This window comes from Chanodichthys erythropterus, chromosome 13, assembly GCF_024489055.1.
Source record: "Chanodichthys erythropterus isolate Z2021 chromosome 13, ASM2448905v1, whole genome shotgun sequence".
Classification (NCBI taxonomy): Eukaryota; Metazoa; Chordata; class Actinopteri; order Cypriniformes; family Xenocyprididae; genus Chanodichthys; species Chanodichthys erythropterus.
The window spans coordinates 28,751,413-28,823,501 of NC_090233.1; the positions used below are offsets into that span (position 1 = coordinate 28,751,413).

General features: G+C 42.6%; 2 protein-coding genes and 1 long non-coding RNA gene across 3 annotated transcripts; 1 reads left to right on the plus strand and 2 right to left on the minus strand.

Moving 5' to 3' along the window:
- Window positions 1-17,856: 17,856 nt before the first annotated feature.
- Window positions 17,857-22,781, minus strand: LOC137033542 (uncharacterized). Its single transcript, XR_010896847.1, has 4 exons — window positions 22,723-22,781; window positions 22,555-22,625; window positions 21,561-21,770; window positions 17,857-17,906 (listed from the first exon to the last, which is right to left on the minus strand). It is a non-coding gene; the product is annotated as an uncharacterized lncRNA (long non-coding RNA).
- Window positions 22,782-37,839: 15,058 nt separating this feature from the next.
- Window positions 37,840-38,856, plus strand: LOC137034969 (paraneoplastic antigen Ma1 homolog). The gene has a single exon (XM_067408212.1). It carries the CDS (start codon window positions 37,840-37,842, stop codon window positions 38,854-38,856), a length of 1,017 nt encoding a protein of 338 aa, XP_067264313.1.
- A 9,036-nt stretch (window positions 38,857-47,892) lies between these two features.
- LOC137033541 (myosin heavy chain, fast skeletal muscle-like) lies at window positions 47,893-59,379 on the minus strand. The gene is made up of 39 exons (XM_067405465.1): window positions 59,161-59,379; window positions 58,933-59,076; window positions 58,692-58,848; window positions 58,558-58,585; window positions 58,263-58,368; window positions 58,031-58,123; window positions 57,847-57,910; window positions 57,659-57,757; window positions 57,475-57,578; window positions 57,254-57,392; window positions 56,872-56,990; window positions 56,634-56,783; window positions 56,383-56,553; window positions 55,993-56,293; window positions 55,815-55,879; window positions 55,633-55,720; window positions 55,040-55,157; window positions 54,832-54,955; window positions 54,592-54,728; window positions 54,246-54,501; window positions 53,913-54,155; window positions 53,626-53,802; window positions 53,190-53,335; window positions 52,972-53,062; window positions 52,500-52,889; window positions 51,538-51,664; window positions 51,155-51,273; window positions 50,873-51,069; window positions 50,605-50,788; window positions 50,331-50,496; window positions 50,095-50,219; window positions 49,687-49,995; window positions 49,362-49,565; window positions 49,156-49,281; window positions 48,896-49,066; window positions 48,693-48,797; window positions 48,472-48,567; window positions 48,224-48,355; window positions 47,893-48,017 (listed from the first exon to the last, which is right to left on the minus strand). The coding sequence occupies exons 1-39, from the start codon at window positions 59,365-59,367 to the stop codon at window positions 48,003-48,005; spliced, it is 5,793 nt and encodes a 1,930-aa protein (XP_067261566.1). The 5' UTR covers window positions 59,368-59,379; the 3' UTR covers window positions 47,893-48,002.
- Window positions 59,380-72,089: the final 12,710 nt, after the last annotated feature.

A 72,089-nucleotide genomic window follows, 5' to 3' on the forward strand; every position in this document is an offset into this window, starting at 1 on the left:
CGCGCTCCCAGTCCTGTCTTTATTGTGAGCGCACGGTTTGTGTGTACTTTCACTTGCCGTGCGCTCTTGTCTCATGTTTTGTGTAGCACGCGGTTATTTCCACCTGCCGCGTGCTTTCATGTTTTTGTCTTGTGTTGTGTAGCACGCAGTCTGTGTTTCACGGGCTGCATGCTCTCATGTTGTCTTGTTTTGTGTGAACACGTGGCTTATGAGTTTTCATAGTCACGTGTTCATGTCTCGTCTTATGTAAGCACATGGCTTGTGATTTGTCTTCATTGGCCATGTGCTTGTGTCTTTGTTTTGTTTGATGTGAGCACATGGCTTGTCATGTGTTTCTTTGTGCCATGTGCTCTCATGTCTATTGTCTTGACCCCGCCCACCTTGTTACCTCATTATTGGTTGATTTGCCCCACCTGTCCTCCCTCATTACCTGCCTTGTTTGCTCTCCTATTTATTCTCCTTGTGTTTGCAGTCCTGTGCTGGTTCGTTGTCGTTTATTCCCTGGTGTTTCCATGAGTCAAGCCAAGTCTAGTCGAGTCCTGTTTGTCAAGTCTGTTTTTCCCCCACGGGGTAGTTTTTGTTGTGTTTTTGTTTTATTTTTTATTATTAATAAAAGCCCTCTTCCCTGCATTTGAGTCCTCGCTCCTTCCCTAAACCTGACAGAACGAACCAGCCAAAGGAGGACTCAGCAGAAGATGGGCATCTTCCTTTTTTCATCTCCCACCACAAGACTTTCCACCCGCCAGCTGTTGATCCAGCATGTCAACTCTCGCTATTTTCGTCAGCGGGGGGCTGATGTGCGAGACTTTGCCCGTGATCTGCTTATTGAGGTAGATCATTTGGAGTACAGTGAGGCTGATATCAAATACGTTTTCAACATCTGCCTCGATCAGCCCCTCAGCCAGTGGGAGATGGAGAAGCTGGGGAATATTGGTTTCTGGGACTTTGTGTACCACATCTTTGAGCGTGGGGAGCCTGAACCCCCACCTCAAGCAGAGTCCCACTCCACTGACTGTTTTCCACTTCCACCTGCAGTCAGTGGAGGCCCCAGCCCTCCGATGACTCGTTCGCGGAGACGGAGGAGGAAGAACGGCCCGCCTCACTCTTATTTGCAGCCTTCGAGACAGCCGAAGTTGTTGCAGTGCCAGTAGAGGCGGCCGAAGACGTTGCAGCACCCCAAGAGGCTGCTGAAGATGCTGCAATGCACACAGAGGCGGAAAGCTTAGTGCCACCGCCTCACCCTAGCAAACGGAGGAAGAGGAAGAAGCCAGCCTCCATCCCTCGAGGCCAGGAGGCCACTCCAGAGCCCGCTCCAGCCAGTGAGTCCGCTCCAGCCAGTGAGTCCGCTCCAGCCAGTGAGTCCGCTCCAGCCCCGCATGCTCTCCCTGTTAGCCCTGTGATGGCCAAGAGGGCTGTCTTCACTCTTTATGCTTTGGCGGTCTTGCATGCCTGGAGGAGGTACTCGGGTGTTTTTGACTCTGGAACAGTCTGCCAGCCTGAGCCCGCAGCCGTCCCGGAGCAGCCCCAGCCTGAGCCGGCTGCCATCCCGGAGCAGCCCCAGCCTGAGCCCGCTGCCGTCCCGGAGCAGCCCCAGCCTGAGCCCGCTGCCGTCCCGGAGCAGCCCCAGCCTGAGCCGGCTGCCGTCCTGGAGCAGCCCCAGCCTGAGCCGGCTGCCGTCCCGGAGCAGCCCCAGCCTGAGTCGGCTGCCGTCCCGGAGCAGCCCCAGCCTGAGCCCGCTGCCGTCGCCGAGCTGCCCGCTCTCCCTGGTGCGGCCACGGAGGCCGTCACCAAGCTGTATGCCCTGCCGGAGCCTGCCTGGATGGTCCCTCCAGTACCGCTCTGGTCCTCAGCCAGGACCCCAAATCAGCTGAAGCCACCCTGGTCTGTCCTGCCGGTGCCGCCCTGGTCTGTCCCGCCGGTGCCGCCCTGGCTCTTAGCCGGGACCCCATATCGGCCTGAGCCTCCCTGGCTCAACCCTCCTATCCCTCCCTGGTTTCCTTAGAGACTTTCTATTGTGATCCTGTTTTGTTTTTTTGCTGACTGACTTGGCTCCCCTCCCTCCCTCCCCTCTTTGTCTTTGTGTTCTGATGTTCTGTCATGTTGTCTTGTTGGTGTTTTTTGTCTTGTGTCGTGTATGTTGTCATGTTTGTCTTGTGTCCCTCGTAGGGACGCCAGGTGGCGTCCCTTTAGAGGGGGGGTAGTGTCAGGGTTCTGTCACTTCAGTCTTGTTAATTTCTTGGTTTTGTGACAGAGCTCTGATACTCCCGTTCTTGTCGTGTTTTTGTGCGAGCGTACGGTCTCGAGTGTTCTCGGGGCTGTGCGCTCTCTTGTCTGCGTGCCTTGTTTCATGTTGGGAGCGTGGCGTTCGGATCCCGGCACTTGTGTCTAGTTTGGTTTCGTGTCGGGATTCGGACACTCGCACTCCCAGTTCTGTCTTTATTGTGAGCGCACGGTTTGTGTGTACTTTCACTTGCCGTGCGCTCTTGTCTCATGTTTTGTGTAGCACGCGGTTATTTCCACCTGCCGCGTGCTTTCATGTTTTTGTCTTGTGTTGTGTAGCACGCAGTCTGTGTTTCACGGGCTGCGTGCTCTCATGTTGTCTTGTTTTGTGTGAACACGTGGCTTATGAGTTTTCATAGTCACGTGTTCATGTCTCATCTTGTGTAAGCACATGGCTTGTGATTTGTCTTCATTGGCCATGTGCTTGTGTCTTTGTTTTGTTTGATGTGAGCACATGGCTTGTCATGTGTTTCTTTGTGCCATGTGCTCTCATGTCTATTGTCTTGACCCCGCCCACCTTGTTACCTCATTATTGGTTGATTTGCCCCACCTGTCCTCCCTCATTACCTGCCTTGTTTGCTCTCCTATTTATTCTCCTTGTGTTTGCAGTCCTGTGCTGGTTCGTTGTCGTTTATTCCCTGGTGTTTCCATGAGTCAAGCCAAGTCTAGTCGAGTCCTGTTTGTCAAGTCTGTTTTTCCCCCACGGGGTAGTTTTTGTTGTGTTTTTGTTTTATTTTTTATTATTAATAAAAGCCCTCTTCCCTGCATTTGAGTCCTCGCTCCTTCCCTAAACCTGACACTGATATCTTACGGTCCAACTCGTCTGACGCCAGTCCGATACATTCTTCCTCGTCTTCATCTTCGCTCAGTTGTAGATTAGGGATATTATTCAGTTTTATTATGCTGCTTTCATCGTCGCTCAGATCGTCTTCAGAATCGTAATTGAACCTGGATGAATTTTCTTTAAAATTCTGTATATTGAGATTAATTCATGACACTAAACAATGTTCTGAATTATACACCATTTATTTCTATATAAAATATTAACATTGAGAAAGAAACTCAAATGTAGTAATCAATATAGTATGTGTAACTTAAAAAAATAAGCAGATTAGTGATCTGTTTGAGGACAAGAAATTAAATGAAATATTATAGTATAACCAAAAGATAGCATTATAGGGTTATTTTTAAACAAGATTAGATAAAATCCTGCCATTTTAAAGTGCAATCATTTGTATTATAACTAATAATTGTCAGAAGAAGTCTCGGAGTCAAATGCAAGTTCACAATGTTTATTTTGAAGAGATAAAGAGAGGGTCAGACAGAGCACAACAGTCACAGTTCACAGGTGAAGAACCACACGCGGCGTCCAGCGATGTAATCCACTCTGGTCGATGACCGGAGAGAAATCTTCACACGACAGATGACTGAAGATGTGATTCACACCAGCAAAGAAAGAGACAGCTCACCGCAACCCGGAGGAGACTGGATCTCGCCTAAAGACAAAGCGCACCAGCTTCACCGGGAAACAAGGCAGGGTTCACTCGAGGTCAAGTTCACGAACACTCACAGACGTGTGAACTCCGGGCAAAGACAAACCTCCAGATGCCGGCGACTGAATCAGAGACAGAAACTGGGAGAAAATGAATAACTGGACCAGACAGTGTGACTGTGATCAACCAAGACAATGAGCGCGCGACGAAGGACAGGACAGCGTGCTACTTAAAGAAAACAGCTAATGAGACACAACAGGTGAACACTTACCAAAACGAGTGGGAGGGGCTAGTGCACACGCGAGGAACTGCCACCAACAGGTAAGTAAATAAACATACACACACACGCACCATAAATCACCCAGGAGTCGTGACAGTATCCCTCCCCCCAGGACCGGCACCGGACGGGCTCTATGAAGACTCACCCTGTCGTCGACGGAAGTCCTCGATCAGACCAGGATCCAGTATATCCCGGGCCGGAACCCAGCACCTCTCCTCCGGACCGTAACCCTCCCAGTCCACTAAATACTGAAAACCTCTGCCCCTGCGACGAGAATCTAGTAACCTCCTAACTGTATAAGCAGGAGCACCATCCACTAGACGAGGGGCGGGGGGGTTGGGGGCAGAGGCGGAGGAATTATTAGGGGCAAAAAACACAGGTTTAACCCTGGATACATGAAAAACAGGGTGAACCCGACCAAGAGTAAGAGGTAACTTAAGCTTTACCGTTACCGGATTAATGACCTTAGATATACTGTATGGCCCAATGAAACGAGGAGCCAGCTTACGAGAAGGCTCACGGAGAGGCAAATCCTTGGTGGAAAGCCATACCTTTTGTCCACACACATAACGGGGTGGAGGTCGCCGGTGACGGTCAGCCGCAGCTTTGGTTCGTCTGGAGTTCTGTAATAAAAGTGATATAGCTCTCCGCCAAGTGAAAGCTAAAGCAGACGGAACCGCTGCGTCGGGCTCCTGTGATGGGAAAAGGGGAGGTTGAAAACCGATAGACAACTCAAATGGGGACATATTAGTAGACGCAACGGGAAGAGAATTATGAGAATACTCGACCCATGGAAGCTGTTGGCATCAAGAGTTCGGATATTGTGACGACAGACAGCGAAGCATTCGACCGAGATCCTGATTAGCCCGTTCGCATTGCCCATTGGTTTGCAGGTGGTAACCAGAAGACAAGCTGGCTGTAGCGCCGATCTGTCTACAAAACTCCTGCCAAAAACGAGAGATGAACTGAGGACCCCTATCTGAAACTACAATATAGTACAATTTCGGAATACCGTGTAACCGAAAGACGTGATTAATCAAAACCTGAGCCATCTCTTTTGTTTAGGTAGGGGAATAAAATGAACTGCTTTAGAAAAACGATCCACCACAGTCAATACGACAGTGTTACCATCAGACGCCGGTAAGCCGGTGACAAAATCAAGGGCTATATGAGACCAAGGGCGGGAGGGCACGGGCAAAGATTTAAGCAAACCAGCGGGAGGTTGATTAGAAGTCTTGTTACGAGCACAGACTGAACAGGCTAATACAAACTGTCTGACGTCCGTAGCCATGGAAGGCCACCAGAAACGTTGACGGATGGCAGCCAACGTTCTCCGAACTCCCGGATGGCCGACAAACCTGGATTCATGACCCCACCGGATGACATCAGAACGTAAACGCTCAGGAACCCATAGACGACCCGCCGGACACCCCTCCGGAACTTCCCCCTCTCGGCCGGCCTCCCTCACCCGCTGTTCGATTCCCCACACGAGGGCACCGACCACTCTCCCTTCCGGAAGAATGGTTTCGGTCCGCTCAGACACAGAACCTTCGAACAGACGGGAGAGAGCATCCGGTTTAGTGTTTTTAGAACCTGGCCGGTACGAGAGGGTGAAGTTAAAACGGTCAAAAAAAAGTGCCCAGCGAGCCTGTCTAGATGTTAATCTTCTGGCTGAACGGACATATTCCAAATTTTTATGATCCGTCCAGACCAGAAAGGGCTCCGAGGTTCCCTCCAACCAGTGACACCACTCACCCAATGCGAGTCTAACCGCCAGCAGCTCCCGATTACCTATGTCGTAATTTCGTTCCGCTGGGTTTAACCGGTGAGAGAAAAAAGCGCACGGATGCACTTTCCCGTCAACGGGAGATCGCTGAGATAAAACGGCGCCTACCCCGACATCAGATGCATCCACTTCCACTATGAATTGCTTAGCCGGATTGGGAATAGAAAGAACAGGCGCAGAGATGAAACGGGACTTTAATTCATCAAAGGCTACCTGAGCCTCCTTATCCCAATGGAAACACACTTTAGAAGAAGTGAGAGCGGTAAGAGGTTTAGCGATCTGACCAAAGTTTCTGATGAAACGCCGGTAAAAATTGGCGAAACCCAGAAATCGCTGAAGCTCCTTACGAGTGTCGGGCACTGGCCATTCGGCGACCGCTTTAACTTTAGCGGGATCGGGACGAATCTCTCCCTCGGCTATGACGAAACCCAGAAACGAAACCGACTCCTTGTGGAACTCACACTTCTCCGCCTTAACAAAGAGCTGATTCTCTAAAAGCCGTTGTAAAACCTGGCGAACATGCTGGGTGTATCTGCATAGAGGGAGAAAAGATGAGAATGTCATCAAGATACACAAAGACAAACTTGTTAATCATGTCCCCCAGCACTTCGTTGACCATGGTTTGGAAGACAGCTGGTGCGTTACAAAGGCCGAACGGTAAAACTCAGTATTCCCAGTGCCCTGATGGTGTATTAAAGGCTGTCTTCCACTCATCGCCCTCTTTGATGCGTACCAAGTGATAAGCGTTGCGCAGATCTAACTTGGTAAACACGTGCGCTCCCTGTAACAACTCGAACGCTGACGACATTAAAGGCAAGGGGTACTTATTCTTAACAGTAATGTCGTTCAGCCCTCTGTAATCAATGCACGGACGAAGAGACCCGTCTTTCTTTTTAACAAAGAAAAATCCAGCACCAGCTGGAGACGAGGAGCGGCGAATGAGACCGGCATTTAAAGCTTCATTGATGTACTTATCCATAGCCTCTCTTTCTGGTTTAGAAAGGGAAAATATACAACCCTTAGGCGGAGAAGTACCTGAGAGAAGTTTGATTTCGCAATCATACAACCGGTGAGGAGGTAGGGAAGTAGCCCGAGCCTTACTGAACACCTGATACAGATCGGAGTACTCCGCCGGGACCCCCGAGTGATCAACGGCCGGAACCTGAGAAGAAGAACAGACGACAGGAGAAGGAGCAGGACCAAGACATGAAACATGACACGAAGACTTCCAAGACAACACAACACCGTTCTGCCAATCAACGTGAGGATTATGTTTGGTCAGCCAGTCATGACCTAAAATGACTGGAGATTGAGAATCCTCTAACAAATAAAATTCTCCTCACGATGATTGCCAGAGACAAACAAACTCACAGGGGGTGTGCGATGGGTGATAACAGCCATATGCTGACCCTTTAAAGTCCAGGCGGAGAGAGAGGAAGACAGAGGGATAAAAGGAATATTCCACGATGAGGCCAAACCAGCATCTAGAAAGCTTGCCTCCGCACCAGAATCCAACAACGCCTGTGAATGAAAAGAAGTCAGTTTAAAGTTCACTATTACAGGTAGTGTAGTGCAGCTTACGGGAGACTTTAATGACGACATGCCCACCGAAACTCCCGAAGTCATCGGCGGGCAGTACCTTTTACCGGACATGCAGCAGCGATGTGCCCCGCCTTACCACAATACAGGCACAATCCACAGGACAGACGACGCTGTTTCTCAGTAGCGGTAAGGCGGAGCTTGCCCAGTTGCATGGGCTCCTCCGCTTGAAGAGATGACGATGCGGTGGTTTCCTCCGACTCAGAGACGGCGAGATGTCGAAATGATCGGCGGAGGTCTCGTTGACGGTGGCGAGTCTCGATCCTCAACGCCAGGTCGATCGCCGTCTCGAGAGATGCTGGGGGGTCCCTTGCAGCGACCTCGTCCTGAATGGCAGGATTGAGACCTTCGAGAAACTGAGCCCGAAGCGCCGCATCATTCCAGCCGCAGGTAATAGCCAGCGTTTTGAACGCGATGGCATAGTCTGTGACGGAAGAGGTCCGTTGGCTGCTGCCATGTCCCTGCGAAGCGATCGATCAAACAAACTCAGCATCTCCGTCTCGAGAGCCTCAAACGACATCGTGCACGGAGCCCTGGCCCCCCATGCAGCCATTCCCCACTGTCTCGCTCTACCGGTGAGTAGTGTTAAAACGTAAGCCACCCTAGTAGTAGAAGCGGCGAAACGCCGGGGCTGGAGAGCGAAAACAAGGGCAATGTGCAGGAAGTCCCGACAGGTGTTGGGGTCGCCATCGAAGGACGGAGGTGTCGCCGCGTGTGGCTCGCGGTCTGCAAATGTAGTCTCAGCGGGTACAGAGGAAAGACGCTCACCGAGCGGAGAAACAACCTGCTCAACCCGGGTACTGAGCTCAGTAAATTGTTCAGACAGGAGACGAAAGTCTCTGGCAGCTGCACTCAACATTGACGAATGCCGTTCAATTGCCGCTCCCTGCTGATGAAGTGCGGTCTGCACGGAATCCGAACCCTCCGAACTCGCTGACTCCATCTCTGGCGTGCTCATTCTGTCAGAAGAAGTCTCGGAGTCAAATGCAAGTTCACAATGTTTATTTTGAAGAGATAAAGAGAGGGTCAGACAGAGCACAACAGTTACAGTTCACAGGTGAAGAACCACACGCGGCGTCCAGCGATGTAATCCACTCTGGTCGATGACCGGAGAGAAATCCTCACACGACAGATGACTGAAGATGTGATTCACACCAGCAAAGAAAGAGACAGCTCACCGCAACCCGGAGGAGACTGGATCTCGCCTAAAGACAAAGCGCACCAGCTTCACCGGGAAACAAGGCAGGGTTCACTCGAGGTCAAGTTCACGAACACTCACAGACGTGTGAACTCCGGGCAAAGACAAACCTCCAGATGCCGGCGACTGAATCAGAGACAGAAACTGGGAGAAAATGAATAACTGGACCAGACAGCGTGACTGTGATCAACCAGGACAATGAGCGCGCGACGAAGGACAGGACAGCGTGCTACTTAAAGAAAACAGCTAATGAGACACAACAGGTGAACACTTACCTAAACGAGTGGGAGGGGCTAGTGCACACGCGAGGAACTGCCACCAACAGGTAAGTAAATAAACATACACACACACGCACCATAAATCACCCAGGAGTCGTGACAATAATTTTATTCCCATACTGCATTTGTCATTATCAAAGACTATACTTTGTCACTGTGTAGATTTTAATTTTTGTTTAAAATGTTAAATTTTCTGAATTTCACTTCACTTCATTTCAATTCAATTCAATTCAATGAACTTTATTGTCCCCAATGGGGAAATTTGTCTTGGACTCCAGTGCCCATATACACATACATTGAACAAAGACATAATGTGGAATACAAAATACAAAGAGTGTAATACACAAAAATCATTTCCTCTGTTTTTTTAACATTTATGACAAGATGATTCATGTCACACCAATTCAAAAAATGTTTTACCTCTGAATGATACACAGAAAGATCAGTATTATTATACAAGAGGTTAAGCACAGCTGTATCATTGGAGTATTTAATTATGAGGTTACTAGGATCAGAATTTGTACATTCATTTGTATAGAGTGTGAAAAGAATCGGGGAACTAACGCAGCCCTGTGGCACACCTATACTTATCCTTCTAAAATTTGATACAGTATGGTTGACCTTTACCTGCTGTGTTCGATTAGTTAAGAACGAATAATACCATTTAATTAAAAAAGGGTTCACACCCCACTGGTTCAGTTTTTTGATTAGACCATTGGGCTTAATTGTGTTAAAAGCGGAGCTAAAATCAACAAATAACAACCGTGCATATGCTTTTGGATTCTCCAGATGTTTCGCTATAGCATTAGTAATAGTGTTAATAGCATCCTCTGTGCGACGACCTTGTTTATAGGCAAACTGAAATGGGTCTAAAACTGATTTAACCTCTGTCTTTAACAAGGACACCATATATATCTCAAAGCACTTCATGACACATGATGTCAAGGCTATAGGCCTATAATCATTATTTTCCATTGGACTTGACTTTTTTGGTATCGGAACGACAACAGATTTTTTCCAAATATCAGGGACCTTATGACAATCCACAGATCGTTGGAAAAGGACACCATACATGACTAAGCTCCTCCGCACATGATTTTGAAAGTACGGCTGAAATGCCATCTGGTCTAGTTGACGTTCTTATATTAATCTGATTAAAAAGTGAGCACACCTTTTGAGGGTCAATTATCACTCTGAAGGAAGTATCTACGTTTACAACAGTATCTAAAAAATTTGTACCTTCCTGGGTATAAGCCCGTGTATCAAACCTAAGATAAAACTCATTTAACTCATTTGCCTTTTCTAAGTCAATATTAGTAATGAGGTGCTTACGTCCAGTATTCATATTTGTCATTGCTTTAATTGTGTCCCATATTTTTTTTGATGGTATGGAATTAAGACTCTGCTCCAAAGTGTCCTTGTGTCTTTTTCTAGCAACTCTGAGCATGCCAGTGAGTTCTTTTTGTACCACTCGCAGACCGACCTGGTCTTTCTCCTTAAAAGCTAGGTTCTTTCGATTAATGCATTCTTTAATTTCTTTAGTAATGTATGGCTTGTTATTTGGAAAAACAGTTACACACTTCTTTTCCAAAATGTTATCAGCACAAAATTTAATATACTCAGTCAGTGTATCAGTGTCCTCATCAATATCCCCATTCTGTAAAATGTCCCAGTCTGTACACAAGAAACATCCCTTAAGTGTCTCTATGCTATTCTCTGACCACACAGATACAGTCTTTTCCTCAGGTTTCTTACTTTTAAAAACAGTTCTATAGGTTGGGATCAGGTGAATCATGTTGTGATCAGAAGTAGATGGCGGGGGCTTTGATTTTGCAATGTAAGCATTTTTGACATTACCATAACATTTATCCAGAATTTTCTTATCCCGAGTCTCACATCTGACATATTGATCATAGCCAGGAAGCATTAATTCTAGCTTACACTGATTAAAATCACCCATAATAAAAACAGGTGCGCATGGTGTTCTTTGTAGCTGGTTCTGAATGCAGTCAGCAATTTGCGCCGCTGATTTTGCAGCATTTCCATCAGGAGGGATGTATGCCACACAAAAAATAATGTTCCCAAATTCTCTGGGTAAGTACACAGGTCTCAATGACAGACAGAGTAGTTCCAAATCGGGGTTACAAACCCTCTCCCGCACCGTATATTGAGTACACCAGTCATTCCTGATATAAACAGCAAAGCCTCCTCCTCTGCACTTCCCAGCCGACTCCGTCCTATCCGAGCGAACGAGGGAAAACCCATCCAGTTCAAATAAGGAGTCAGGGATGTCTTGATTTAGCCATGTCTCCGTTAGGGCCACAATGCCAGCTTCACAGTACTAGTAGCACACCTTGGCGTTAATGCGAAGCTCATCCATTTTCCTTCTCAGAGAACGCACATTCCACATAACAACCGAAGGAAGCGGAGGCCTGCTGCCTCTCCTCCTGACGCGTTGTCGTATTCCTCCTCTTCTACCCCTCTTTCGTGAACGCTTCCGACGAAATAACTGCTCTTCCACTGCCACGGTAAAGTCTACCTCTGAGGTAATCCCCTTTGAACGAAGAGACAACAATGCGTCTCGTTTAGATAAGCGGCAGCAAACTTCCATCCTTCACGCTCTTCGGCGTGGCACAACATCTTTCACCAAGTCCAATTATAATCAACCCCAAAAGAAAAAGTGCAACAGCTTTTGTCATCCAGGCCATCATAATGCCATCATAATGCCTACATACGCCTAATATAAAAACAATTTAAAAAGAAACACTTTACAAACTTAAAAACAAAACGAACAAACACACAATCAGTGTAGTGTACAGCAGCACCTGAGTCCGGGTCGCCAGCTGAGCAGCGCCACCGGTCACTGTCTGTCCTACCCCTCCCACACTCCCTCAGTCTCACCCTATCTCTTTGTGTGTGGGGTGTGTGTGTCAGTGTCTGTTTTACAACCTTGATCAGTTCTTTAAACCTTTTCTTGGAGATCCACTGTTCTTCAGAGTTTAGTGCAGGGGTAGGCAAGTTCGGCCCTAGAGAGCCGCTGTCACCAATTTTATTACACCCTGAAAAAAAACCTTCAGCTGCCTATAGCCTTAGTAATCCTGAAGAGCTTGATTAGCTTGTTCAGGTGTGTTTGATTAACATTGGAGCTAAACTCAGCAGGACAGTGGCTCTCTAGGACCGAACTTGCCTACCCCTAGTTTAGCTACAACCCTAATAAAACACAACTGAAGCAGCTAATCAAACCAGTTCATTTGTTGGCCACTGTCAACATAATTATATAAATAGTTTGATAATTAGGTTAATTAAAATATAAAAAAAATACAAGATAAATACTGATGTACTAATTTTGAACTACAAAAGATAACTTCACACTCACCATTCAGACAGGACTAGTTGTTTAAACAACGATTGAGTTACAGATCTTATCCAACAGCTGTGATTTCATGTGCTCATTCAGACAGGACTAACATCTGTGTTTTTTTACAGAGGAGGGAGTGTGCGTTTTCTAGACATGGGTGTTACACAAGGTCACATGCTTTGTTTACAAGGATTACGTATGACGCATATGTCTTTAAAAGTGGCTGTTTATAATAAACTTCCATAAGTGAGCAGAAAAATCTAGACTCGTATCTTACCAGACACTGGTATTAAAATCATCTTTGCAGTTTCCATGATTTGGCTCCATTTATTAAGGCCCGAGCACTGATGGTGTGAGGACCCTATTGGAATTGCTCAGCCAATTATTCTTCTTCTCCGAAATGAATCACATTTTTGAGGGCCTAAATGTGCTCAAACTCACGAAACTTTGCAGACGCGTCAGAAGTGGTGAAAATTTACGTCTGATATGGGTTTCAGAATTAGGTGTGGCAAAATGGCTCGATAGTGCCACCTACAAAATTTCAATTAAGCGCCCTTCGTGCTACGTTTCACATACAGGTATGAAATTCGATAAACAGATGTAACAGCCCAATACCTACAAAAAAGCCTCTGGGTGCAAAATCTGTGAACCCAACAGGAAGTGAGATATTTTAAATTTTCTCTGCAAATGTTTCTGTTTTTGCCATTTCCACACATTGTATTTTAACAAACTCCTCCTAGAGCTTTAATCAGATCAACATCATATTTTGGTCAGTCTAATCTAAAGGACTTTGAGATGTTAAATTACGAAGATCTAGAGTTTTCGCTGAAGGGCGTGTCTGTGGCGGCCTGACAAAATTTGATGTTTCGCCATGAAACAGGAAGATGTTGTAACTCGGGTATACAATGTCCGATCTGCCCCAAACTTCACGTTTTACTATATAACCGTCTAATGTTTTTTTTAACACGAACCTAGTTACACAACTTAATTAAGGGGGATTCAGTTTGCCTAAAAACAGATTAAGAAGGAAAAGATGCTCACCAAATGAATCAACTATTCTTTTATACACCCGTGAAAACAAAAATGATCACCACAAAAAGAGAAAATACAAGAAAAAGACAATCAATCACATTATTCTTAACAATGTAATGTATAGGTGCATTGCAGAAGTTGGGCAATAGGTTGCATAGTTCTATAATGTGAAAATGGTGGTGTGTGTGAGGGAGTCTTAACTGAGGATATAAAGTTCATCAAACAATGTCCAAAGTAGAAGTTGTCCCTTAGATGATGAGTAATCCAATTATTGATGATGAAGCTTACATCCATCTGGGCTTTAAATCCATATTAAGCTCTCAAACAGACAAGTTTAAATAACAGGAAAGAAAACAAATCATTACTTTAGGTTGAGCTTGAAATGGAACATTCCTCAACCAGGACATAGCACAAATGCAGTAAAGCCACGCTTCCTACTGCTGCTGTTCTGCTAACTTCCTCTAAAACCTCACCTTTACTTAAGGAGCTCAATTAGGTGCCATAGCACCCCAAGCAGTGAGGAAGAAAACTGCAGACAAAAGACTTAGGGTGCTTCTCAATGGGTGCTTCTCAATATATATATTAATAAAGCAAGATGCCCCGTTGAAATATGTGAGATTTAAAGTTTATTTAAACTGCATACATTAAAGCATGCATTTAAATTATTGTGACAGATATGAAGGGGGAGGAGAATTTATACATGCGTCTTGTTTCTCGACAAAAAAGACTTCCGCAAAGGATACACTAGTGTATCCTCCCTCATGACTCCTCAGGAAGCCTCTTCACTCCTCGATCCTCGCCTCCTCACGGTGCAGTTAGAGATTTGAGATGTCCTTCAAGATGGTTGAGCTTGATCGTATTTTGTTTAAATAACCAAACTTTAACAACATATGGGCAGATCCCTCAAGCGCAGCTGATGACGCTTTGAAGTGACGCTAAAGGGAGCGAGGATAAATCATTTCACTTGATTTAAATTCCTCCGTCCTCTTATCTTTTCCTTGTGTCCTTCTCTCGCATCCTGAAGGGGTGGAGCTAAGACACGAGGAAAGGAAGCGAGGAGAGGAAACGAGGATGCACAAATAAGAATTGAGAAGCACCCTTAGTAACAGGCTCGTCTGTTACAATTAGAGTCCTGGCCTGAAGACATCTACATGCCAATATTCAGTTACAGTCATAGCGCCACCTGCTGGCAACAGGAAATGACGTGTTTTACACTGTGATTAAGTCCTCATAGAGATTCAAACAGATCCACATCAAATATGGTCAGTCTAATCTTAAGGCTTTAGCCATCCCAGTCAACAATTTGATCTCACAATGATGTCACTATGAGCTCACAATATTCTCATGGTGCGGTCATAATGTGAGTGTCACAGTGAACTAAAAGTGTAACCACACAGAGCTCTCACTGTGTGCTCATACTTTGTTCACAACATGAGGTCACTGCACAATCACAGTGCACTCATACTGTGGTGGAAATATGAGGTCACATCACACTCACTGTGTGCTCATACTGTGATCACTGTGATGTCACTGCGCACTCACTGTGTGCTCATACTGTGGTCACTGTGATGTCACTGCGCACTCACTGTATGCTCATACTGTGGTCACTGTGATTTCACTGCGCACTCACTGTGTGCTCATACTGTGGTCACTGTGATTTCACTGCGCACTCACTGTGTGCTCATACTGTGGTCACTGTGATTTCACTGCGCACTCACTGTGTGCTCATACTGTGGTCACTGTGTGCTCATACTGTGGTGACTGTGATGTCACTGCGCACTCACTGTGTGCTCATACTGTGGTCACTGTGTGCTCATACTGTGGTCACTGTGATGTCACTGCGCACTCACTGTGTGCTCATACTGTGGTCACTGTGATGTCACTGCGCACTCACTGTGTGCTCATACTGTGGTCACTGTGATTTCACTGCGCACTCACTGTGTGCTCATACTGTGGTCACTGTGAAGTCACTGCGCACTCACTGTGTGCTCATACTGTGGTCACTGTGATTTCACTGCGCACTCACTGTGTGCTCATACTGTGGTCACTGTGTGCTCATACTGTGGTGACTGTGATGTCACTGCGCACTCACTGTGTGCTCATACTGTGGTCACTGTGATGTCAATGCGCACTCACTGTGTGCTCATACTGTGGTCACTATGATGTCACTGCGCACTCACTGTGTGCTCATACTGTGGTCACTGTGATTTCACTGCGCACTCACTGTGTGCTCATACTGTGATCACTGTGATGTCACTGCGCACTCACTGTGTGCTCATACTGTGGTCACTGTGTGCTCATACTCTGGTCACTGTGATGTCACTGCGCACTCACTATGTGCTCATACTGTGGTCACTGTGTGCTCATACTCTGGTCACTGTGATGTCACTGCGCACTCACTGTGTGCTCATACTCTGGTCACTGTGGTGTCACTGCGCACTCACTGTGTGCTCATACTGTGATCACTGTGATGTCACTGCGCACTCACTATGTGCTCATACTGTGGTCACTGTGTGCTCATACTCTGGTCACTGTGATGTCACTGCGCACTCACTATGTGCTCATACTGTGGTCACTGTGTGCTCATACTCTGGTCACTGTGATGTCACTGCGCACTCACTATGTGCTCATACTGTGGTCACTGTGTGCTCATACTCTGGTCACTGTGATGTCACTGCGCACTCACTGTGTGCTCATACTCTGGTCACTGTGATGTCACTGCGCACTCACTGTGTGCTCATACTGTGGTCACTGTGTGCTCATACTCTGGTCACTGTGGTGTCACTGCGCACTCACTCTTTGCTCATACTGTGGTCACTGTGTGCTCATACTCTGGTCACTGTGATGTCACTGCGCACTCACTGTGTGCTCATACTGTGGTCACTGTGATTTCACTGCGCACTCACTGTGTGCTCATACTGTGGTCACTGTGTGCTCATACTCTGGTCACTGTGATGTCACTGCGCACTCACTGTGTGCTCATACTGTGGTCACTGTGTGCTCATACTCTGGTCACTGTGATGTCACTGCGCACTCACTGTGTGCTCATACTGTGGTCACTGTGATGTCACTGCGCACTCACTGTGTGCTCATACTGTGGTCACTGTGTGCTCATACTGTAAGATCACCATATAACACCACAATAATTGTGTTAGTTCACTGTTATCTAAAATGATTCCGTTAACTCAAACTTTTACACCCACATTCTTTATTTCCATCAATAAAAACAATCAAACAAAAAGTCAGCTTTTTCCTTTATTTGGTTTCCTTTTCAGCCTGGTGCTGGCGTTGGACAAAAAAAATTCTACTTTGTGAATACATTCCCAGTCAACAATTTGATCTCACAATGATGTCACTATGAGCTCACAATATTCTCATGGTGCGGTCATAATGTGAGTGTCACAGTGAACTAAAAGTGTAACCACACAGAGCTCTCACTGTGTGCTCATACTTTGTTCACAACATGAGGTCACTGCACAATCACAGTGCACTCATACTGTGGTGGAAATATGAGGTCACATCACACTCACTGTGTGGTCATACTGTGGTCACTGTGATGTCACTGCGCACTCACTGTGTGCTCATACTGTGGTCACTGTGATGTCACTGCGCACTCACTGTGTGCTCATACTGTGGTCACTGTGATTTCACTGCGCACTCACTGTATGCTCATACTGTGGTCACTGTGTGCTCATACTGTGGTCACTGTGATTTCACTGCACACTCACTGTGTGCTCATACTGTGGTCACTGTGATGTCACTGCGCACTCACTGTGTGCTCATACTGTGGTCACTGTGTGCTCATACTGTGGTCACTGTGATTTCACTGCGCACTCACTGTGTGCTCATACTGTGGTCACTGTGATGTCACTGCGCACTCACTGTGTGCTCATACTGTGGTCACTGTGATGTCACTGCGCACTCACTGTATGCTCATACTGTGGTCACTGTGTGCTCATACTGTGGTCACTGTCATTTCACTGCGCACTCACTGTGTGCTCATACTGTGGTCACTGTGATGTCACTGCGCACTCACTGTGTGCTCATACTGTGGTCACTGTGTGCTCATACTGTGGTGACTGATGTCACTGCGCACTCACTGTGTGCTCATACTGTAAGATCGCCATATAACACCACAATAATTGTGTTAGTTCACTGTTATCTAAAATGATACAGTTAACTCAAACTTTTACACCCACATTCTTTATTTCCATCAATAAAAACAATCAAACAAAAAGTCAGCTTTTTCCTTGGTTTCCTTTTCAGCCTGGTGCACATTCCGCGTCTGGTGTTGTTCTGGTGGTTACTTTTAGCTTCTTCACCTCTATTTCATTTTGTTTTTGAAAAGACCTGACACATTCTAAAAACACAAAGAGCAAGGTGTTAACATTACAATTTTTATAGCATCATCCAGATGCACAAACCAAAACTTAAACACTTACTTTTCAAACATGTCAGGAGCACAGGTGGCAACACCTTCTTCCCATCTTTCCCCGTTCTGTTATACAGACAGAGAACATTGTCTGACGCTATGCTTTTTAAAGCCTGTCTCACCATCTCACCTATATTGGAGCTGCCGTGAGTATGGATGAGATAGTGTACCTGACAAAAACATACATAATATTGTCATGATTAAAATATACCAGGCTTCAACATTTCTTTTACATGGTATCTGCTGCAAAAAAATAAAAAAATAAAAAAATAAAACTGTGGCTTTGTTGTAAAAATAAACGCTAAATTTATATAGACACTGTGATGTCACTGCGCACTCACTGTGTGCTCATACTGTGGTCACTGTGATTTCACTGCGCACTCACTGTGTGCTCATACTGTGGTCACTGTGTGCTCATACTGTGGTCACTGTGATTTCACTGCGCACTCACTGTGTGCTCATACTGTGGTCACTGTGATGTCACTGCGCACTCACTGTGTGCTCATACTGTGGTCACTGTGATGTCACTGCGCACTCACTGTGTGCTCATACTGTGGTCACTGTGATGTCACTGCGCACTCACTGTGGTCACTGTGATGTCACTGCGCACTCACTGTGTGCTCATACTGTGGTCACTGTGATTTCACTGCGCACTCACTGTGTGCTCATACTGTGGTCACTGTGATTTCACTGCGCACTCACTGTGTGCTCATACTGTGGTCACTGTGATGTCACTGCGCTCTCACTTTGTGCTCATACTGTGGTCATATAACACCATATAACACCACAATAATTGTGTTAGTTCACTGTTATCTAAAATGATACAGTTAACTCAAACTTTTACACCCACATTCTTTATTTCCATCAATAAAAACAATCAAACAAAAAGTCAGCTTTTTCCTTGGTTTCCTTTTCAGCCTGGTGCTGGCGTTGGACAAAACAATTTCTACTTGGCGAATACATTCCGCGTCTGGTGTTATTCTGGTGGTTACTTTTAGCTTCTTCACCTCTATTTCATTTTGTTTGTGAAAAGACCTGACACATTCTAAAAACACAAAGAGCAAGGTGTTAACATTACAATTTTTATAGCAGCATCCAGATGCACAAACCAAAACTTAAACACTTACTTTTCAAACATGTCAGGAGCACAGGTGGCAACACCTTCTTCCCATCTTTCCCCGTTCTGTTATACAGACAGAGAACATTGTCTGACGCTATGTTTTTTAAAGCCTGTCTCACCATCTCACCTATATTGGAGCTGCCGTGAGTATGGATACATACATACATATTGTCATGATTAAAATATACCAGGCTTCAACATTTCTTTTACATGGTATCTGCTGCAAAAAAATAAAAAAATGAAAAAATAAAACTGTGGCTTTGTTGTAAAAATAAACGCTAAATTTATATAGACAGTATTATTACAACATTCAGCATATTTCCTGAGTCGTCTGATGAGTAGTCTGATTCAAGTTCTCTGGAGGAGTGTTCACTATCAGAAGTGTTTTCATTTTTTTTCTGAAGAGCTAAAATGATATTTTTTGATTTTCTACAAGCTTTTTGTTGATGTCTTTTCAATGCCTTAATTTTTGTTTCCAAATCCTTACATGCCAAAAAGAACTTCTGTATTAGTAAAACATTATATGAAACACATAAACCTTTGCCACTCTCACTGATTACTGTATTTGATAATTGTTTAAGAAGTCTTCTTTGGACAATTGTTGTGTATCCTAAAAGTGTGTATCATAAAGTACTTTAAACTGCACTTTTGTAGATCTACACTTTACATTCTTAATGATGTAGTGTTGCATCTGATGTCTGGGTAAAGTTGCTTGTTATGTTAATAAGAGGATGAATGTCAGTCACTTTGAGTTTTGGTAAGTGACGTTGAAGCTTTTAACATAAAACAGCTACAGTTCCGCAGATAGAAGTTGTTGTTAAAAAACTAGTCATATAGCGTGGTGAAATAAGGCTTTTTATCTTTAATATGAGTGTCTAAGAGTAGGCGTACTTCATCTTTTTATCCAAAGAGCAATGATAGTTTACGCTATTCCACCAGTGCAGCATTCTTGCTTACTGTTGTTTTACAGCGCTTGTTAATTATTGAAATATAAGTATAAATAAAAAAAATTAATATATTGAAATATAAAGTTAGTAATGTTGTAATGATCTGACATAACAGGCCTAACAATTCACAAATACTGATATGCAAACTAGCTGCAGCTAGCAAATTTGGTGTGATTACTGAAGGTAAAATGGCTGGTGCATATGTAGCATGTGTGAGCAGTAAAAAAAAAGACCAGACCACATTGCACATCTAAAAGTATGTAAATAGGCCACTCATCATTTCTGCGGTGTAACAATACCATGCACAACTTTTTCTTCTTCTTTACATGTTTTATGGTGGTTGGAAGACCAGCTTAGATGGTGCATTTACCACTGCCAACTGGACCGGAGTGTGAAGCATTCACAATGAGCTCACGCTTTACACACATGTTGAGGATCACAGTATGAGGATCAGATGAACTCACGTTGAGCTCACGCTTTACACACATGCTGAGGATCACAGTATGAGGAACAGATGAACTCACGTTGAGCTCACGCTTTACACACATGCTGAGGATCACAGTATGAGGAACAGATGAACTCACGTTGAGCTCACGCTTTACACATGCTGAGGATCACAGTATGAGGATCAGATGAACTCACGTTGAGCTCACGCTTTACACACATGCTGAGGATCACAGTATGAGAAACAGATGAACTCACGTTGAGCTCATGCTTTACACACATGCTGAGGATCACAGTATGAGGATCAGATGAACTCACGTTGAGCTCACGCTTTACACACTTGTTGAGGATCACAGTATGAGGATCAGATGAACTCACAATGAGCTCACGCTTTACACACATGCTGAGGATCACAGTATGAGGATCAAATGAACTCACGTTGAGCTCACACTTTACACACATGCTGAGGATCACAGTATGAGGAACAGATGAACTCACGTTGAGCTCACGCTTTACACACATGCTGAGGATCACAGTATGAGGATCAGATGAACTCACGTTGAGCTCACGCTTTACACAGTATGAGGATCAGATGACTCACGTTGAGCTCACGCTTTACACACATGCTGAGGATCACAGTATGAGGATTGTGTGATGTCACTGTGATCATCGCATGATCTCACGTGTTGACTGGGTTATTAAGGTCAAAATGACATTGTACTTCAACAAAAATACTTAACAGCTACCTTTATCAGTCCATTCAAATGTTTCAAATACAGACACAATATACATTATACAGTCCCTCCAGGATTTCGCAGTACTTTTTTTCTGATTTCTGCAGCCCAAAATGACTGATTTTGCTGCGGCTTTTCTCAAAATTTGCAGCAATATTTGCAGCATTTCTTGTGTAGTTTTTTAGTGAAAATATACCAATGTCAATTGTAACCCTCTACACGATATAGTAACAGGGTAACAGGTAATTAGTTATCCTCAACAGTATTTGGACCAGTAACAGAAGATACTAGATCTTTAAGAGCCAGTGGTTTGACATCAATAAAGACAGAAACAATAATTTGCGTTATTGCGATCACTCTTTGTTTAACAACTGGAACAATAACAAACAGTGTAACAATTTAGTTCAGAGAATGTACATAAAGAAATAAGAAAATAATAAAGCCGGCATAAGTTTCCCTTAAAACAAAAGAAATAAAACCCAGTTCCAAAAATAGTCTTATTGCTCGTTGGGGCCCTTTTTTTCTTTGGTTGAATCAGTGTCGTGACAGTATCAGTATGCCAGTGCTCGTGGATCCTACCATACAATCCGTGAAGGAGGGAAAGTGAGACTGTGCACAGACTTATGCTCGTGGGTCCGTGGCTCGCCACCCAGCGTACGCTGGGAATCTTTCAGGGGTTCAGGGTACGAACATCCAATCCCAATCCAACCGGAAGGCTTCAACTCCAGGTCGAGCGTGACTCCCGATCCATGTGCATCACTGAAATGAATCTGGCAAAAAAAACCTGACCTATGGGTTGGCCAGAGGAAATCCAAAAGCTCATTACATTCATATTCTGTCTATCTCATGAATTATCACCAATCAATAACATTTCACTTTATATCAACTGGTTCAAATCATGTTCTCAAGGAGGTTCAGTCGCACGACAATAATATATCATGTATCAAAACCAAAATGTTTATAGTAGTGAACTATAAATATATCCTAAAGCGCTTTACATCCCTGTTCATTAATTTTAACAAAACCAATTTCAAGTATTTATGGTTATTGCTATTCAAGTTAGTAACAGCTCACAATACAATTACAATACAAATAAGAGCTACAATTTGTGCAAAACAAATAATGCAAGAACATTCATAGAAATCTAGGAGGTACTAGTAAGGCTAAGCGTGCTTTATCATCCCTCCCTGCACCGGTAACATTGAGGAAATGCACTAAAAATTTGACCTCTTAAATCACTGACAAGGAATTCACATACATATACTTTAACACTTTTCTTTCCTTTTACACACATAACAAACATATTGATATAGAAAACAGCATCTTTTGCAAACCCAACTGGAAATAAATCCATTTTTTTTTCAAGGATAAGAGTGTATATAGCACTGAACACTCAAGCTAGCAGGGTAGCTAGGCTCACATTAGCAGCATTAACATCGTGATACAGCATTGAGTGGCTATTACAGCCGTTAACAGCCTTTCTAAACGGCAGCTTATCAACTGTTACCATTTCCAGCATAATTAGTTCCATTACAGGTAACCTAACAGGTCTCAGAGTTTTTTCCTCACTCACCGTTGAATCAATGAGTGGGTCTCTCTAAATTGGCTGTCTGATCAGCGGCAGCCGCCTGCCGATCGCGCTCTCTATAAAGTGTAAACATGACAACATAGCCGTCATCATATGTTTAACATCCCCATTAATTAATGAAATCCCGTTGGAGGGGATATTTATGTTTCTTACCCTATGGATGGCAATTTATTCAGAATTCAGCTAGGCAATGAACAGCCATGCAGTCTTTCAGTCAGGAAGTAGCTAACAGGAAGTCAAGGCGGAGCTCGATAGCCTGAAGCCTCGGAGCTCAGTGATTCGTCAGCTCCTCACAAAAAGGAGCATGGGAATTGTAGTGCGAACAATCTTTCCAGGGGGGAAGTCGCTCTTTTTCTATTTTTTTTTTTTTTGCATTTGATCACTTATTGTAGATGATGTTTTTTTCTCTTTTTTTTTTTTTTCAATACCTAGAAAATGTACTTTGATCAATTAACTTAAAACATTTATCTCCAGACTCGATTAACTTTAAGAAAGGGATTATTATGCCAAGACTTCGTTTTAAGACCTGGTTACACAATATTCTTCTAATATTTTTATTACTTTTCTGAGCTCAAGAACCACTGGGCTCTGTAATTTTTAAAATGAGAACACTGATAACTTCAAATATAATTTAAACATTTTATTTCATATGTAACACCAAATAAAACAAACAAACAAAAAATATATAAAATGTTATATTGCAGTGTTTCCCACAGGATTTTGTGAAACTATGGGGCATGGTTGTCATTCAGAAAGTTTTGTATATTTTATCAATCAATTTTGTATATTTTATGTATCAAATATGATACAACAGGCTTTCAGGAACATTTATTTGTTCATCTATCAAACATCATTGTTGCATTGCATTGTGTTTTGCCCCCCACAATAAAAATTATAGAGCTTTCATCATAAAACTAAGCATATCTTCTTACCAAGACATATTATAAGAGATATAGAGTGACAAATTATATTTATATGCATTTTATGTAAGTAGTCTGCTGTACTGTTACACAGATCTCATTGATTTACATTTTTATAAATAACAACTGCAGCAAAATGCAATTTTTGCTCATTTTTGGCCTCTGAAAAAATTAAAAATTAAGCTGTTTTCCCCCTCCATACTCTAACTGTCACGATCACAGTCTGTTCCTGTTCACTCCGGACTCCATTTCCCATAATCCTCCCTGCCAATCACATGCACTCACTCCACCAATCACCTGTTGCCACATACACTCATGCACACTCCACATTGATCACCACACCCAGCTGCAGCTCATTATCAGGACTATAAAGGACTCACACTCACATCACCAGTTTGCTAAGTCTTGATTCACTCTGTGACAATTCTAAGCGTTATTATTCTGTCTGCCTGTCTGTTGCCGTTCCTGCCTGTTTCCTGTTTGACGATTCTGTGCTGCCTACCTCTGACCCTTGCTTTGTATATCGACCTGTGTATGTTATCTGCCAGTCCTGACCTCTGCCTGTACCTGGATTACGATTCTGTCTACCCTCTGCTGTTCCTGTTTGCCCCTGGTTTACCCTGCCTGTACGACCACGCTTAACTTTAATAAACACTGCATTTGGATCCCTGCCTGTGAGCCTCCCTTTGTTACAGAAGACTTAGCCGCCACTACGATCCAGCAGCTTTCTCGGAGGACATTTGTACGGTATGGACATTACACAATTATTATTGTGGAGTACCCAGGGTATGCGATCGCTTGAGGAATATGTGCAGGAATACTTGGACATTGCTTACCTCTCTGATCTACCAGACTGTGCATTAATTGACTTCTTCTGTGATGGCGTCAACCAACCTCTCCAGAATAAACTAAGACGAGAGGGACCGCGTTCATCACTCAGCGGCTTTATGGACTTTGCTTTGTTATCTGTTGGTTCTCTGTTTACTGTGGGGGTCGTGGAGAAATGCGACACTGTGGTAGAACATGTAATAGCCGCCGCACCAAAGGACATACACAAAATGGCGGCTACCACCATAACACCGAGCCATGTCATCGCTGATCGCCCAGAGTCAAGTTATGTCTCCGCTGATCACCCAGAGCAACGTCACGCCTTCGCTGATCGCCCAGAGTCAAGTTATGTCTCCGCTGATCGCCCAGAGCAACGTCTCGCCTTCGCTGATCGCCCAGAGCAACGTCTCGCCTTCGCTGAACGCCCAGAGCAATGTCACGCCTTCGCTGATCGCCCAGAGCAAAGTCACGTCGCCGCTGATCGCCCAGAGTCACGTCACGTCTCTAGATCAGTCAGGGAGCGGAGAGGACTGCGTTGCAGTGTGGCAGATCCGTCGATGACTTCAGCTCGAGCGGCTGGCATCCCTAAGCATCCACCAGCCACTTCATTCTCAAGCCCGCCGGCCGCTTCGCCCTCAAGCCCGCCGGCCGCTTCACACTCAAGCCTGCCGGCCGCTTCGCTCTCAAGCCTGCCGGACGCTTCGCACGCAGGTTCGCCGGTTGCAGCGCTCTCAAACTCGCCGGTTGCAACGCTCTCAAGCTCGCCGGTTGCAACGCTCTCAAGCTCGCCGGTTGCAGCGCTCTCAAGCTCGCCGGTTGCAGCGCTCTCAAGCTCGCCGGTTGCAGCGCTCTCAAGCTCGCCTGTTGCAACGCTCTCAAGCTCGCCTGTTGCAGCGCTCTCAAGCTCGCCTGTTGCTATGGACTCATGTTCGCCGGTTGCAACGCACTCAAGCGCCCTGGAAGCGATGGACAAAATGGCTGCTTTGCCAGTGCCCACCGGCAAGATGGCCGCCCCTTCGGTGTCTGTGGATGTAGGGGGCGTTCCTGCCATTGAGTCCACTCCAGAACCCGCTTCAGCCAGTGAGTCTGCTCCTGAACCCGCTCCAACCAGTGAATCATCGACTCACCCTCAGAAAAAGAGGAGGAGGAGGAAGAAGGCGTCCTCCTCTCCTCAAGACGCCGATGCCCTTCAAGAGGCCGCTGTGGGCCTGGGGACCATTCCAGAGGTCTCTCCTGCTCCGCCCAAGCATCTCGCTCTGCCGGCGCCACCCAAGCTCCTTGCTCTACCAGCACCTCCCAAGCTCCTTGCTCTACCAGCACTTCCTGAGCTCCTTGCCCTGCCGGTGCCACTCAAGCTCCTTGCTCTGCCGGCGCCGCCCAAGCTCCTTGCTCTGCCAGCACCGCTCAAGCTCCTTGCGCTGCCAGCGCCATCCACGCTTCCAACCCTGCCAGCACCACCCAAGCTTCCAGCCCTGCCAGCACCATCCAAGCTTCCAGCCCTGCCAGCGCCAATCAAACACCTTGCCCTGCCGGAGCCACCCGAACTCCTTGCCCTTCAACCTGCTACTTACTCCGTTGATTTCCCCAAGAACTTTTTTGGGGGGGGGCAGTATACCTAGGGGTGGGGAGCTTGCGGGTGGGGAGCTTGCGACCTGACCCGCCGTGGCTGCCCGAGCCGCCTGACCCGCCGTGGCTGCCCGAGGCCCCTGACCCGCCGTGGCTGCCCGAGGCCCCTGACCCGCCGTGGCTGCCCGAGGCCCCTGACCCGCCGTGGCTGCCCGAGGTCCCTGACCCGCCGTGGCTGCCCGAGGTCCCTGACCCGCCGTGGCTGCCCGAGGCCCCTGACCCGCCGTGGCTGCCCGAGGCCCCTGACCCGCCGTGGCTGCCCGAGGCCCCTGACCCGCCGTGGCGGCCCGAGTTCCTGGACCTGCATTGGGGACCCCGTTCCTGTCTGCATGCAGGTCTCCAATGCACCCACCCTCCCTCCCTAGCTGTTCCTGTTACGCCGCGAGGACGCGCCTTCCGGGAGGGGGCGTTATGTCACGATCACAGTCTGTTCCTGTTCACTCCGGACTCCATTTCCCATAATCCTCCCTGCCAATCACATGCACTCACTCCACCAATCACCTGTTGCCACATACACTCATGCACACTCCACATTGATCACCACACCCAGCTGCAGCTCATTATCAGGACTATAAAGGACTCACACTTACATCACCAGTTTGCTAAGTCTTGATTCACTCTGTGACAATTCTAAGCGTTATTATTCTGTCTGCCTGTCTGTTGCCGTTCCTGCCTGTTTCCTGTTTGACGATTCTGTGCTGCCTACCTCTGACCCTTGCTTTGTATATCGATCTGTGTATGTTATCTGCCAGTCCTGACCTCTGCCTGTACCTGGATTACGATTCTGTCTACCCTCTGCTGTTCCTGTTTGCCCCTGGTTTACCCTGCCTGTACAACCACGCTTAACTTTAATAAACGCTGCATTTGGATCCCTGCCTGTGAGCCTCCCTTTGTTACACTAACCATATCATGGGCCATAAAATCCTGGTGTATCAAATACTGTATATGACAAAACATAAAACACATGCAAACTTTTTTCTTTTATATTTTGTCTAAACTGTTCTGTTTTTAAAAAATAATTATTTTCTGACTATTATTTAAAGATTTACAGGGTTGATTAGTATTTTTTATAAAACAACAAAAAGAACCTTAAATATAATAGTGCTTATTTTGAAAAATACACAAAATGTATAAAGCAAACAAATGTTTCAAACAGATTAAAGTGCAAATTAGTACACAAGCGGTGTCAGAAAGGTAAAGTAGTTGCCTGCTGTTTTTAGTGGGGTAACCCTGGAAATATTATCGAATACATTTTCATTTAGCGTCTCCTTCACTTGTTTCGTCTTGCTCCTTGTCCATTTTAAAGGACAGCGGTTACACTAGGCTTTGAACGTTTCAAATTTCTTTGGATGCTGTAACGGTCGTGATATGACGTCACGGTCTACAGCGTCTTTTTTATAAACATGAATTCAACATGAATACAACTTAAAGTAATACATTCAAAATGTAAAAATATAGAACCTACTCGACTTTACTGCAAAAATATCATTCTTTTAATTCAGCCAAGAGGTCATGCCATGACGAATCGATCTTCTACTGGTCACACGTCTTCATGTGATGCGAATTCGCAGGTCAGAGTTCACCAAATTATGTCTTATTAATGTAGCTCAGGAGGAACAAGTCAAATAAGCTACCCAATTATTACGTCATCTCAACCAGCTGTCAACAATCTGTAATCAACATATCTACCCAATCAGCATGAGTACAGGCCTATATATAATCACAATCAAACTCACCTAAGGATCCTCAACAGTTTTAAGGGTAACACTTTACAATAACAGTACATGAATAACCATGAACTAATACCTAAATTAATAGTTACTTCAACATGAACTAATGAAGAGTGATCCTTAACTACGACAGGAGTCATAGGGATTCATGCATGAAAACAGCAGCCTTAACTATGCGTTAATACATGTTTGATAATTAATGCATTAATTAACATTTAGGGGTAAACTAAATAAATCAGCCTCCATAAGAGTAAACAAGAAGTACTCTGAATTTGAATTAAACGCGATTTAATACTGTCATAATTTACACTGTAATATCATAATCTGCCATCTGCAGCTTTGTGACAAATAATTGCAATGGCACATGATTATTTAGCCATTAATTACATAGATCTGTCTAATCAAATGTGGAAAATAGACTAACTACCACTAATAAATTTAATTTGATCTAAACTGTTTTCTGATTTTTACAGTTAATTTATATTTAGTCATATAGCTAAATAGTCATAGTTTATTCCCGGAACTAAAGTATGTAAGGTTTGTTTCTGGCGGGACACTCATTAGTGGCGCACGCTAGGTGTTCTCTTGGCGCGTTTGTTGTGTTGCTGGCATTTTAAACTAATAAATGTTGACTGCTTTGGTAAGCCGAATTAATAATTAAAGACATATTTACATGTATGTTTTATTGGGGTTTTCAGGAGGTTATGTGCAGTTATTAACTGTATTTGTATTTTTGTCGTTTAAATGTATATGCTTTGATTAACATTAGCTTGTGGATGCGCGCTATTTTACATGTAAATGTACCTTATGTGTGTCTTTACAGGTATGTTTATGGCTTGCTTTCAAGTCCATATATGTTTAATTATATAAATAAAAATAAAATACAAATACTTTTTATTTTAGTTTTTTTGTACCGGGGTGTAAAGGAATAAGGATGGCACTCTATAGTGTTTATTCATATATTAGTTAATGATGTGTGATATGTGCATCATGTCATGACTTTACTTGAGGGGGCACAATCATAATTAACTCATTATTAGCTAAGCATATACTAACATCAACTAATGGTTTGTTAATGTATACTTATGTCATGACTTTACTTGAGGGGGCACAATCATAATTAACTCATTATTAACTAAGCATATACTAACATCAACTAATGGTTTGTTAATGTATACTTATGTCATGACTTTACTTGAGGGGGCACAATCATAATTAATTCACTGTTAACTACTTACCAAATTCAGCTCATGATTATCATTAACTTACTTTCAAATGCACTTGTACTAACACAACTATATAAGTACTCAGCCCAGTTAAGTGATGTTGTGTGACTTTTCAAAAAGTCAGAGAATGGAGGTACAGTATATGATCACGGCCTGCGTCTGGATGGAGAGTGAACTTCTGAATCTGATCCCAGCAAACACTCCCTGACCTTAGTTCATGTTTCCTGTTTGGTTATTTTTTTGGGAACCGATTCCTCAGGAACTGATGTAAGTCACAGTAGTTTAGTTTGATAGGAAAGAATATCACAAAACAGATTAAGATAAACCTTTTAAGATAAATAGTGTATTTAGTATTTTATATGTTTGATAGGGAGGGTCAGTGAAAATAATTACAAACTAATCCTGTGCCTTTCAGTAATGTTTATAATGAAGCTGCTGATGTCAGTAGTTTAAATTCTGACAAGAATAAATTGTTTAAATTTATTTCAAAGTCCAAATATGTATTATTCCTTCTTATAGAGACTGTTTGATTTAGTTTACCCTAAATGTTAATTAATGCATTAATTATCAAACATGTATTAACGCATAGTTAAGGCTTCTGTTTTCATGCATGAATCCCTATGACTCCTGTCGTAGTTAAGGATCACTCTTCATTAGTTCATATCTCAACTAATCATGAGTTCATGTTGAAGTAACTATTAACTCAGGTATTAGTTCATGGTTATTCATGTACTGTTATTGTAAAGTGTTACCGTTTTAAGAATCCCTCCACCACCCCGTCTCCTCACACTCACTGGGTTACTGGGTTATACTCTGTGTTCTGGCTAATTACCGAGCTCAGAGCCCTCTCCCCAGACAGCACACCAAATACGTTTACCAGTAAATTTATCTGCCTTATTTGTAAGTGTGAACTCATGAAACTTGAACTTTGGAATGCAGAAAATTGCAAAAGATTTTTGCATGAGCTTGCGTTCCCTGTCTGATGCATTCGCATACGTTTGAATGGAAGTCAGTGGAATGAAAAGCGTAACTGCAACTTTAGAGCAGCTGAGATCTATTCAGCAACACAACGCACAAACTGCTGAAAATCAAACTGAAAGTAAGTCGCAGGCGCTCAAAACACAATCATCTTCAGTAATGAGACTAAATGATCTTACCAGGGCTTGCATGGCCATGCTCTCCTATGTCAGTCTTTGATTTTGAAATTAGCCGATGATCAATAAAATGCAGCTCATATTTGTTGCTTTCGGTGATAGCGCGGGAATTGAAGATCGGATTTATATCCATTTTGTGGAGACACATTTATGTGGCCAAGTGTAAATGCAATCGTTTTTATAAATTCGATAGCTATCCTATCAGAGAAAACGCATGAAGTGACCAGGCATAAACAGGCCCTCAGAGTGTGCACGCTCGTGTGTGTGCTTGTGTGTGTGAGAGATGTGCGCTTACAGCGGAAGTGGGATTGTTGTGGTGGTTGACTGACAGATGCATTGCCGAAGCAATGGCACAAATAGTTGTTTATCGATCGATTCAAGTTCAACGCACGTAGTCTACTTCGAAGTGGGCTTTCCTTTGGCTGAAGGTATGTCGTAAAGACGTCACACGATGCGTTTAGGCCCAAAATATGCGGAAAATATGCGGCAATTTAGAAAAATTGCAAGCCCCTCTAGTTGCTGAGTTTGCTTGATTTTGCGGTAAATTCTGAGATTGCGGAATGCTGGAGGGACTGATTATATTTAACGTTAATAAATAAACTAAAGTTCAACAAAATGCGTGTTTTTGGGGGGGGTTAACCAGCATACAAATTGTGCGACAAAGGAACTTCCTTGATTGTCTCGTTAAGATGACGCAGAAGTACATTCCAAAAGAAGACTTTTTTTGACCCCTACACCCTTCATCCCTTCATCCCTTCAAAGCTCTCACTCTGGAGGGTAAACCCATTGAAGGGATTAGGGCATAGGGATGAGCCCTTCCAAATGGAATGCAGTGCTGGTCTAAAGACATCTATATGCAAATATTCAGTTAGTCATAGCGCCATCTGCTGGCAACAGGAAATGGCATGCTTTACACTGTAATTCACTCCCAGAAACACATTTAGATATGCCACAAAGTACCAAACATACTAGAAACACATTAAATCATGAAACACTTGGCTAAGTGCTAATGTGTGCAAATAACGACACAGGAAGTTATTGTAACTCAGGCACACAATGTCCGATCTGCTCCAAACTTCACATGTTTGATAATAGTCCTGGCCTGAAGACATCTACATGGCAATATTCAGTTACAGTCAAAGCACCACCTGTTGGCAGCAGGAATTGTGGCACTTTGAAATGACTTGGCTGTAATTCTCCTGTATACACTCGCTTACATGCATGTCGCCCACTGATCACTGCTTGCAGCTTTAATTAATTTTATAATTACATTTTTTCATTGGATACCAGCCATAATCAAATTAAATGAAAGTATGCTTTTGGTGCATAAGATTTGTGCACAAACGGTAGCTCAGGTAGCTCAAAAACATGCAGCGAAGTGTTAGGATAATACAACATCAGCATTCGGACGGCATTCTGCATTCTGCACAATTTGAAATTGACCTACAACATCCTATGACATAAAATTAATCTAAATTTAAATGATCTCATACATGTGGCTGTTGTGGTTTGTGGTCATAGCGGCACCAACTGTTGCAGTAAATGTGGTGAATTCAAATTACTTTGACATAGTCCTTTTATGTTTTCCCATTTTAAATGCCTATTGCACGCCATGCATAGTTGCCCTGAAGCAACCAGAGTAGCGGTGGCTCTGGGGCTTGGGCCCATCATCACTGCTTGCAGCTATATTTACATTTATAATAATTACACTGTTGACCCTTCCAGGGGCGTAGCACCAAATTTTGGGCCCTGGGTACAAACCATCTTGCTGGGCCCCCGTACCAAATACCATAGTGATACCAATGGGTGGGGTATTGCATTTTTATCATAAAAACACTTAAAATGTAAACAAAATAAGCCACACTCTGATTAATATATTTTTGTTTCATTGTCAAAAGTACTACTAACTTGCTAAAATATCCTTTATTGTCACAATACCCGTTTTAAAGTGTAGGCTAAGTACAAGTTAATTGCTGATTATTTGTCTGTTTAAAATAAATGCAGACTATAGAATCACAGGGTACACTAACCGCGAAACTAGACATTCAGTCTTTGAATTACGTTTTAAAATAAGTCATTTTCAATCATTAAGATGTGCATTAAACTGAGAACAATCCTGTACTTAATGTAAGAGCGTGCGCGAGCTAATTTGCATAACAATGCGGTAAAATAGGCGCTAACGATCTGTGTTTTCGCGGGTGTTATTTTGACAATGGAGGGAAATATACAGTGTTTTCATGTAAACTTCTGACTCTGGGGAGAACTGCAGCAGAAAAGGAGACAAGTTGCGCAGGCTCCGCCTCCGTCTGCCTCTCACTCCGTTATTTACTCAGAAATATTGTTTGCTCGCTATGTAGGGTGTGATACTATAAAGTATTGGTATATTATTCAAATAGAGTACGAACATAAATGTATGCTATTCTACCTGGAGTAGATATTTATGTTAAAACAATGTCAATGCTCGATGATGCATTTGTAGCTCACCTTTCTTTTCAAAAACCTGAGTGAACAACTGCTTGCCCTCATTTGCCTTTCTCTCTTTAATCTTCTTTTCTTTTCGTTTTTGAGCCCCTGATTTTCCTTTCTTAAGGAAAGACATGACTCTTCCCCTGTCTTCCTAGTTCATATCACGGCTAACTCCAGCTCCTGTCTCATTAACTGATTCACGAATCACCGCAGGTCCGCAGAAGCACCTGACCTGCGGGTCGTACCATTTACATTGATTCGAGAGGGGTGGTGTGGCCCTGCACAGCATGAAAATGACTTTTTTTTATACCAAACCAGTGCCTAACTACAAGTTTAGTTTTGTACAGCAACTTTTTTATTTGTAAATAAATGCTATAAATGTTAGTGCATGTATATGTATGTATATAAAACTAACTTCTAAGGCCCCCCCCTGCCTCGGGCCCTGGGTACTCGGTACCCTTTACCCCCCCAGTCCGACGCCCCTGGACCCTTCCCTTACACCTTAACCCTACCCAAACCACTTGACCCATATCCCACTTTAATAGCAGCAAGTGTTTTGCAATACAATATGAACACAATGAGTACATTGATCTTATTAATTATTTTGATGTTAGTACATAGTAGTTAAGGCCACCTAATATAAAGTGGGACAAATGTTTCTTTCATATTGCAGAGCAACTAGATGTGCAGAATGAGAGAGATTCAAGGAACGATGAAAGAGACAGCAAAAGCCTTAAAAATCTATTTGATTATTTTGCCCATCCTTAGTCCATGTTTTTTTTTTTTTGTTTTTTTTGTTTTTTTTTTGTTAAGTATCACCAAATTCAAACAACTCAAAGAGCCATTCCTGATGTATTCAATTCAAAAGATGGCACAAACAGAAAATGGCTGACATACAATGAAAGTAATCACTCCCTGTTCTGCTTAGTATGTCTTGCATTTGCAAAAACGTCAGGCAGTAACAGTGCATTTGTCAAAGGAGGTATGCAGGTTTGTAAACATGCCCATCAGAGATTACAGGAACATGAGAGAAGCAAGATCCATAGAGAAGCCTTTTTTTTTTCTCAGAGCCAGCAAAGCAGACATCCATATCCTTCTGACTGATAAGCAAATGACTGTTGATGGAGACCAAAGAGGAGGCAGGTCATGGACCGTGTGATTGATGTAGTGAAAAGCTACAGAGGGCACAGCCATGAAGTGACATAAGATTTTGAAAACATGGGTGTTAATTAGGGATGCACCGATACCATTTTTTAAGGACAGAGTACGAGTACCGCTACCGATACCAATTAATTTCTCTCTCTCTCTCTCTCTCTCTCTCTCTCTTTTTTTTGATGTTGCCGTTTTCCAAGCACAGCACAGTTAGACTAATGAATAAAATGACAGCTTCTTTATTATTACTCTAAAGAAAAAAGTAATAATTTTTAGGTGCTTGTCACAAACTTAAATAACAAAAATTTCAGTGTCCAATAACCTTCAAAGGGCATAATTACCAATATATATAATTATTGTTATTGTAACACGGTTCGTAAATGGGAAGAAGGAGGCGGGAACCGGCGAACATTCAACGTAAATTTTAATTAAAAAGAAACATAGAACAAAACGAAAGTAATGCCGGCAGACCCTCGCGGACGTCTGCCGGCCACACAAACATAATAAAACATAAAATAAAGTCCAGGCCTGGTCCTCTCTCGTCCTTCACTGATGTCGCTCCTCCTTTTATGCCTCCGGAGCTCCTCCGTGAGAGACTCGAGGCCGGCACGCCTCGCAGGTGACGCTCATTATCACTCGCGTCACCAGCCTCGCGCCGTTCCCTCACGGCTCTCGCCCGCCCTGCTCGTCACATACCCCCAACGCCCCTCGCAGGCCGGGGGGTACTCCCGCGACTGCGCTCTACTCCCCCCCGGGGCCTGTCTCGGCGGCCGCAGCACCTGGGGGTAAGGACATACGAGACGAGAGAAAGGAGACGGAAGCAAGGGGAGCGACAGGACGAGAGAGGGGAGAGAGGAAAAAGAAAGAAAAAAAAAATTCTTGGTCCGGTGCCCCGACACACTGCCGCTCGGTCCTCAGCCTGCCAAGAGGCTCTTCTTCGCGGTGCCATGCGGTGGCACTGGACGCTCGGTGGACGGCCCGATCCTCGACCGCCTCCTGGCGGCCGGCGATGGCTCCTCCAACTGAGGGCAGCCGGCAGCGAGTCCCCCGTCCCCTGCTCCTCCCCTTCATGGCGGACGGCAGCAGGCTCCGGCCCACGGCAGACGGCGGTGACTCCTCCGCTCCCTCCAGGTCCAGGACGGCAGCCACCCCACCTCGTCCCAGGAGCACGGCATCCGGGTCTCCGTCCCACCTTTCACAAGGCTCCAGCACCACCGCCTCGGGCAGCCTCTCGCGGTCTACACACACTCCCGCGCTACCCGAACTCCGCAGCACCGCGATCCCCCTCAGCAGCGAGGGCTCTTCGACAGCATGTCCCTCCTTCCTCCCGGGTTTCGGCACCAATGTAACACGGTTCGTAAATGGGAAGAAGGAGGCGGGAACCGGCGAACATTCAACGTAAATTTTAATTAAAAAGAAACATAGAACAAAACGAAAGTAATGCCGGCAGACCCTCGCGGACGTCTGCCGGCCACACAAACATAATAAAACATAAAATAAAGTCCAGGCCTGGTCCTCTCTCGTCCTTCACTGATGTTGCTCCTCCTTTTATGCCTCCGGAGCTCCTCCGTGAGAGACTCGAGGCCGGCACGCCTCGCAGGTGACGCTCATTATCACTCGCGTCACCGGCCTCGCGCCGTTCCCTCACGGCTCTCGCCCGCCCTGCTCGTCACAGTTATATAAAAAGAATTTTACAAACAATACAACAAATACTATAGAGATAAAAATTAAATAAACTTGTTTTTCAGTTACAGTAGGTTTATTTACCATTTCACGAGTTCACACTTACAAATAAGTCAGATAAATTAATTGGTAAACATAATTGGTGTGCTGTCCAGGGAGAGGGGTCCGAGCTTGGTAATCTGCCTGAACACAGAGTACCCCGGCGTTGGGCGAAGGTTAACACGTGTATGTCTTTTCAGCGTCTCTGTGAAGTTCACTTAATTTCACTCGTTTAATCTGACTCCAATTTCAAATGATTCTTATTCTTAGGTTGTGTCTCCAATAAGAAATGAATCATTTGTTATGTTTTAATTTAGATATTTGATTATTCTGGGTATCTCATATTTTCAATTATTCTTTCATTACGGAGCCATATCACTTAGAAAAGTCACTTCGGCCGTTTTAGTGCTTTTCACGATCATAAACTCGCCAGTTCTGATCTTAGTCAGAGGGTGCAGAGTTTACTAATGCATTTGAGTCGAACCGCCACATGCTTGTTCATACAAAAACACAGTTTTCTTAGTCATGATACTGCAACTTGCTAAGCCAGTTGATAAACAAAAATCAAAAGGTCCCATTATGTGCTCCTTTCATTGAGCCTTTAGTTTTAATCTATCCTAACACAGATTTGCGGAAATATGGACTCCAATAATCTACTGGTCATAATGATTTCAGAAGACTCCAGAGTAAATCAAATATAAAATTTTTTTGTCAAGTAAAAATATATCATTCCAATTACATTACAATTAGACAATTAGAAGCCAATTCAGAAATGTTAAATGCATAACATTGATTACTCAAAGACATTCACCCATCTCTGTGGGGGCCTCTGACTACAGAAGATCCCCCCTGACTGCTTTGCACTTTACCTTTTATACCAGGACCAGAACAAAAGGGTTATAAATATTTACTACACCAACACCTGTTTTGGGCGAAGAGGAGTGGTGTAACCCGGTTGAAATATATTCTTTAGTATAAGATATACAAGTTTGAATAAATAATTTCATAGTTTAATAAATAGAATTTAAGGTTAAAAAAGGGTTATAATTCATTGACCAGCAAAGAAGTTATGATTTTGCTCAATGTCTTTTGAGTAATGTTCATGGTTTACTGTATATAGCATTTAAAATGTTAAATATTTGTTGGGTAATAATATATGTGAAAATGCTTTAAAGATGCCTGTAAGAATAGGAAGAAAGAGTTACACAAATGTTTTGTGAATTATTTTATTTCTGAAAGTTTTGTGTATGAGCCAATCACAGTCGGGGTCAAAGTACAAGGAAGTGAGAGACGAACGCTGGTGGTTCGCGAAGAGAAAAATACGGTTGCTGTTAATGTAATGCACCAGATAAGAAAAGTGTTCAACAAGGACTCTTATACAAAACTTTAATGGTGATAATTCTGTCTGTGTGAGTGGTAAACTCATAACAGTTAGACAGATATAAGTTTAAGTTAGCTGCTGATTTAGTGACTAGTGTTTTGCATTGACTTGGCTAACAAGCTAGCGGCCAGCGACCTCGATTAGTTAAGCCTGTGTGGAAACGTGAGACCGACGATGATCAAAGACCCTGACGGAGCCGGATAGCGTTATCGAGCGGTGGACTTTGCTGGAGATCGTCAACCATGGGAATCTTCTCTTCAACCGTCTTCTTTTCGGCGCAAATCCTCTCGTCCCGACTTCTGCTGCTGACGCCTTTGATCCTGTGCGCGTGAGGTTACATTGAGTAAAGGTACCATTTTTTGTTTGGCCTGTGTGGTGAAGCAGCCATTTGGTTTAAGGCTACAACGTACCCGAGCTACATTCAGGCCTGCGTCATTTGAACATTTGAAGGGTATTTCACATTAAGATAGGGTTTTGCCGGCTATTTTATTTTCTTGGGCCCTTTTGTGTTAAATGTGAATTTGAATGCATTTGTGATCTGAAAAGTGAGTTTGACAGACATATTTAATTTCTGACCTTCCTTTTCTAAGTAAATCTGGTATATTTTTTATATAAAACTATTGTGGTTACTGACTCTTTTGATATTTTACGTTAATTAAGAAAAAGAGTAACAATTGTTTTAAATGTAAAAGTGTTTATAGGATAAAAATAATTCCAAGACAGTTCATTACCTGTTAAAATATTAAAATATTAGTGCTTATATTAGGTAAATATTAATGCTTAAATAGTGATTTAAAGGGGAAAAGTATTTAATTTAATATGTTTTAAATTACACTCACCCATACAAGTTAAACATTTATAAGTTTATTAGTGAAACACTTATTTGATAGATATTTAAAGAACTCAGGATAGCCACCTCTCATTATAGTCCAGCACGCTAGAGAGGCGCTACATAAAATGGAGGCACCGCTGGGATAATTAGTGTACGTTTTTTTTTTTTTTCCCTCTTTAAATTGAAAATCCGCATTTTGACTATCCGCATATAGTGTTAATTGATAAGCTAATATGGAACGTATGAAAAAGCTAGTAGCAGAATTAAAAGGATGGTGCCGTGGCGAGGCATTAGACGAGGCTCATGCAGTCCTGGTGCTCATTCAAGAAGATGTGGACACAAGTACAATAGAAGAGACAATGCAAACTGTGAAGTGTTTGGGACGTGTGCGAGTCAGAGGCCGAACTTTCAACAGTCAACTAAACCGATACTTGGTTTTGTGTGAATGTAAGGAAGTAGTAAAAGGGGAACTTGTTCCAGCTGAAGTGTTTCCTATTGATGGTGGAGGGCCGTGGCTTGTTATCATAGCAGATGCAGCTACCCGAGCCAGTTCACAAGTTAATACGTCCGAAATGCAACAAGCTCCAGGTAAAAATGTTGAAGACCTTCGCACATTGTTCCCTGAAGATGAAGCTGCTGCCAAGTCAACAGAGGCCATCCTGCGAGCTGTGAGTGATTTACTTGACAAGACATCCAAGTCCTCCAGTGAGCATGGAAGTTATCGCCGCCTACGAACTTTCTCTGGGTTGTTGCCCACCCCAGCTGGAGAAGAGCAGTTCGACCATTGGTTGGGTCAAGCACGGCTCATGGTGGAAGAGTGTGACTGCTCTCACAGAGAGAAGAGGCGGAGACTGATGGAAAGTCTTAGAGGCCCGGCGCTTGACATTGTAAAAGCAGCACGAGCCAGTGATCCTGATGTGGGCCCCGAAGACTGCTTAGAGGCCCTGGAGCATGCTTTTGGGACAGCAGAGTCAGGAGAGGAGTTGTATTTTGCATTTCGTTTACTGCAGCAACAACCAGGTGAGAAGCTGTCTGACTTCCTCCGACGTCTAGAACAGTCGTTGAATAGGGTGGTGCAGAGAGATGGACTCCCCCCTGGATGTACAGATAGAGCAAGACTCGATCAATTGTTGCGTGGTGCGATAGCCTCTGATCTGATGTTAGTTAACCTTCGTTTGAGAGAGAAAGAGAGCAAAGCCCCCAACCTTTCTCCAGCTGTTGAAGGAAATACGCACAGAAGAGGAATATGAGGCCTCACGAAAGAAGATTACTCCGGTCATGCAAGGTGGAAATGTACGGCAGAATGCTGATGTGAAACAGACGGAAATTCAGAACTTGAAGTCTGAGATTAAAGAACTTAAGGCCTTGGTTGCTGCTATTGTGTCTAAGCCAGCCCACGACACTTCAGTTAGTAGTGAGAAAAGTCCCCCAAATGTAGTGTACAATGAGTGTAGTTCAGACAGTGAGATAACAGCATTGAAAAAACAAATGAAGCGCTTGCAACAGAAAGTAACAAATAAAGTAGCTGAACCTCAAGCTGCCGTTTCAGCTGTGAATACCTCAAAACCAGTAGCCAGCTCCCCACAACGATCATTTAAAGTATCAGAGGAACACTTCTGTTATCGATGTGGTGAGAATGGGCATTTCGCAAGGAAGTGCCAAAACCCAGAAAACCAGGCTAAAGTTATTAAGAGACTTATCCAAGCTCTGAAGCTGTCCAAGAACAACCAACCGTCAAGTGATGCCACCGCTAATGCAGTTAAATGTTCGGTTGAGAAAAGTACAGCTGACATGCCTGAGGGTGTGCCTATTCCTGATGGGTTAGTTGGGCCGCCTAGCCTGGTGCCGCTGAAGGTTAATGGACAACCTTGCACTGCTCTGTTAGATAGTGGCTCTCAGGTGACAATCATTTTTGAACCCTGGTACCTGAAGCACTTGTCTGATATCCCCATTCAGCCAGTATCTGGTCTTTCCCTGTGGGGTTTAAGTGAGTCTGGAGCTAGCTACCCTTACCGTGGCTACGTGGTAGTTGATGTGGAGTATCCAGCTGAGGTGTTAGGAACCAGTCAGACTGTAACTGTTCTAGCTCTCATATGTCCTAACTCTAGGACTGAAGATAAGACGTCTGTCATTGTGGGCACCAATGCGAGCCATGTTAGACGTTTGGTGAATCAATGCAAAGATAATGGCATTGATGTCTCCAGAACACTAGGCCTTCGTGTTCATGTTGAGGAAGATCAACCTGCTTTAAAGGGTGTTGTGCTCCCAGTCCCAGAGGAGGGAGGCTGGCCGTGTCCGATGGATGGGTCCAGGCCCTTTGGTCTTACCCCCAGCTGGTGACACTCAGGTTGTGTGCAAAGTCGAGCTGAAAAAACCTGTTGCTCAAGAAATCCTGATGATAGACTCCTCACCAGCAGCTGCCTTACCTGCTGATGTGATTTTTCATCCCATGGTTGTGCCCAGTGGGGCATTGGATGTCAACAGTTTGAGAATACTGTTAAAAAATGACTCCTCAAGAGAAACTTCCATACCTGTGGGAACAGTGATTGGATGTGTGTACCACATTGATTCAGTTGCGACCATTCCCCCTAAGGAGACTGCTTCCTCTGACTTTGATGAGAGCATGATCAACTTTGGGGACTCTCCTATCTCAGAACAATGGAAGAACAGATTACGTAAGAAACTGGCTCAGAAGTCTCATGTATTCTCAATGCACGAGTGGGACGTGGGATTAGCAAGAGGAGTAGAGCACAGAATCCGTCTTTCTGATTCCCGGCCTTTCCGTCAACGATCACGCCGGCTAGCCCCTGCAGATATTGAAGATGTGAGAAAGCATTTACAAGAACTGCTGCAGGCAGGGATCATAACAGAGTCGCGAAGCCCCTATGCATCCCCAATAGTTGTAGTTAGAAAGAAGACTGGGGCTATTAGGATGTGTATAGATTACCGACTGTTGAATAGCCGCACCATACCTGACCAGTACACAACACCATGCATTGAAGATGCACTGAATGCACTAACAGGGAGTCAGTGGTTCTCTGTTCTGGATTTGCGCTCAGGCTACTACCAGATAGCTATGTCCGATGTGGTCAATGTGAAGACTGCTTTCATTTGCCCGTTAGGTTTTTTCAGTTTGAGCGAATGCCGCAAGGCATTACTGGGGCACCAGCAACCTTTCAAAGGTTAATGGAAAAGGCTGTCGGTGACATGAACCTCTTACAAGTGCTGGTGTACCTGGACGATGTGATAGTGTTTGGAAAAACTCTCGAGGAACACGAAGAGAGACTGCTCAAGGTCTTAGATCGTCTTGGGGAAGTTGGTCTAAAACTCTCAGTGGATAAATGTCAGATCTGTCTGCCAAGAGTCAAGTACCTGGGGCACATCGTGTCTGCAGATGGAGTTTCTCCAGATCCTAGCAAGATTGAGGCCGTCGCTACATGGCCCATGCCAACAAACCTGAAGACGTTACAATCTTTCCTAGGATTTTGCGGTTATTATCGCCGATTCATTCAGAATTATTCTGAGATTGTTAGACCGCTGACTGAACTCACAAAGGGATATGCTCCAACTCAGAAGAGAAAGAAGAATGCCCAAGATGTGAACAAAGTCTACTTGAAAGAATCGGAGCCGTTTGGGGAAAGATGGGACAAATCCTGTACAGATGCGTTTCACCACATAATTCACTGTCTGACACATGCGCCTGTTTTGGCATTTGCCAATCCACAACATCCATACATCCTGCATGTGGATGCCAGCTTGAAGGGGCTTGGTGCTGTTCTTTACCAAGAACATCCTGAAGGCCTGAGACCAGTTGCCTTTGCAAGCAGAAAAATCAGCTCTGCAGAGAGAAACTACCCCATACATCAGCTGGAATTCTTGTCACTCAAGTGGGCAGTAGTCGACAAATTCCACGACTATTTGTATGGGGGCGAGATTCACCGTACGTACTGACAACAATCCGCTTACGTACGTGCTGTCCACAGCCAAGCTCAATGCGGTGGGGCATCGTTGGCTAGCTGCCCTATCGGCGTACGAGTTTGATGTGCAGTATCGCCCAGGCCGACAGAACATTGATGCCGACCTGTTGTCAAGGAACATGCCAGAGGAGAATGACAATGGCTGGGTGACTATACCTCAGTCCGGAGTGAAAACCATCTGCCAGCGAATCTGTCTCTCAGAGTTTGCACGCAGTACACCAGTCTGTGTTGCTCAGCTTGGTGCATCTCCCCACTGTGTTCCTGACCTGTATGCATGTCCCACACACATGGAGTTAAAGTCTCTGGAACTCATGTCCAAACTGAGTCTCAGGAAGGCTCAGGAAGAGGATGAGGCCATTGGACCGGCCATCCAAGCCATCAAGCATGGGCGCTGGCAAGAGGAAGGGACTATGAGTCCTGAGTTGTCCAGATTGAAAAGGGAAGCTGGGAAGCTGGCAATGAAAGATGGGTTACTGTACCGGTATAGCAAGAGACCATCAGGAGAGGTGATCAGTCAACTCCTCCTGCCGAGAGAGTTCCGGGAGATGGTTATGAAGGCAATGCATGATGACCTGGGGCATCTTGGACAGGAAAGAACTGTTGACCTGCTCAGAAGTAGATTTTTTTGGCCTAGGATGTCGATTCAGGTGGAAGAGTACATCAAGAACTGTGGTGAGTGTGTCACTCACAAGACTCCTATACAGAGAGCTGCTCCGTTGCACCAGATTGTAAGCCATGGGCCTATGGATTTAGTATGCATGGACTTTCTGTCCATGGAGCCTGACTCCAAAGGCATAAGTAACGTGCTAGTGGTCACAGATCATTTCACGAGATATGCTCAGGCTTTCCCAACTAAAAGCCAGAAGGCCCATGTTGTGGCAAAGGTTCTCGTTGAGAAATATTTCATACATTATGGACTGCCTTCAAGGATCCATTCGGATCAAGGAAGAGATTTTGAGAGCCGCTTGATCCGAGAACTGTTGACCTTGATGGGGATACGCAAGTCGCGGACAACGCCGTATCATCCGCAAGGAGACCCGCAGCCAGAAAGGTTCAACCGAACCCTGCTCTCTATGCTAAGTACCTTAGGCCGGGAAAAGAAGCGTACGTGGAGTCAACATGTGCCTCACTTGGTCCACGCGTACAACAGCACCAAGTGTGATGTCACGGGGTACTCTCCTTACCATCTGATGTTTGGCAGAGAGGCGAGACTTCCTGTTGACTTGTGCTTTGGAATGTCACCAGATGGCATAGAAGAGGCATCTCACACCCGATATGTCACAAGGCTGAAGGAAGACTTGAAGCAAGCCTACAAGTTAGCCTCTGATGCTGCAGACAAACGGCATCAGAGAAACAAAAGGTTGTATGATCGTCGAGTTACCTTTCAGTCCATAGAGATCGGTGATAGAGTACTGCTCCGGAATCTAGGCCTGAGAGGCAAGCACAAACTGGAAAGCAAGTGGAGCCCTGATCCGTATGTTGTCATTGGGAAGATGCCAAACCTACCTGTGTTCAAGATCAAACGGGAGGATGGAAGGCTAGGGACAAAGACTATACACAGGGACCACCTTCTTCCGATTGGACAGCTGGTGAGAACGCCACGCGCTGACCAGGATGCTGATCCACCTGTGAAACTCAAGACCAGAGCAGACACTCGTAAGAGAAGTCAAAGGGACTCAAGATCAGAGACTCGAGAGTTGCAGGAGTTTTCTGATTCGTCCTCTGATATGGAGTATTATGTCCCTCACTGTGTCACTCGGAGAGAGCCTGTCCCAAGGGTGTTAAATACTGCCAGGCCAGTAATTGATTTGGAAGATGACCCTGAAACAGAACATGAAAATGACCCTAAAGCTGAATATGTTCATGAAAATGATTCAGACCCAGAAGAGGTTGATCACAACTCTGAACTGGAACCCGAGGATGAGGAGTGTGATCCAGAAGTAGCTCCTGAAGAGACTAGTGAAGCTGGATCGGAGTCCGAAGAGGAAGTATCTGAGGTCCAGGAGGATAGAAGACAGCCCAACTCTGAGTCTAGACCTAAGAGAACTGTCAAGCCAACTACTAGACTTACCTATGATGAGCCTGGTAGATCGAGAGATGAGCCTTTGACCATAGTACACAGAGGCATAGTCATTAAAATAGGAAAACACTATATACATTAGTTATTATGCCCTTAGTACTCCTTTGTTAGTTTATTAATGTCTGATGAGGACACACAGACATTTAAAAGGGGAGGGTGTAACCCGGTTTAAATATATTCTTTAGTATAAGATATACAAGTTTGAATAAATAATTTCATAGTTTAATAAATAGAATTTAAGGTTAAAAAAGGGTTATAATTCATTGACCAGCAAAGAAGTTATGATTTTGCTCAATGTCTTTTGAGTAATGTTCATGGTTTACTGTATATAGCATTTAAAATGTTAAATATTTGTTGGGTAATAATATATGTGAAAATGCTTTAAAGATGCCTGTAAGAATAGGAAGAAAGAGTTACACAAATGTTTTGTGAATTATTTTATTTCTGAAAGTTTTGTGTATGAGCCAATCACAGTCGGGGTCAAAGTACAAGGAAGTGAGAGACGAACGCTGGTGGTTCGCGAAGAGAAAAATACGGTTGCTGTTAATGTAATGCACCAGATAAGAAAAGTGTTCAACAAGGACTCTTATACAAAACTTTAATGGTGATAATTCTGTCTGTGTGAGTGGTAAACTCATAACAGTTAGACAGATATAAGTTTAAGTTAGCTGCTGATTTAGTGACTAGTGTTTTGCATTGACTTGGCTAACAAGCTAGCGGCCAGCGACCTCGATTAGTTAAGCCTGTGTGGAAACGTGAGACCGACGATGATCAAAGACCCTGACGGAGCCGGATAGCGTTATCGAGCGGTGGACTTTGCTGGAGATCGTCAACCATGGGAATCTTCTCTTCAACCGTCTTCTTTTCGGGCGCAAATCCTCTCGTCCCGACTTCTGCTGCTGACGCCTTTGATCCTGTGCGCGTGAGGTTACATTGAGTAAAGGTACCATTTTTTGTTTGGCCTGTGTGGTGAAGCAGCCATTTGGTTTAAGGCTACAACGTACCCGAGCTACATTCAGGCCTGCGTCATTTGAACATTTGAAGGGTATTTCACATTAAGATAGGGTTTTGCCGGCTATTTTATTTTCTTGGGCCCTTTTGTGTTAAATGTGAATTTGAATGCATTTGTGATCTGAAAAGTGAGTTTGACAGACATATTTAATTTCTGACCTTCCTTTTCTAAGTAAATCTGGTATATTTTTTATATAAAACTATTGTGGTTACTGACTCTTTTGATATTTTACGTTAATTAAGAAAAAGAGTAACAATTGTTTTAAATGTAAAAGTGTTTATAGGATAAAAATAATTCCAAGACAGTTCATTACCTGTTAAAATATTAAAATATTAGTGCTTATATTAGGTAAATATTAATGCTTAAATAGTGATTTAAAGGGGAAAAGTATTTAATTTAATATGTTTTAAATTACACTCACCCATACAAGTTAAACATTTATAAGTTTATTAGTGAAACACTTATTTGATAGATATTTAAAGAACTCAGGATAGCCACCTCTCATTATAGTCCAGCACGCTAGAGAGGCGCTACAGTGGGTTTTCACAAAATGAAGAGCTCTTTTCCAAAACGCTATAAATCCATTTGAATAGTTTTTGATGAAAATTACATTTTTTTACCTAGACCTATACATTTTGTTAATATTCAATTTATCCTGTTAAAATGGTCTATTGGCTCAGTCTGAACATGTTAAACAATGATTGTTAAATGAAACAACAATTTTGTTGATTATAAATTCAAAGTTTATTTATTTTTGTTTCAAAATGCTATAAATCCATCCTTTTTTTAGCCTTTTTATATAAAAACATCTAGAATCTCACTATTGAAAGGGTGACTATATGTTTTAAACAGTATACTGAACTGTTTGATCACCTGATGCGATGTCACACACTAGCACACGTGCACACGCACACACACACACACACACACACACGAGGCGAGGTGAGCCTCTTATAATGCTGCGTTCACACCGAACGCATCTGGGGCGTCTGGAGCGCCTGATTTGCAGACGTGAGTTCAGCGCCTATATAAAAAGGCTTTTTAAATTTTAAATTTAATTCTAAAACAAACAGGAGGCCAATACCGGTGTAATATGTTCACGTTTTTTGGTCCCGATTAAAAGTCGAGCTGCTGTAGCCGTCGGAGTGATGACTGATCCAAACCGGCATACAAAGAGTTACAGTAGTCTAATCGCGACGTAATAAAAGCATGTATGACTCTTTCAAAGTCTTTACGTAGCATGTATTGCTTGACCTTAGCCAGAAGTCTCAAGTGGAAGAATCTAGTTTTAACAACTGAACTAATTATCAAATTTAAAAGCACTATCAAAAATTACACCCAGATTCCTGGTAAAAGGTCGAATATGGGAACATAGAGTACCAAGAGCATCTGCAGAATCACTTAAATGTCCCGCACGACCAAACACAACAAGTCTTTTTATCATTGAGATATAAAAAATTTTGATCCAACCAAATTATGAAAAGTATAAAGGTGGACAGTCACTGAACGTTGAGTTCACTGGCCACCTCTTTCCATCATTCTCCATCACCAGAGTTTGTGAGGGAAAAAAGTGATGAACTGTTTAATCGGAGCATATCATGCATCACGTAACCTTTTTTTTAATACAATGTAAAGTAGATTAATTGAACAGAAAAAAAAAAAAAAACATATTTTGGGAAATACACAACAAAAATAACCTTTTTCACAGGAGGATTCAAAACGTCAATCTCATAACGCTGTATAATGCTGGCTCTGCTCTCTTGAGACTGCTCATCTGCGCACCTACAGGCCACAGCCATATCTGCACCCACCACTTAAGCTAACCCTTTCCTGTTACTTTGGGTGGGTAACTTTTCTATTTAGAACATTTGTGCTACGGTGAGCTAGGCATCACTGCACACATTTGTGAGATATAATAGACTGAATGTGACTGAGCCATCTCTGGCTTATTCAGTGCTTGGTGTGTGAGCGGTGCATGATAGCAGAATCTCATCCTCTAAACACACTCGCTCTTCAACTTGTCCATGAAACTCAATTCCCAATTGACCACAGCTACAACCCCAAAACTATTATTAAAGAAATTGACAAAAATCTAAAAGATACTCATGATGAATCACTAAAAGCACATTTTGAGATCCAAAATAAACTCCAATGTTACTCGACCCTAAATAGAACCACTAAATTGGCGAATTATTTATTAATCAAACAATTTAAAGAAAGACAAATCCTCTCCAAATACAGATTAAGTGACCATGATCTAGAAATAGAGAGAGGAAGACATAGACAAACATGGACAGCGAGAGAGCAGAGGATCTGTAGACACTGTGATCTACAGCAAATAGAGGATGAGAAACACTTCCTACTCATCTGTCCTAAATATCGCAATGTAAGAGAAACATTTCTCTCCATACTTGGAACACTATTTCGATCATTCATTGAACTAAGTGATACTGAGAAAATGCCCTTCATGCTTGGTGAAGATGACAACACAGCTACACTAGCTGCAAAATATGTTAGCCATTCACAAAATTAGAGATGGATAACTCTCTAGAGACCTGCTTTATTTATTAATTTACTAAGATGTATTTGTTTGCATTGCTGCATGTAACATGATGTATACATATATGTTTTGTTTGTTTGTTTGTTTGTTTGTTTGTTTATTTTATTATTTATGTATAATATGTTAATGCTTTGGCAACACTGTGATTCACAGTCATGCTAATAAAGCTCATGTGAAATTGAAATTGAAATTCATACATCGTAGAGGCTTAATTGTGCTAACTGGAAGGTTGGTTCATAGAACATTGCAGTAGTCCAGTTTTAAGCTTCACAGTATATTCAGATACTGTACCTGATACATAGGTACTGTATGGTCTGATTTTTGTGATGGTGTTAAGTGTTAATTTGAATAGCACTGAGGTTTAACTGTTTAAGACTCAGAATACTATTTTAAATTGCAATGTAGAGTAGAGTATTTTCCAAAATTGTTAGAGGAAGAAAACATCAATCCAGTGTGGAAACTTTATAGCAGAAATGTTTGTGTGAATGCATTCAGTGAAGAGGAGTATTACATTTTATGGACTCTTTTTAACTTTTATGGAACCTTTAAGAGTTCAAATTTGGATTAAAGACACTCTTGATAATCAGCACTCTTATGATGTGAACAATAAGTGTATCTTGCTGTAAAAAAAAAAAAAAAAAAAAATCACACAAAGTCTTATTTGCTGAATTATACAGGTTTATTAAGAAAGGTACTTTTACACTAAACATTCATATTATATGACTTCAGTAAATGCTCCTTTCACGTTTTAAAGATTCTTCATTCATTCATTCTTCTTTGACCTGGGAAAGAAGGAAGAGGCAAACAGCCTTATTAACAAAAATGTGCTCCACTTTACATAATGAAGATAATACAGATGTGCAAATGTCATACAGGACATGTAACATCAGCAAAATTATCATAGTTCCACTATACTTCTCCTAAGAGGTAGTTTATGTATTTGGATAAACAATTATAATAATGAAATGACTCATCTACCCAGTCTTACCTTTCCAGCATCACGGCTCTTAACTCTGAGCTTGTTGACCTGAGACTCAGAAATGTCAGCACGCTCCTCAGCCTCTTCCAGCTCATGCTGCACCTTCCTCAACTTGGACAGGTAACCATTGGCTTGCTCCTCCTAAAGTTTTTTTTTTTTTTTTTTTTAATAAATAAATAAATATTTCATGTAGCATCAAATTAGCAATCAAATATAAATAATAACAGTGTCAAAATGTTCTATTAGGTTTTACATACCGCCTCTTCAGACTGCCTCTTGTAGGCTTTGACCTTCAGCTGCAGTTTGTCAACCAGATCCTGGAGTCTGGCGACGTTCTTCTTGTCCTCGTCAGTCTTCAAAAATACACATATTTACTAGATTAAGTCTTGATCCTTTACTAAAAAATAGTTATTGTCAGTACATACAATATTATACAAACTCTTTTGTCTGAACAAACTTATGAGGAATATAGTCATACCTGATAAGTGAGCTCTTTCACTCTCCTCTCATATTTGCGGACACCCTTAACAGCATCAGCTCCACGTCTCTGCTCTGCTTCAACTTCAGTCTCAAGCTCACGAACCTATAGTAGAGATTATTTTTAATCAAACAATTCATTCATAATTTATAATATTATAACATACTTCACATTGCCCACATCATAACTATAAAGAGGCTTACTCTGGACTCCAGTTTCTGGAGTTGTTTCTTTCCTCCCTTCATGGCCAGATTCTCAGCCTCATCCAGACGGTGCTGCAGGTCCTTCACTGTGACCTCCAGATTCTTCTTCATCCTCTCAAGGTGAGAACTGGTGTCCTGCTCTTTCTTGAGCTCTTCTGCCATCAATGCAGCCTTTTGCGTGAATGCAGAAATTCATTAGTTCCACATTTTTTAAGTACACACGTGTCTTGGTGAGGCATTTGTCAGCTACTGTTACTCACATCAGTGATGGCCTTCTTGGCCTTCTCCTCTGCGTTTCTGGCTTCCTGTACTGTGTCATCAACTTCACTCTGGACATGAATAAGGTCAGCCTCAAGCTTCTTCTTGGTGTTCAGGAGACTTGTATTCTACAAAATGATAGGCAACAGTATGAACATTTTGAATGATGCTCTCAATTTCCTTAATTTCAGGGAAAATATGCACTTACCTGAGAGTGCAGCAGCCCAACACGCTCACTGATATCCACCAGCTCTTGTTCAGCCACTTTGCGGCCTCTCTCTGTCTGCTCTAGAGCAGCTCTCAGCTCCTCAATTTCAGACTGCATCAGAGCGTTTCTGCGCTCCACCATGGCCACCTGCTCCTTCATGTCTTCCTGTCCTCTTTGGGCATCATCAAGGTGCAGTTGGGCATCCTGAACACAACAAAAGCTTTACAATGAGTTTTTGATGTGCTTTCTGTTGGGCTTTACATAACACATGTTAGATTATAAAAAAAATATTAATACATCCCAAAGTCAAAAAGAAGTCACATACCTTGAGTTGTCCCTGAACGTTCCTGAGCTGTTTCTGGGCCTCAGCAGCCTGGCGATTGGCATGGCTCAGCTGAATCTCCATCTCATTAAGGTCTCCCTCCATCTTCTTCTTGATTCTCAGAGCATCATTCCTGCTCCTAACTTCAGAGTCCAGAGTGCTCTGCATGGATTCAATGACTCTCTGGCTGTTCCTCTTGATCTGCTCCATCTCCTCATCCTTCTCTGCAAGCTTCCTGTCAATCTCACTTTTGACCTGGTTTAGCTCAAGCTGGACACGAAGTATCTTGGACTCCTCATGCTCCAGGGTGCCCTATGAAATATAAAAAATGCATTTAAATGTAAAAATGAAAATTAACAACATAGTATAATGGTTCTAGCAAGAATTAAATATTGATCTTCAGATACTTACTTCAGCCTCCTCCAGGGCGGTCTGAATCTCTGCCTTCTCAGTCTCCACTGTCTTTTTGGCCTTTTCCAGCTCATGGATGCCTTTCCCAGTCTCACTTAACTGCTCTGTCAGATCTGAAATCTCCTCTATAGAAAGAAAAAAATATATAATCTTTATCATATTGAACATTCATTAACCATATGTGCTTACTTTTTAATGCTAACTGAGAATTAGAACATTATTTTTTTCATTCTTACGCTGCAGATTCTTGTTCTCTCTCTTGAGGGTCTCCAGCTGGTCCAGACTCTCCTCATAGGAGTTCTTCATCTTGAACAGTTCAGTGCTGAGTGAACGAGCCTCTTTCTGGGCACCTTCCAGCTCTGCCTGACCTTCCTCATATTTCTGCTTCCATTCTGCCAGGACCTTTAATGGAGATATTTCAAGTTTGTTTAAAAAAAATGAAACAAAGCCCATTCCAGCAATATTTTACAAAGAGAATATCTGACTAAATATATGACTAAAATTGTTTACCTTGTCAAAGTTCTTCTGCTTCTTGTCAAGGTTAGCAGCCAAACCATTGGCTCTCTCCACATCAATCATGAGGTCCTCCACCTCAGCTTGTAGTCTCTGTTTGGTCTTCTCCAGAGATGCACATTTGGAGTTCACTGCCTCAACTTGTTCCTCTGCCTCTTGCAGACGCTGAGCCAGCTTCTTCCTGTTAAGTAATACACATGATTCTAAATTCTAATCTATAAAATAGCTGTGAGTTTTGGGAATAATTATGCAATAATATACATACTTGGACTCTTCAAGCTCCTCAGTGCGCTGAATGGCATCAGTTTCATATTTGGTTCTCCATTGAGCAACCTCGCTGTTGGCCTTTGACATTCCCCGCTGCAGCTCAGCCTTTGCCTCCTGCTCTTCCTCAAACTGCTCACGGAGCAAGTCACAATCATGACGGGCTGATTGTACAGCATGGGCTAGTGCGTTCTTAGCCTAAGAGACAAAGTCACATAATATTAGCTATCCCTGCATTATAGTAATGTACAAGTATATGTATGTATTGATTATGCTGTATTACCTTAACCTCCTCTTCAATATGCCTCTTAAGCTCCTCAATTTGCTGAGTGAAAGCTTGTTTGCCTCTGGTGAGCTGAGAAACTAGAGCTTCCTTCTCCTCCAGCTGACGGCCAAACTCACCTGTATATTTTCAAATTCACTGTGTCAGATTGTGCTATGTCTCTATCAGTTCAGTTAAAAACAAATGGATGTAAGATTTTATCAGTCAACAACAAAAAAAAAAATCCTCTAATAAGACTTTGTCACAGTCAGAAATTCACTGGTGAACAATAGTAATACAATATTATTGTTGATTTTTTTATGATTATTGTTAATTATTGACATTAATTACTTTTGATATAATATTGATTTGTTCATGATCGGTCACAATTTGTCATTAGTTACCATTTTCAGTTTGAAATCTTGCTCTTTGAGCACTGAGATCATTTATCTGGCGACTGTTCTCGTCATTCTTGGACTTCATTTCACTAAATTGGTCCTCAAGTGTGCGGCACATCTTCTCAAGATTGCCCTGTAAATACAAAATTCATTAGATATTTGAAAAAACTTCTTGTTATATGTGACCCGTGCTGGCGTCATATTGAGTACATTTTCAAAAATGTATGATGTATGATTTGTTGGAAACAGACAAAAAAGGACGTAGCTACACCTATTTGAAGTCGATAGAGTTAGCAAAGTCAATTTTGAGAAAAATCTAGTTAAAGTTTTCTGAAGGTTCCAAAACAAAATCACCTAGCAAGCATACCTTAAAATCCCTGGTAATACCACCAAATTTGGCACACACCAAGTCAAAACCCACATCTATTGGTGAAATATATATTCAACTTTTTTTCCATGATACCGCAATTGTTTGATTAACATTAATGAGACAAACAGCCTATATATTAAGATCTACTCTCTGAACACTGATCTAATATGATGTTTCACATCAGATGTTTTTCCCCAACAGTTAACCAAACGTTCACTTAAGACATAAGAGATAATGTTTGTGTGAATACAGGCATCTTTGTGCTCATGCTTTGGATCTGTCAGTCAGTGCAAGTAAGATCATTTTGTAAGAGTATGCTTCACTTTACAAAGTTGCCAAACTTGTGCTGAGGGGAAGTACCAGTTGTCAAGAAGCCAGCAGAGAAAAACTGCAATTTTTCATGATTATTAAAACAAAGGAAAGATTAAGGAAGGTACACCTCTCAGAAAATGTACAAATACATTTTTTGTAAAAACCTCAAATTTGACCAAAATCATAATTTTTCAGTTGTTTTGACTGTAGCTCGTAATTAGCTTGTGCGCATTTCGACTCATTTTGCAAGCACGGGTCACATATATTCTTCAGAATATTTCCCAACCTTTGCTTTGGCAACAGCTTCCATGTTGCTGGAAAGATCATCAATCTCCATTTTGTATTCACTCTTCTCTTTCTCAAGCTTTTGTTTGACACGCTGCAGGTTGTCGATTTGCTCTCCCAGCTCGGCCACACTGTCTGCCTGCTTCTTGCGTAGGGCAGCAGCTGTAGCTTCATGCTGGAGGGTGGATTCTTCAAGGTCACGACGCAGCTTCTGGAATTCAGCTTCACGCTTCTTATTCATCTCGATCTGAGCAGAATTGGCTCCTCCAGCCTCCTCAAGCCTCTCACTGATCTCCTCAAGTTCCCTGGAGAGATCAGCTCTCTGCTTCTCAACCTTGGCACGAGCAGCACGCTCAGCCTCGATCTCTTCCTCCAGTTCCTCAATCCGAGCCTGTGGTGGAAAATAGTTCATTAAATTTTGGGTGATAATATATTTGATCATAATGATCATAATGTTTGAAATCTCAAAATACCTGAAGCTCCTTGATCTTCTTTTGGAGTTGAGCACCCAGAGATTGTTCATCTTCTATCTTGCTGAGCAGCTGGCTTGTTTCAAAGTCTTTCCTGTGGGTGTTCAACAATAAGTAGTTTGTAAAAAAAAAAAAAAAAAAAAAAAAAAACAATAACAATAACACAACAATAAAAGTTTTCAATGTTTTCAAAGATTTTATGCTACAAAGATATTAATTACTTTTTTATTTTCTCATCAGATTGCTGCTTGTCATTCTCCAGGTCCATGACGGACTCTTGTGATAATTTCAGGTCTCCTTCAAGCTTTCTCTTGGCTCTCTCCAGGTCCATGCGGAGCTTCTTCTCTTGTTCAAGGGAACCCTCAAGCTACAGGAAAATGATATACAAAATATGGGAGGGCTCTGAGCTTGGAGTTTGGCCCCAACCAAGAGAACTCTGATAGGAATGGTTAGATCTAGAAGTGAGGTGATGGGGTGGTGGAGGGATGCTGATAAACTGTTAATGAAGAGAGGTAAGTATTCTGTATATATGTACACCTCTTATCGTTGAGTTGATCAACTGAATGTGCTTCACTCGGGTTAATTAGGCAACGTGCTTCTCCTGAACTTTGTTAATAATACGTCATTAAATATAATTAATTCACATAATCAACTCACATCATCAACTTGCTGCTCAAGCTTTGTCTTGGATTTGGTCAGGGTGTTGACTTTGTCCTCCTCAGCCTGAAGATCATCCAGTGTCTGCTGATGTGCCTCTTGGAGGGCTTTCTTCTCCTTCGTAAGCTTGGCAAGGCTCTCATCCTGAGATGTCATTTCCTCAGTCAAGTTCTTGACCTGTGTGATTTTTTGTTTCAAGTGAGGTTAAATTTTACAATTTATATTCTATATCAATATATGACGGAGACGGAGATTAAATCTAATCTTAAACCAATTCAGTCTCCAACCTTATTCTCAGTGGCATGTTTCTCCTTCTCCACTTTAGCCAAGGTGAGCTCCAGGTCATCAATGTCTTTCTTCAGCTCAGAGCACTCATCCTCCAGTTTCCTCTTCTTGGCTGTCAGTTCAGCATTGATTTCTTCCTCATCCTCCAGTCTTTCAGTTGTCTCTTTGAGTTTAGCTTCAAGCTGGATTTTGCTCTTGATCAGACCCTCACACCTCTCCTCAGCATCTGAGAGATTCTCAGTTTCCTGTTAGTAAAATAGATTGCTATTTCATTGGAAACCACATTGCTCATTTTAATGGAGCCAAAATCAGTTAATTCAATTAAAAATACTCACAGATGCTACTTGCAGCTGCAGATCATTTTTCTCTTGCAGCAGTGATACCATCTTCTCTTCAAGCTCCTTCTTTTTGGCTTCAGACTTAGCCAAAGCCTCTTTGCATTTTATAAAGTCCTCTTTCATGCCCGACAGCTCCTTCTCAGTCTCGGCACTCTTCAGCATAGGCTTAATCTTGTAGTAAACCTTCATCCATGGCCAGTGTTTGACATTCATGAATGAGCGGACGTTGTATTGGATAGTGTAAATGGACTCCCTGTGAATAATTCATCAAATGGCATAATTATCATTATTTACTGTTTACACAGTTATCATTGATGTCACCTTTACTCATGACAATACTCACCTCCTCTCCGTCATTTTCACATACTCCTTCCTCATCACATAGCCACGGCAGAGAGCCTGAGTCATTGTGACCAGAGTAGCCAGTTTCTCATCACGCATCTCCTCAAGAGTACCCAGAAGACCAGCTTTGAAGAACACCTGAATTTATGTAAAACAATAAATCAAAAGATATTGATTTAATCTGTATAGGCTAAATGATCATAATCAGAGAATCTTTGAAAGTTCACTGCTGAATATGAACCTTTGTGTGTCCAAATCTGTACTCATCATGAGGAACGTCGATGGATCCCAGGAGTTTCTCACTGGCCTTCTTGTTATCCATAAACTGTCCTTCAGGGATAACACCAGCATTCAGCACCTTGTATCTGTGGAAAATTTATCAAATTTCTTCATGTCTTTTAATTAGGAGACTCCTACAGGAAATGGTATTTTCATGTGGTCTAATTTACCTCTGCTTAAAGTCACCATATTGGATTCTGCTGGGGAAGCCCTTTCTGCAGATTCTGATACCCTCCAGTACACCATTACACCTCAGCTGGTGGATAACCAGGAAGTTCTCCATGAGACCTATAACGAACAGTTTATACCATGAACTTGGTAAATTAACTTCATCATATATATTGAGTGCCAGAATTTCTGTCATGACAACTCTGAGTGTTTATTGCTGCTGCTGCTGTAGGTTATTGCTGCTGCAGAGAAAGTACGTGACTTGCTACTGCCCATACAAACACGGCACACTGCTGTGAGCAAGTAAGAGATGCTGCTGCTGTACAATATAGCGTACATGAATTATCCCCAGCAGATCTATATAGTGAGAACTGGGGAAGGTGGAGGGTTTCTGAAGCGCTGCTAGGCATGCCACCAAAATATTTTGAAGGTTGAGCATACAAGCTCATTGGCTACTGATACAGCAGGAACCAATCAGCTGTGCCCTATAGATAATGATGTGATTACAAGCAGGTTGATTTAAAGGACCTATTAGCCTGTGCCATCTAGAGTTTCATGGCAGAACTTTGTATATCTTAAGTCTTTAATACTTTACCTGGAGTCTTGGACTCATTAGGAATCAGACAGCGCACAAAGTGAGGGTGAGTGCTCCTCAAGTTGGTCATGAGTTTGCCCAAGTTCTCCTGTGGAGAATAGAAAAGGGTTGGCATGCTTTGTATTTCGTTTTTTTTTTCCTCAAGTACAGCAATATTGCTGTGATGTCATCTTCATACACACCCTGAACTGGGAGGACACAGTCTGCATGGATCCACCCTTCTTCTTGCCACCCTTTTTAGTAGTATCTGTTGATATGCAAATATAAAGCAACATGTATAAATGCAAAAACAAGAAAAAAAGTTTGGTTAATTTGTTGTTGTTGTTGTTGTTGTTGTTGTTGTTGTTGTTTTTTCTTTACCTTCAACAACAGCTGGGTAGAGAGAAGCCAGCAGTTTGTTAGAAGACTTCTGGTACAGCTGCAGAACAGACTCATTCAGTGGATCCTTGTTCTTGTCCAACCAGCCAGTGATGTTGTAGTCCACAGTTCCAGCGTAGTGAACCAGGGAGAAGTGGGCTTCGGCCTTGCCTTTGGCAGGCTTTGGTTTCTGGAAAGCATTGTTTTTGCCAAGATGCTGATCATACAGCTTGTTCTTGAAGGAAGTGTCTGAAGCCTTGGGGAACATGCACTCCTCTTCAAGGATGGAGAAGATACCCATGGGCTGTTTATAAAAGAATGTTGTTTATTACAAAAATATGACATTTTGAGAATAGACAGTGGCATTGAATAAATTCATAAACCATTAAAAACCTTCTCAATGAGCTCAATGCAAGAAGCCAAGTCCATGCCGAAGTCAATGAACTCCCAAACAATGCCCTCCTTCTTGTACTCCTCTTGTTCCAGCACAAACATGTGGTGGTTGAAAAACTGTTGCAGTTTCTCATTGGTGAAGTTGATGCACAGCTGCTCCATGCTGTTGTACTGGAGGAAAAAATAACAGAAACATTTACTGACTTCTGAATATGATTCAATGTGACATAAAATAAAATAATCATTCTTACATCAAAGATCTCAAAGCCAGCAATATCCAGCACGCCAATGTAGAAATTTCTTTGTTGTTTTGTGTCCAACATCTGGTTGATACGAATGACCATCCACAAGAACATCCTCTCATAGATAGATTTGCCCAAGGCGCTGACAGAGTTGTACACCTGTAGAATAGATATTTAATTCTGCTTCTGCAATAATTAGCCAGAATGATTGATTGAACACATGGACATGCTGGAAATGTTACTATACCTGTTGCACGGTCTGACCTTTGGTCACAAACTCATTTCCGACCTTGACTCTGGGGTAGCACAAACCCTTTAGCATTTCAGCAGAGTTCAGACCCAGAAGGTAGGCGATTTTGTCAGCCTCTGTGAAATACATTTTAAAATAAATTGTCTTAGCTTTACAGAGTCTTTTGTGTATGTGTAAAATTATAATAATTCAGGCACCAGGTACTTTTACTTTTATTTTTAGATGTATTGATATGCACAGCAAAGCACACTTCTAATTTATATGGACACTAAACATTTTACGCACAGTCGATGCAGCTGTTACTATTTTAAAGCATAGGATAAAACAGAAGCACTAAGACTGGTCTCAAGATATATTGCAAAAAGCACACAAGTCTCACCCTCATTGCCGTCAGGCTCAGCCTGCTCCTCACGCTGCTTCTGTTTAAACTTCATGTTACCATGATGAAGCACAGCTCCAGTGAACTTGTAGATGCCCATTTTCTCCTCGTTAGTGAAACCCAGAATGTCAATAGCATCCTGTAAATTACAGAGAAGAATGAGATTTATGATTTGTCATATTTATATAGAATAATTCAATATTCAAACAGCAATGACTCACATCAGTAGCATCCAGCTCCACTTTATCATCAATGCTGGCCACTGTGATCTGACCCTGACTGCACATGGGGAAGTCATAGGGGTTGGTGGTGAGGAGCGTCATTTCTGTAAAATACACAGATTTTAAAAGAGTATCTTACAATATTATCTGGCATTGAAACATTGAATGAAATATGTGCACCTACCAATCAGCTCAGGCTTATGGTTGGTCATCATCTGGTAGAAGATGTGGTAGCCTCTCTCATCTGGAAGCTGGAATGACACTCTAGACTTCTCCAGCAGATCTGTTAAGAGAATGTACTTGAGTCACAATCATCTGAAGAGTGACAAAGACAAATGTGCAGGATTTATCAATGAAATCGTGTCCACCTACATGTCTCAATGTCAGCACTAGCCAGTTTTCCAGTTGTACCGAAGTGAATTCTGATAAATTTACCCTGTTTAAAACAAAATGGCATAATACATAAATAATAACAATCTCTTTACAGAAAACTCTGTATAGAAAAAACTGAACACAACTGACCATCTGTACTGTAAATAAACAGTGGTTAACTTACAAAACGAGAGGAGTTGTCATTTCTCACAGTCTTGGCATTACCATAAGCCTCAAGCAGAGGGTTGGCAGCAATGATCTGGTCCTCAAGAGAGCCCTGTGTTGTTTGAAGGGTTTTCAGTTATTTAATATTTCATGTCTAAAGACTGCATTTCACAAATTCACCTATAGTTTGTGTAAATTAACATCTTTCAAAAAAAAAAATATATGACATAGTTTTGTATCTTATACAGTACCTTTATTTTACCCTCTTTCTTCTTTTCACCACCTGATACTGCAACTGTGGCAAAGTACTGGATGACACGCTTGGTGTTCACAGTCTTTCCAGCACCGGATTCTCCACTGGTTTATGAGAAAACAGAAGATTAAAAGACATGTAGACTTTTCAAAGTATATTCAGAAGTTAATTTCTAAATTCTATTTTGTAAATATCTCCATAAAGATTTGCCATCTACATTGTACTTTCAATTTTAATTTTTAATTTTTCAGTTATTTTTTTGTCATGGTCTGAGATTAAATGAAAATACTTACGTAATCAGGACAGACTGGTTTTCTCTATCTGTTGATTGTAATTTGTAAAATATCCAGTAAATACTTCTTATATTAACAGTGTCATCTAATCCACCTTAAAGAATTCTATACAATTCAATTCCATAATGTCTTACCAGTTTGCATAAACTGATAGGCGTTGTCAGAGACAGAGAAGATGTGGGGTGGGGCCTCCATACGCTTTTTGCCTCTGTAAGCAGTCACCACTTCTGGATCATACACCGGGAGCATCTTGTAGGGGTTCACAGTTGCGCAGAAGAGCCCAGAGTAGGTCTGAAATGAGTAGAGAAGTGGTCAGATTGCAACAACACAGACAAAATGAACTTAAATCCTGTTTTATGTTGTTTCAGAACCTACGTAGATCATCCATGCAGCATAACGCTCTTTGAGGTTATACAGCACAGAGGCTTCATTGAGATGGGTCATCATGGCCATGTCCTCAATCTTGTCATACTTGGGAGGATTCATTGGGTAGACATCTTCTTCCTTAGCAACTCTCTCCTATAAATTAGATATTAGATATAAAAGAAAACAATGTAATAATAATTTAATGAGCATCTATATGAAATGGAAATTAAAACTCACCTCCGTAGTGTCAAGCAAAACAACTGTGACTTTGCCACCATCTTTGCTCTTGATTGTTCCCTTGAGGTACAACTCTTTGACATCAGCCACATAGCAGGCAGTCTTGGCATCAAATGGTTTGCTCTGAGCCTCGATTCTCTCCCTCTCAGGCTTACGAAGGTAAATGGCAGCCTTGCCATACGCGGCCATCTCCGCGTCCGTACTCATGGTGGCGGCTTACTAAAGAGAGAAAAGATAATTTTATCTTTTAAAAATTTCATAAATATTCCATGTAACAATAAAGGCAAGACTCTTGAAATGAAACACATGAATTGTGTTAGGAAAGAGACATATTCCTAAGTTTAGGCTTACACATGAATCCAGACACATAAAACAATACTAGATAAACATTTAGATAGCAAGCAAGAAGCAAGTAAGGGGCCCATTAAAGGCAAAAATGTCAACTGAATATGTCTTTGTGGTGATGAAATTGATGTTGTCGGGGGACAGCACACAGTACAATATGAATTGTGGTATATACGAAGTTTCAGTTCAATACAGAGATTCTCAATGTCGATTATGAGTCTCACTAGTGATCTTTCTGCTCGAGCATCCTCCGGCTACGAGTATGAATGAAACAGACATTAAATTACATGTGTGTACTCACTAATGCTCACAATACCCTATTTTGGGTAAAAAGAGGAAAAATAATACCTCTCTCTAAAGAGAGAAGTTTTTCTCCACTGTAGATAAGTGTACTCGAGTTTTTGTTTTTTGTTTTCTCAGTGGATGCACAAGATTTACTGACAAAAATTAAGAAATTACTGTCAAAGATTTTTTATCATAATGATTTAATATTTTATGATGATATTTAGACCTTTCTATATTTATGCAAATGCAATCATGGATTATGATAACAACATTGCATAACTATTTTGAATTTACTTGAATTTAATCAGACCAACAGTTCTGTAGTTAGAGCCAATTTCATGTTTTGCTCTGTTATACCATCATCATTCTTTTTCTGTTTCAAAAGAAATGTGTCAAATTTGGTGAAAATATTTCATTCAGTTTAAGAGTTATGGCCACTTATACTTATATGCACATTAGTTGACATACATGTATACAGTATATCATGACAGAAATTTCTCATAGGTCATAGGGAGCAGTCGATTCAGCATGAGTTTTGTTGTTTCTTACAGTTTTAAACTTATTAGCATGATTGCAAATCTCCACATTTGCAGTGTTTCATGTTCAGACTGTCCTCTATGTTTGTGCTAAATTTATATAAACTTTCCCACAAGCGGTTCTATGGACTCTTATAGACTCAAAAGTGGAAGAAGAAAAACAGAATATAATAACGCAATAAAATACAATAGGTGTTTATGCTTGGCCCCTAAAAATACAGTAAATAAAGGGTTAATGCAACCAAGTCCTTAAATTCATCTTACTAATACATTTAAACATATTTCTTTGTAAATAAATTACACAAGTTTTTTTTTTAAAGCAGCATGCTTTACCAGTTTTCATCTATGATACAGACTATAACTGTTTTCCTCTACTCTAATCCACACACTGAATCAAACTCACTTGCTTTTTGTCCTTAAGACCAGATGAAATTTTCACTACCCTTGAATTGAAAAGAAAAAAAATAAATAATAAATTCATTAAAATGTATTAATTTAAATAAAAATACAATTACTTTAAGTACAAATGCATAGGTGATGATGATAAAATGCCTTTCAGTCACAGTCATCCACTCTTACCACTGGATGGAGGTTCTTCTGAGGTCTTCTGCATCTCTTCTGGTCTATCATCTTGGCTTTTATAGAAGTTGTTCATGCACACCAAGCAGAATCTATACATGGGCATATATTCTGATTTATGATGAGCTTTCTTGACCCATTTTTTTTTTTTTTTTTTGGACAGACTCACAGACATCCTATCTGATGGAATCAGTCATAAGTCAAACCTTTATTGCTTTATTGCTTAAATATTTCTCTTACTACTGCACAGCTAAGGTCACAGCTTCTATCTCAGTTTCATGTGTTATTATTTATTTTTAGTCTTTTAATAACATATGACACACTGAAGTAAATAAAATACTTTTTTGGGAAGAGGGTACATTCGGAACCCATGAGAGTTGGTACATGAATGACCCTTAACATTTTCTTGGCAGTCAGGCACATCTTGTTTTTTTGTTTTTTGTTTTAAAAAGTGCTAAATACAACCACAACGCAATAAAGTTAGTTCCACGGAGGTAAAGCAAGAGCTGTAGTGTGACTTTCTCACTATTGATTAAAAACAGTGATGATAAATATTCAAAAAAATATTCAAAACGAAAAAGCATTCTTGAACAGCATTTGTTTCTTCCTTTCTTTGTTTGAATGAGAAAACATTCCACCTTTTCACCCAAGACAATTCTTGTAGCAGGCTATTGTGTCAGCATATATAGTTAAAGAATGTAGAATATAGAAAAATACTGGAAAGTATGTTTAATACAGTGAAAACATATTAAATAGCAGTTTTTCTTTGTAAAAGAAAGCCAGTGCTAAAAAAATGGCACATTCCTATCCTGCAAAAATCCCTTTGTTACTATTTCTGCAAATGTTGAAAGGTTACATGTCTTGGTCTTCAACAGCCACAGTCTAAGCCTCAGCTACATGACAGACTAAAATGAGTTTGAGATTTGCATAGCAACACCCTAGTAACCACCCAGAAAACCATAGCAACTGTGTAGCAACACCCTAGCAACCACCCACAGTACCCTAGCAACCGCATAGCAACACCCTTGCAATCACATAGAACACCCTAGCAACTGTGTACATATGCCCTTGAAACCACACTGATCAAAGCAACTGCATAGCAACACCCTAGCAACCACCCAGAACACCCAAGCAACTGTGTACATATGCCCTTGAAACCACACTAATCAAAGCAACTGCATAGCAACACCCTAGCAACCACCCAGAACACCTTAGCAACCATGTAGCAATGCCTTTGAAACCAAAATGAACACTCTAACAACAGCATAGCAACACCCTAGCAACCACCCAGAGTACCCTACCAACCACATAGCAACACCCTTGGAACCATCCAGAGTATCCTAGCAACCGCATAGCAACACCCTAGCAACCGTGTAACAACGCCCTTGAAACCACATTGATCACCTTATCAATCATGTTAGGATACTCTAGGTGGTTTCAAGTGTGTTGCTACAACTGCATAGCAACACCCTAGCAACCACCCTGAACACCCTAGCAACAGTGTAGGAACGCCCTTGAAACCACAATGAACACCCCAACAAATGCATAGGAACACCTTAGCAACCACCCTGAGTACATTAACAACCATATACCAACACCCTAGCAACTGTGTAGCAACACCTAACATCCACCCTGAGTATCCTAGCAACCGCATTGCAACACCCTAGCAATCACCCAGAAAACCCTAGCAACCACATAGCAACACCCTACCAACTGCCCAGAATAAAATGCTCTGATGCCAAAAATCAATACCACGCAGCATGTACAGTACAGTGCTTGTCAGTTGTTGGTATCAAAGCATTTTAGTGAGCACAAGTACACAAGCGGAGTAACAGGCCCAATATGAACTATCTATCAGACAACAGAAGGCATGTAGTAGATTGTGTACAAAGGTTTTTCAGCAAAGTTTTGATCATGTCGATAATTTAAAGGCCTTAGAAGTTTGTGTTGCAAATATGATACAGTAGAATTAACAGAACAGTAGTAGGTACTCTACTGTTTAGCAATCAACTTTCCCATTTCGCCACAGAAGAAAGAAACAAAAGCAAATCCTCAGGCCTGCTCAATAGAGTGGTGCAGGTATGACATCAGAACCCAGAAGACTAATTCACTGCTGATTCCTTCGAGATTTTCCTATGGGGTTTTATAATGGGGTTTTTCAATTTATGAGTAAAACAAAGCCTGTGGTAAATACTTACAATACTTTGATGTTTTGTTCTACAACGTAAACTGCACACACTCAGCTCCGGAAGAAAAAAAGGAGGAGCGACGACAGTAATGGACGAGAGAGGACCAGGCCTGGATTTTATATAATGTTTATTTTATATATTAAAGTTTGTGAACGTTCGCCGGTTCCCGCCTCCTTCTTCCTGTATCAACTAACCTTACTATATTGGTGCCAAAGCCTGGGAGGAAAGAGACATGCTGTCGGAAAGCCCTCAATGTTGAGGGGGATCGAGGTGCTGAGGAAGTCGGGCAGTGCGGGTGTGTTAAGACCGCAAGTGGCTGCCCGAGGCGGTGGTGCTGGAGCGACTGATCAACAGGTGGGACAGAGAACTCGCTGCCATGCTCCTGGGTCGAGGTGGGGTGGCTGCCGTCCGAGAAGGAATGGAGGAGTCGCCGCTGTTCACCGTGGGCCGGAGCCTGCTGCGGTCTGCCATGAAGGGGAGGAGCAGGGAACGGGGGAGGAGCTGCCTGTTGCAAGAGGAGGATCCAGCCGTCCACCGTCCAGTACCATCGCATGGCACCGTGAGGAAGAGCCTCTTGGCTTGCTGAGGACCGTGCGGCAGTGTGTCCGGGAACCGGACCAAGATTTTTTCTTCTTCTCTCTTCCCTCTCTCGTCCCATCTGTTCTTACCCCCAGGTGCTGCGGCCACCGAGACTGGCCCCCGGGGGGAGTAGAGCGCAGTCTTGTGGGTACCCCCTGGCCTGCAAGTGGCGATGGGGGTATGTGACAAGCAAGGCGGGGCAAGAGCCATGAGGGAACGGCACGAGGTCGCAGCTGCGTGTTGCACCGGTCTCGTATCTCTCACAGAGGAGCTCTGGAAGCATAAAAAGGAGGAGCGACGACAGTGAAGGATGAGAGAGGACCAGACCTGGATTTTATGTTACGTTTTATTATGTTTGTGAGGCCAGCAGATGTCCGTGAGGGTCTGCCAGCATTTACTTTCATTTTGTATTTGTTTATTTTATATATTACAGTTTGTGAGCATTCGCCGGTTCCCGACTCCTTCTTCCCATATCAACTAACCTTACTACACTTATAAAAAATGTATGTTTTCAAAAATGAACATAACTGGTTTAAAATTCGTGTTTTTGCTATAGGTGTATGTAATTTACGTTGTCTAACAAAACATCAAAGTATAGTCAAGTTATGTTTACCACAGGCTTTATTTTACACATAAATTGAAAAACCTCATTTTAAAACCCCAAAGGAAAAGAAGGAACCAGCGTTGAATTAGACTTCCAGGTTCTGATGTCATACCTGCACCACTCTCTGTCACTTGAAAGATGTTTATTCTTTTACATTTAAAAGTCCTAATGGTTAGATGGTATCAAATAACAGAGACAGAGAAAAATTTCTCTGTCTCTGTTAATTCTCTGTCTCTTTTAATTTCTCTGTAAATTTTTCTCTTAAAATTATTCTCTGTCTCTATTAATTAACTACATGTACTTTGGGTTAGGACTAGGGTTTAGTTTAGGGTTAGTTGCATGTAATTATACATAATTCATAGTTATTACTCAAGTGTAACAATAACACTGTCAAATAAAGTGTTACCAGATTTTCCAATCACTTAAGCTTGTTTTCAGTTGATGGACGGATTTAAACTGCAAGTTTTCTGCAGCTATAGTACCTCCTTCTGATCCTGCTGGCAAGCTTACCTCATATAAATATTCACAGACACTTCCCCTTAGCCTGACCTTTCAGTTAGCCAAGTTGTAATTTCAGCCTCCTCAATATGCTTTTCCATATCTCAAGATTCATATCTGATGATCATATCTTTTTAATTATTATCTATTAGCACTTTCTTAAATGGCACCATGAGTTTAAATGCTGGAATATCCTATTTCCATTCCAGCCACAATCATGGTCTTTTTGGGCTGTTTTAAGCCATGGTATGCCCTCTAACCCAGTGGTTCCCAACCAGAGTTTGCAGGGGGAGCGCAAGAGTTTATATGCTCTGAGGTCAAACATGAATATGAAAAACCTTTTTGTGTAACCTTTTTGTGTAGTTGTGCTGTCCGGCCGCCTCATAAGCAAGTGAGATATCCTCGACCACCCACTTGCTCATTCTCTGCTTAGATGCTGGACCTCCTTTCTAATGAGAACCATAAAACACACGAACAATTGATCTGTTTTTCCCCACAGGGCAGCTCTGTGGACATATGCATCTAAAGCCCTCACTGGGCAGAGCAGATTGAGTTTCTCCTGATCCGAAGTTGTAAATGGAGGAAGATGGAAGGCTTAAAGTACGATGGAACCTGGGACTTTGGTGGGGACCTTAGGCATATAGCCTGGTCTAGTGTGCAGGAACGCTTTGACCATTCCAGGTGCGAATTCCAAACACAAAGAAGCAGCTGAAAGTGCTTGAAGATCTCCTATTCTTTTAAGAGATGAAATAGCCAGTAGAAATATGGTCTTTAAGGGTGAGGAATTTCTCTGAAACTTCCTCTAGTGGTTCGAAGGGAGCCTCGGCTAACCCTTCTAATACCACGGCCAAGTCCCATGCCGAGTCCTTGTACGTACTGAAGGCCTCAGCCTCAGAGTACCACGGAGGAAGCGTATAAAAAAGGGGGTCTCGACCTACCGAGGAATCCCCCAGAGGAGTATGGCCAAAATGGCTGCATACACTTCCTCGTGGAGGGAGCTCTGGAGTGGAGTGTGGTCTCCACAACCTCAGTTGGGAGAGCAGCATCTATGAGCTTGGCCCCCTCAGAGGCCAGACCCACAGTCTCCATAGTTCTGGGCGTGGATGAATTATCATGCTGCCCGCTTGAGAGAGGAGGTCCTGCCTGAGAGGAAGCTCCATCAGGGAGCCATCTAGAAGTGTATCTAGGTCTGAGAACCATATTTTGGTTGGCCAGTACAGGGCTATCAATATTAGACTGACCCCTTCCTGGCGTACTTTCTCCAGAACTCCCGGGAGCAGAGCGAACGGGGAAATGCATACAGACGCAGCCTCGGCCACGTCTGTACCATGGCATCCAGACCCAGTGGTGCTGAATGAGATAGGGAGAACCACAGTGGACACTGGGTTGATTACCCTGAAGCAAATAGGTCGATTTCAGCTCGACCAAAATTTTCCAAAGTGAGCTCCACACCTCAGTATGGAGACTCCATTCCCCGGGCCTCGGCCCCTGCCTCGACAGGGCGTCTGCTCCCACATTTTAATGCCCTCAGGTCTGGGAGGAAGTATTTTGCTGCAAGAAATACCGCCATCATTTCCAGCCGATTTAAGTGCCAGGAACTGATGGTCCTCCCAGAGACCCTGAGCTGAGCGACCACTCATGATCGCCCCCCAGCCCGTGAGGGAAGCATCCGTCGTAAGCATTACGCAACGACGAGAAGTCCCCAACATGGGTTCTGGGACAGGAACCAAGGCTTTTTCCACATGACCAGAGCACGAAGGCATCGCCGCGTGACTTTGATCTTGCGAAAAGGATTTCTCCTCGGAGAAAACCCCTTGGTCCTGAGCCACCACTGTAAGAGTCTCATGTGCAGAAGGCCAAAAGTTATCACGTTGGACGCAGCTGCCATAAGACCCAACAGTCTCTGAAACTGTTTTACAGTGAGTGACTGGTCATAAGAGACCACCGTCGTGTTGTTCGTATGGACCAACATGTGGTGGCCCCTCAGGTCTGGGAGGAAGTGTTTCAGTGCTAGAGACACCGCCATCATCTCCAGCCGATTTATGTGCCGGGAGAGCTGATGGTCCTCCCATAGACCCTGAGCCGAGCGACCACTCATGATCGCCCCCCCACGCCGTGAGGGAAGCATCTGTCGTAAGCATTACGCGACGACGAGGAGTTCCCAGCACAGGTCCCTGGGACAGGAACCAAGGCTTTTTCCACATGACCAGAGCACGAAGGCATCGCCGCGTGACTTTGATCATGCGAAAAGGATTTCCCCTCAGGGAAAAACCCCTTGGTCCTCAGCCACCACTGTAAGGGTCTCATGTGCAGAAGGCCAATAGTAATCACATTGGACGCAGCTGCCATCAGACCCAACAGTCTCTGAAACTGTTTTACAGTGAGTGACTGGCCTAGCTTCACCCCATTCACGGCTCCGAGAATGGAATTCACACGAGCAAGAGACAGCTGCGCCTGCATCGTGGTAGAATCCCAGATTACTCCTAGATAGTTTGCAATCTGACTCGGAACCAGCACACTCTTTTTGGCATTGAGCCTCAGCCCAAGCTTTTTCATGTGCGACAGAACAACATCTCGATGTTGAACTGCCAACTGTTCTGTTTGAGCTAATATCAACCAATCGTCGATATAGTTCAGCACGCGGATGCCCTGGAGTCTCAATGGAGCCAGCGCTGCATCCACGCACTTCATGAACATGCGGGGTGATAATGATAGGCTGAAAGGAAGAACCCTGTATTGGTAAGCTTTGTCCCCGAAAGCAAACCTGAGGAACTTCCTATGAGAAGGATGGATGGATACATGAAAGTAAGCATCTTTCAGGTCTATCACAACAAACCAGTCCTCGGACCTGATCTGTCCCTTCTTTGGAACAATGAAGTATAGGTTGTAAAACCCTGACAGCTTGCTGGGAGGAGAACCCCTTCTATAGCTCCTTTTTGCAAGAGCGTCATAACGTCCTGTTCCATTAAAGGACCCCATTGAATTTGTAACCCTTTTCTATTGTGAGCAGCACCCATTTTGAAATATTTGGGAGAAGTTTCCATTCTGCCTTATTTACAAAGGGAACCAGTCTCTCGAGACTGGCCTCTGGTGTTTTTTGAACACTTGACTCGGCATCCTGAAGCGGCGAACCAGCAAGGAACAGCCGAATCAAGTGATGACCGGCCCTCCTCGGAGGATCGGTGGAGACCGCTGCGCCCTGAAGCACACTGGGTGGCAGGGTTAGCAGAACGGCCCCCTGAGGGTGCCAAAGAGGGATGGGTACCAAGTATTTTAATACCCAACCCTCTCTGGAGGGGACTGCCCTCCAATGTCCCGCAACACTGGCATCAGGACTTCTTCGATGCCTTCTTGGTGGTAATTACAGTCCGCAGATCTGTGTTACCCCACAAAGACTTCGGCTGTGTCGCCTGTACCTGTCCCCAAGCTTTCTGCGGGGGACCAAGGTTGGCGACACTTTGTTTTAAATTCCTCAGAATTTAATGTATTCAATATTTCATTTAATCCTCAAATTAAATGCAGCCAGTTCTTATATAAATATATATATTTTTGAACAAACTGAATATATTTAGAATACAAAAAAGAATTATAGCTCGTAATAATTCGCAAGGTATTTTAGGGAAAGAGAGAAAGGGAAACTCCCGTCTGCTCAGATCCCTTAATATATAAATATATATACACATATACATACACACACATGCATAATTACGGACACGTGATACATGCGCAGCCTCGGCAAACGCAAGACCCGAGCCATATATTCATTCTTGCAGACTTAATCTACACGCTGCCTCGGCAACGCGAGATCCGAGCCATATATTCTTTAATGAAAACCCAATCCAGAGATCTGAGCTATATTCTTTAATGAAAACTCAATCCACAGATCCGAGCTTAGACTTTTATTCCCTCAAGAATAAAGCCAACAGGAGTGGAGCTACAAAACTCCCGCTAGTGCATACTTTTCTTCGGGACATTTTTATGAATGAACACGGTCACTGTCAGTTGTTTTGTTTTTTTGTTTTTTGAGCTGACGTGCATACTCCACTCCAAGCAAACGACACATAAATCATGTGTATCCCCACTTGCTTTGTAGTGTAGCACAGGGGAAAAATCAAACTGCTGTTCACAATTGATTTGTTTTAAACGTGTGATTTTGAAACACGATATGTGTGTGACTGTGAGGTGGCGATCCTCAGATCGATATCACAATATCCACCTCCTCAGAGCTGGACATGTGAGTATCGGTGCCTCAACCCGGGAGAAGAAACCGCAGAGCGTGCTTCCACCTGGGAGACGGCACTGAATCTGGCAGGTGAAGGCAGAGAAAGGGCGGCGCCCGTCTCTAACCCCTCTGTCAGATCCATTTGTGAACCCGACGAACGGAGCCTCCGCCCTGCCTCAGCAGAAGCGGGACCCGATCCGCGGGGAACACTGGAGCACAGTGTCCTGAGAGTGAGTTTTTACAGTGCACACAGACGGCTCCCTCGAGAGCTGCCTGGGCATACTCACTCCCACTTCACTGCTGTTTCTCGCCATATATATAAATGTCTTTTTTATATATAAATATATGGATTGGTGTGAGATACTCTTGTCCTCAGACGAAGAGATCGTGATTATTTATATGTGATAAGACAAACAACACCAAATAAGACACACAAGATACAGAGAGCACTTGCTGAAGACAACAGAAGCTAGCGTTCTTTGTTCTGGGTATGCTTTATAGTTTCCTGGTCAGTGACGTCACCCGCCTCTGACGTCACATTTCCTCATTGGTTGGATACAGAGGTGCTTCATGAACACAAAATGCAGAGGGTTCCCATCACGTCATTCGACGTAGCGTCGATAGTTCCCACGAAAGGGAACTCCCATTTTATTCAATGAATCTCTTGGTTATATCATGTTTGCACTGTTAGTGAAGATGAAAGCATTTGTTAGTGGACAGAAACTGAGTTGCAATGACGAGATCACTGCTTTAATGCGCTCAACAACAATGTCTGTGATCCGCTACACCGTGTTCATCTCTGGAAACTTTCATGCCACGATCTAAATATAATAGATCTAAAATGTAATGCAACACTTTTCACGATTAGTTAATCTTGCTGTAATAGTAAAAACGCGCTAAAAGAGAGAGTAATACTTGGCTATTTCAAATGGAAAGACGTTAGCCAATCACAGTAGTGGCGGTTTACACTGAAGTCTCTCAGCAGACACACCCCTTAAAACAGAGCATTCAAACCAGAGGGCTAAAATCAGGGTTGAAAAAAAAAAAGCCTTTTATTTATAAAATATGACAATTTTGGATGCAAAAAGTATACTAACATTATAAGTGCAACCCAGGAAACATTATAAAACAACGCAGTTCATAACCCCTTTAATGATAATCAAACAAATGACAAAGGAAAAAATCACTCATTTATCTTGAAAAAATAACTTAAGTAGCTTTAATAAGGATTAATCTATATTCAATGTGTACAGTAAGACTATGCAGTGTTTTATACAATGTTATTTTACATTTGATTACTACATATTTTGCTGTAGGCAATTACTTATCTGAATACTACCGTTAGTACATCTTCCTGAAAAACTTAAAATACTTTTTAATTTGTACTATACATCTATCTAGTGAGAAAGAAGTTGCATTCCAAAGTAGGAAGGCATCAAGCCACGTCTGATTCCAATATTTGCTCACTTCGTGTCTCCTGGGATACTGTCAGGATTTTCCAGACCCAAGAGATGAGAAGAGATGTAAATCAGTTTCAGGTAATTTATTGAACAGTATGTGCAGAAACAGGCAAGGCAAAGCAAGGCAATTTTATTTATATAGCACATTTCATACACAATGGTAATTCAAAGTGCTTTACATAAAGAGGAAACAAATATATAAGAATAAAAATGGAATGTATAAGAAATAAAAATAACAGTAAAAACAGAGAATACCCCTATCTGGATGGAAGAGTCAGGGAGTTTCAGTCAAAATTTTTGTAGCCACAAGGGCTAACTAAACTTTGTTTTCCGTCAGAGCGGATCTAAACGGATCTATCCATCAGAGTGGATCTAAATGGATCTTCCTCAGGTGGAGGGATAACTGTATTCAACTTTGTTGTCCATCAGAGCGGATCTAAATGGATCTATCCATCAGAGCGGATCTAAATGGATCTTCCTCATGGAGGGATAACTGTAAAAATATTTATATTTATCAGGTAGCTGTGCGTTTAAACCAGTGGTCACCAACCTTTTTAAGCCCAAGATCCCTGACCTCTACCTTTTTGAAAGACAAGATCTATTTGATAGAAAAAGACAGCCCAGATTGTATTTAGTATTTTTTTCGTGGTCATTGTAGATTCTGATTTATTTATTTATTTTTACAAGCAAATTGGCCGATTCCGATACTGGTTGCAGATATTTATTATTAATATTATTATAATAAACAAAAATACATAGCCATTTCAAATTAGAGGAACCACTGCTTTTTAATCACAATCCAAACAAAGATGCTATCACATTGCATGAGCAGTTGTTTTTTATTTGAATTAGATTTAATTTCAAGATTTAAAGCAAAAACAGAACGGTCTGACTTTATCTTTGTGAAATTATAAATGCTACACACAAAAACAGCAGGCTGAATGGGACGCAAATTCACTCTCTGACAGCAGGTGGCGCTTATGGAGCAGCAGTGATACAGCGTTTCCTTGGTTACCGCTGTAAACAAAGCTGAAATGCGCTAATAATTAGCTACTTTATTCAGAGGTAAGAGGAAAATAAAATGCCATTGCCATCGAAATCTTCCTGAAGACTGATCTCTTTTTAGAGGTGAATTCATAACCCTTCACCCCCAATTCAATAGTTATATTTTCTTCCTATATTTCGAGCATCGTGAACAGTGAGCTGCTCTGCCTGCTACAGAATTTTCTCCTCTTCACGTCCGTCTTCAGCGTCTCTGGCCTCTTGTTTACATCCGTTTACAGACTCGGACATTATGTGGGCTATTTACCTTTATCTGTCTGTCTCCAGAAAGTAACATAAAAATAAATACAAAAATACAGTACAAAGACTGGAGAAATGTAATGTATTTTTGTACTCATATTTCTGTTATTTTCGCGAGCTACTGGAACAGTGATAAAGATCGACCGGTCGATCGCGATCGACGGGTTGGCGACCACTGGTTTAAACAGTACCCTTACAGACAAATCTTCCTGGACTAACTCTGTCCAAATGCTTTCTTCCTAATTCACCCAGCTCTTTCAACCAGACAGCAAGACTTAAATTGCATTAAAACAAATAAAAAGATGATGCATAAAAGATTGATATATAATA

What these genes read in the sequence shown, in the direction of transcription:
- LOC137034969 (XM_067408212.1), top strand. Translation starts at nt 37,840, where the DNA reads ATGGAACGTATGAAAAAGCTAGTAGCAGAATTAAAAGGATGGTGCCGT.
- LOC137033541 (XM_067405465.1), bottom strand. Translation starts at nt 59,367, where the DNA reads ATGAGTACGGACGCGGAGATGGCCGCGTATGGCAAGGCTGCCATTTAC. An exon ending in AACCAGTCTGTCCTGATTAC is followed by an intron (nt 58,369 to 58,557) that starts GTAAGTATTTTC and finishes CTCATAAACCAG; the next exon opens with TGGAGAATCCGGTGCTGGAA. An exon ending in AGCAGAAGAACTTTGACAAG is followed by an intron (nt 50,497 to 50,604) that starts GTAAACAATTTT and finishes TCTCCATTAAAG; the next exon opens with GTCCTGGCAGAATGGAAGCA.